We start from the raw sequence: 69,918 nt of genomic DNA, 5'->3' as shown, positions 1-69,918 counted from the left end.
TCTCTCTGGAAAAACAAGTACAAAAACACCCAACCCTACTTGAAGTTGAAAGGTCCGCCAGTATAATAGGGTGGGTTTTAGTCTTTTTGTCGCCAAAATACTTTTAGATTAATAAATAACATGACACCAAAAACAGAAATTTTGACAATAATAGTTTTTTTCTGATCATGTAAATTTTGACCAAAGTATCAGCATATGATGTAGCGAGATTACACATAAATATAAAATTTGAAAGAGGGACTCTAAATATACATTTAAAAATCCAAAAGCATAAATCAAGAAGTGCATATTATTATTATTATTAAAAATAATTTATATTTAAATGATGTTCCTCGCCTAAAAAATCCGGACATTGAGTTTTTTTTACATGTTTTGCATTTGGAAAATGTTCCATTACAAACCAAATGTCAGACGAATTCATCTCTATGGATTGTCTGACTCTGAGGTAACTAGCTAATTCTTTGAATGGAACACAATGCAATCAAAATACATGTGAAGATGAGCTCATCTTCTCTGATGTTATGTAAAATAGGCTTGTCCGGATTTTTTAGGTGGGCAATGTATATGAAATAAATAAATATCACATCATTCATCTGTTTCCCAATTTCAAAACAAGTTATATTTTAGAAGGAAAACAAAACATACATAGGCCTACAAGAATAAACAAATCACATTTTGACCAAAAATCACCTTTTTGACCAAAACCCTTTCCATACCAAACATCACATTCTTGACCAAAATCAAATTATTGACCAAAAATCACATTTTAGACCAAAAACTAAGTTTTTGACCCATTTTGAACCCTTGCCCCCTGTTTGCCCCCCCAAATGAAAAAGTTAAAGTAGGCCTACTTCTGAGAGTTATTAATTAACCTCATATCTGGTCATTTTAACCTTAAAAAACACTAATTTTATTTATTCCACTTTTTTACCATATGTCACCAGTTTAGCTTCAATATGCCAAAAATTTTCAAGGCTTCACGCCAAGATTTGTACTCATACACTTCTTTTGTCGCCAAAAGGTGCTGGATTCCTGCCCCCTCATTTATTATGTTTGCCCCCGCTTGCCCCCCCCCCCAAATGAAAATGTCTAGTTACGCCACTGTAAAGTGCCATTTCATAAGAAACCCCTTTTATTTGACACTTTCACAATGCATCTATAAAAAGGTAACTATGTACTTGTGTTAATTTTGCTCCTAAATTGGTAATTTTGGACTTTGTTATTTTATTCAGTTCCAATGACCGTCAGAATGGGACACTTTGAAAATTCATAATTCGAAAAGTTTTTGTCCGATTTTCATACTTCTGTTGATGAGTTCTATCCAGAAAACAATATGAAATTTTGATGGTCATCCTATAGTAATACCTGTGGGTTGCATTGTAGTAATGTAGGCTATGCTACAAGTCACTCACATCTTCTATTTCAGATATTTCAAAACATGTACTAGCAGTGGCGTAGGGGTTGGTACAATTTGTGACCCTACTATTTTTTTTAATTAAAATTACCTACTGAATTCATTGCGAATATTTCACAAAACTTAAAAAATAAGTCGGTTCAGGTGGGGTATGAATAATGAAAAATCGGGTATGAGAAGTAGGGTCACAAATTGTACCGACCCTGATTAATTAGCATATTATAAATTTGATGAGGAATTTAAATATTTATATGCCATTGGGTTTTGTGTAGGGGATGGAGGAAACAAACTTTGATTGATAATGTCATTAAAATATTAAGATACCTTGCATCTCGTTTCTACTAGGCTTTATTTAATTTAACTCATTAAAATTTAAAGTTTTGCTTTTGTAAAGCCTACAATGTTCTTTATAGCGCATCTAAAATTCTCCTGCATGCTGAGTGCACATAAAAAGGTTGAATAACACATGGAGATTAAAAAAACGTAAGTAAACAAAATCAAACTAAACTGGTAATTTGCACAACTTTAACCACAGAGCAGTACAACGTGTAACAGAACAAGATCTTGTTCATGGTTGTTTGTTTAACCATGGATAAAGATAATTATGCTCTTCAAACACATTAAAGGTTCCATGACTTGGCAAACAAAGTTATACACACTTGAGTTTATAATAGGCCTACATGCAGTCTTCACAGTCCCTCCAGGCTGTTTTGGATGGGGGGGGGGGTCTGCTTGATCAGCAGAAGAGATATTTCTCCCATCTTCTGGTATTACAGTAAAGCTATCATTTGCTGCATATTTTGCTCAAATTTGCACTTCTTACATGATTGTTACCTGGGGATTGTAATTGCCCAATGCTATCTGAAATAAAATGCCAAAGTAAAATTTAGAGTTTTTATAATAAAACTGGGATCCCCCAAAGCTCCACATTTAAGCGGCTAAGTCGGTTTTTTACTTTTTACCACATTATTTTCGCTTAGTTAAAACTGAGACTATTGGTTTACTAGTCTCAGGTTAAAATGATCAGAAGACCCCCTTGACAGATAAAGTGTTACTAGTAGTAGTAATATTATGTAATCATAGTAATTTTTGAACAAAAAAGAAGAACAAAATTTAAATTTTGCCAAAATCATACATTATTCTTTTATCATCAATCTCCAAAATAGGAAAGATTTAAGTGGTCTATGGTAAAACCAAATTTATCGAACATAATCAAAACAATAAAATAATTATTTGGCCAACAACAACAAACAAACACTTGATTGTCCCTGCCCCTTTGAGGGATTCTGATTTTCGCCAGCTAAGAGATGGCTATCTAATTCAGAGATCGTCTTTGTTTGCTAAAGAGATTACGGGGTACTAGCATTGATTTGAATTACTTAGCGGAACTTTTTATGGTGAAAATATAATGTAAGACCTGTTATTCGATTTGTAAGAAAAAGAAAGTATGTTTTGCCGTTTCAACGAATGAAAACGAGTGAGAATTTCAAAAGTTATGGTTTGAAGGAAATATAACATTAAAAGTTATATGCCATGCAGGCCTATAATAGTTTCCACAGCATATCAACGAAAGAAAATGATAGTATCCTTGTTATCAGGCGTTCTTAGATTTACATTTGCAGACCTCCTGGAGATCAGCACAGCATGAGATGTGAGTGTATTAATAACATGATTAAAACCTTTATGGACGTAAAAGTCAAAGTAAAACTATCCTATATCCTGTTGAGGTAAGTTTAAACTGGTCACACAACTTAAGAAAAAATTTGACTTACTCAAATTTATATCCTATATCCTGTATCGTTTTATGGATAAAAATGACTTAAAATGTCATTTTGAAATAATTGATATCTTAAACATCAGTTTTGTCTTTTCAACAGGAAAAATTCGATGTAATTTCAGGGCCTATTTTTGATATGGGTACAATTCATATACATGTAGGCCTATTGAACAATATCAGTCTTTGTACATTTTATAATGTGCTATGTATAAATTGCGAATTAATATATAAATTGATATAAAACTAATGTGCATGTATAAGGCAAGTAAGATGGCAGTTTTTAGCCAATTAACTAAAAACTGCAGTGTATTTCTTTATACTAATGAGCTAAGGGTAGCCTAAAAGACAGAAAAGACAAGGCAGAAAAGACAAAAAGACAGAACAATTTGGAGTAATTAATTAAAGAGTTGACAGGAAGTTATAGGAGTTAATGTTTGGTTTTTCTGTGTGCATGTTCTTATCATTGATGCCGGACATTTATGGTTTGGTGCAGGCGGCGAATGGCATGATAGAGCCGGCAGCTTGTGAAACCGCCCGGCCGTATGGCATTTTCCAAATACTCGGTCATTATCGAACCCCATGGTTTTAGCTTGTATTTATATTATTTATTAACATATAGGCCTATTTGTTTGTGAAATTTCAAGCGTTTTAAATTTTCAAAATAATCCCATTATTGGTGGGCTGTCATATGGAACATGATGGATCATAAAAAAGAGTGATCCTAAAAATGCCTTCCACCCAAACTAATTACAAGACCTCTTCTGCATTGAAGCTGGCTTCCCCTTTTAAGGGTAGACGAGGTATTTTTGGTCGAAGCAACCTAAAAATCTATTTTCATTTCACTAGATCAATATATTACTGAAAATTAACACCTTGATATTTTGCAAAAGTTCATTCTACAAATCGTATACTCTGCAAACTTGCTTAATTTATTGTTGTTAGTTAGTTATGTACGTTTTACAAAAGTGTTGTTGTTTCAGCCCTCTTCACAACGTAACTCAAGAACCGCAGCACCTTTAAAAGTATATCTGTGATATTTTAATTCTTCTACACGCTCGCTATGAATTGAGCAATCCAATTTTTGCCAAAGCTCACTACCATTCGTAAGAGCACTGTGAACTACCAAATCACAACAGTTTAAAATAATTAATAACCTTAAAGCGAATTTTTATCTTCTTTTATTTCTTGCATAAAAGTGGAAAATTAAAGTTAACATATTGGCAATATAATTTGCTTCCTCCTCTTAATGATCAATTTTGCATTGTAGAAAAAAATAAAAATAAAAAAGTTCTCCTCTTTTTAAAGTTTTTTCTGTCAGTGTAGTTTTTAGCTGTGGGCCTACTATGGAGTGCAGCCTGTACTGTAGAGGTGTATTTTACTGACTTGCTTTTAATACTGACTTTCTAACCTTTTATAATTTTATAATATATAGTTACCCCTTTGGCTCTAAAATCATAATTGCAAGACTCTGAATTTGTAAATAGACCCTACCGAATACTGGCCACTCATCCTTTATATTTAAATAAAAGTCTCCCTCCATAAAGTACCAAGGGCAATTCGCAAAATAATACCATAACACATGTGATATGCTGAGGAAGCCTGATTACCTTTTTAAAATAGCTGAGTGGGAGGGTTTTCAATGAAATATTTTTTCACGTCAGTGAAATGATGCCATTTGCCCCCACATCTCATATGCACAGTTTATCCCTTACATGTCCTGTGTCTTGAATAGCTATATAGCCCAACCCTGTGGTTAAGAGGCTAGGAAATAATTCCTAATATCTCATACCCTAGTTTGTATGCCTTTATCTAATCTTGCCCAACATGACAACTTACTATTTAGCCCTTAAACCCAGCAAAGAGTCTGCTCAGTGTAGGAATTTTTTATCCTTTTTTATAAATATGTTTGCAATTGGCTTATAGCCATCACATGCTGACAATACACATAACTGATTGGTTAATCAAACTAGCAGGTCATGGTCAGGCCAAACATATCATCTGCATAGAAAATTATGCAGCAGGCGACTTACTTCAGAAAAAGTTCAATATAACTACATTGCATAAAACTAAGTCCATTATCTATAGTTAATTGGTCAAATGTTCATTGACTCTTGTAATAACCCATGTGTAGGCCTATAAACCTGTATAATATTGGTGTTCATAAAAGCAGGACTATGAGACAAATATCCCTGACCCTGACAAAAGCTATAGCAAGAGCAAATGGCTGGGTAAATTGTTTACTTCAGTGATAAGGCATCTTGCATACATGTACAATTTTCATTTTATTTTATTTATTTTATTTATTTATTAGACTCTTCGTAGTTTATAGCCAAATTTGTTTCTTGTAGGTGGCTTAATAAAAATTCCTTTAAAAAAGGAATGGGGCGCCCAATGTGAGCTTGGTCGTGATGTATTGAATTTCATGGTGTTTAAATTTGGTATTATTATATCTCATGAAACCCGGTGACACCTCATTATAGAAATCAGACCTGTTGATAGGTTGTAAGAGGTGATAGCCTTTTCCAGGCACGAATTTGCCATATATAAAGAAAGTTTTGCTACTTTGCAACGCAATAAAAACCCTAAATGCAAAATGAGATCCTGTAGGTGGCTTCCGAGGTGGCTTAAAAACTATAAAAAAAAATTAAAATTTAAAAATATTGTTTTTCAGAGTCAAGACACATGTATCATTATTAAGCCTCATATCACTTATTTATTGTCGAATAAGTGCAAATTCTTGTTTGTGTAAAAACTGAAGCATCATATGTGTAAAAGAATATTTGAATATTAACTGTACATCATATATAACGATTCGTGATACCCAATCATGCTTCAGTGGTTTAGGAAGCAGAGAATTTTATTTCAATTTTATATACGCCAAAATATTTTCTGAATAATAAAAATTAACACGGAATTGATGGCGGAAATTTTATGTAAAATTTACGTAGGTCCCCACTAAAGATTACTGTTTCGTCTTTGTGGGAATTTAATCTTTTAATATCTGAAAGAACTTTGGGGACCTATGTGGAATACGAATCCAGACTGTCTTACAAGAAAAATGGTAGGCTGACTAGGCTCCCTGCCTTGCAGAGCATGTGCATGCACGAAATCAATTGTGTATGTATCATAGGCCCCTCGTATTTTTTGTATGCGCCTGAGAATTCAACAATATTAATAATGGTAGCTCTACACATTAATGTTTTTAAGCAGATAAAATTCCAAAATATGGTACGTTTTCTGCTTTGCTTGTCACGTGGTATGTTGAAGTAATGAAGTACCGTAATTGAAGTTGTGATTATAGGCCTATGTTCAAATTTTCAAGATGGCTCCAACAAGTCAGTTCAGTTGGCCGAGCGGTAAACATGGTAAAGGCGCTGGTAATATGCCGATACGATACTGTATACATGATAGCGGTGCAGCTTGGGTTCGAGCCCCACCTCTGCCGAACTAAATTTCCTTTTTTTTTAATTTCATATTATGAAATGCGCCTGGGAGAATTTATGTATGACGAAGAGTGGTGTGGGTCTATAGGTTCATCCCCTGCAATGGTGATCCCCGGCCCGACTTGGGTCTTCACTCTTCTTCATTCTAGCTTGTGCGAAGATTTTGTTTTTATAGGCCTATTTGTTTAAAACAGCATCACACTCACTCCCACAGCCCACACCCCACACACAATAGTATAGACATATGATATCCCTATATCATTGATTAAATATTTTGAGCTCAAAATGTAGAAATATACACTTTGAGCTCATCTTATAATAATAGCTATACATGTAACAGGGCAAGGAAAGAAATAGACAGGTGTCAATTATAAAAACCTTGAATATATTTACATAAACAAAGTCAAGTAAAACGCAAGTGTGGACAACTCAGCTTGGTCGTGTTTACTCAAGAAAACTCAAGAAACTTGCCAATTTTAGAAAAGAAGTTGCATTGCGTTCGAAACACTAGCATTTGTGAGTCAAGTGCAGTAAAAACATGCAAGTTTCCCAATCCAAAACTTGCAAGTTCTTAAACTTGCATTTTGATTTTTACTAGGGCTAGTGGGGTCAATTTGTGGTCTGAAAGTGCAGTCGTGAACTTATTTTCCTTTCAAATAATAATCCCTCACTCAGACATCAGTATGATACGAGTGGTTATTTGTTTGTTTTATCGAAGAAATGAGCACATGACACAGACAAGGTATTATTAATTGCACCATTCGATCCATGCAACATGTTTACCTAGATTTGGAAGATGTGCACTTTATTATTACTTTATTCATGTCGTATTTTATTCATACATGTCGTATGTATACGGACGTTGAAACTTTAAAAAGTAACAGTCCCCAACGAATTTAGATATGAGCTCTTTAATGTCCACTCCCAATCAGGGGATTCCTTTTAACAAAGGAGCACCTACGTAGTACAAGGTACTGCAGCAATTAGGCACCATAGGCGCGACAAGGTCGCACTCGTTCTACTTGCTGTGGCTTCATGTATTTATCATGTAGCCTATTATAAATATATCTATTTCATTCAAATACAGGTATGTATTTAATATAAAAACAACATTTGAGGCTTTAGGTATTTTAGTCTCAGCTCAAACCAAAGTAAGAAAGTTTGAATTCTTATGTACCGTAAACGTTCGCCTAATGGCGCACATGGGCTCCTTTGCCTTGGGGTAAATTTCATGTACAAAGAGAGAGCTACCTCCTCTAATCACAACAAGAATTAAGGGTATGCGCATGCCCTTATTTGCTGGTGAGATTTTTGTAGGAGGGCACTTTAAGTTTGTGTCTAAAATACCAGTTATATCATAGGGGCCCATAGCGCCATTAGGCGAACGTTCTACGGTATATCCATTGACAATACAACAATATTCGAGTTGTAAAGTAGGGAAAAAAGATCTAGGCCTCAAGAAAGAAAGAACAGGAATAAATAAAGAATAATTAAGGACATAAAGAAAGAATTTTGCCCTAATGAATTTTTAGAAAGAGCTGAAGCAAGAAACTGAGTTTCACAATACAATCCTTTTATAGTTCGAAATGTGTGCTGCCGACAGAGTATGCGTCCCTTTGTGTGGTTCAGTTCATGGACTTAAAGACCCGATTTAACAAGAATGTTAAAATTATGTTACGCCAATCAAACATTTTTTAGGCCTAATATAGAAACTAGTAGGCCTACATACCACATATTGTTATTGAAACCCGTAAGGAGAACAGCAACCCTTCACAAAAGAGATGCTTAATTTTAGTGGTTACCTAGGATACCAACACCAGTGACATGCGCAAAGGGGACAGGGGGATGTGCCCTTCTGTCCCCAATCGGGGGAAACTGGGGAATTAGTTATTAAATTTTAAATTCAGAGAATCGAGACCCCTGAACCAGACTTTGAAAACCTGCGTACGTTACTGCCAAACACACGCCTTGGTGGTGGGCCTATATTATACATTGTACATGTAAAACATCATAGATGACTTGGAATAAATGCAGATAAAGCAAATATAATGAAACCTTTAGAACAATAAACACCTATACAATTAGCCTAACACAACTCTAAAAACCCTAACATGGAATTCCAGACTTTTTGGTAGTCAATTGAAAAATTCCAACTTATTTGTGTAATTTTAGATACCCTCTATAGAGGGCGATGGAATTCCAGATTTTTTTTGTTAAGTCAATTGAAAATTCCAACTTTTTTTTTGATAATTTTTAAAAACCTCTATATCCCTCCATGGAATTCCAGACTTTTTTGCTAGTCAATTGAAAAATTCCAACTTTTTATTTGAGTATTTTTAGAAACCCTCTATAGAGGGCGATGGAATTCAGATTTTTTTGGTAAGTCAATTGAAAATTCCAACTTTTTTTTTTTGACAATTTTAAAAACCCTCTATACCCTCCATGGATTTCCAGATTTTACATGCACTAAACAGGGCCGGAAATCCAGGTTTTTCCTCAAGTATGCTTTGGAATTCCAGACATTTTAGAAAAAAACAATTTTGCCCTCTATAGGGGGGTGCATGTTTTATCTGGAATAGCCCATTTAAATATGCGATTTATCCTATAGTAAGTTTGAAACTTCGAAATTTAAATGTTATAAATTCAAGCGTTGAAATCTTATTTTATATACATAGCTGGTAAATGGTTATAGTATTAAGATCATGATATGATCATAATCATATATTCTAGTGCAAAATGCTTGCTTGCATCCCATCATGTGGGAATACTTGCAATGAAAGATAAATACCATAATAATTATTGCTACTGGCGTTATATACAGCATAATTAATGTAAAAAAAATACTTGACTAGCATTTTGAAGTAACTAACAATTGTCTCGTTATTCTAGTAGATTTTTTTTTATAATCCAATGTTGTTTCATCTGTGAAAAAAACCTCAGGTCCTCTAACATGTCTAAAATATTTTACACGAACATTTCAAACAGGTCATATTATCCTGCTGAATCCTCGAGTAAGCTCATGTTCTTCCCATGCTGCATTTGGCAAGAAATTGAAAACACAATAAACACCATATTGCTTTTACCCATTATGTTTCACTGTGAAAATGAACATTTGGCTTCTGTAAAGAGAGCAATGATTTAACGATGCGTTAAATATATGCCATGTTCCCTGCTGCTTTCAGTCCACATACTTGGTGATTTCAACATAGTAATGAGAAATTTGGTAAATGTTGATAATTGTGTTCTGTAAGATTCACACCCAGAAGATTATCTTTATAAACCCGATCTGTTCAATTCTCGGTAAAGATTGTTTTCAAGAAATTAAATCTGCTTTGTAATTTCCAACTTGATAAAACCCTCAACGGACTTACGTGTAACCATACACTGATACTATTCCTCATCCTGCACCCAGGGGTACTACTCACATATCTAGGCTACACGGTATGACGCTCTCCTTTTCGTGTTACTCACAAACTTGCCCAACATTTTTAATACCATTTAAACGTTTCCAATACCCTACTCCAGCATCTGGAAAGCCTATACCTTTACATACAACCCTCATTTTGAGGAAATAAGTCAATTCTAAACAATTTTCCTATTTTTCCCCTAAAAATACACCAATCTGTCAAAATTTTGAGAAATTTGTAACAATGTTAATTATATCTGGCCGAAATTTTGGACTTTTGTTATAGCGAAGAGTCCATAGTTCTTGGATAATTGGTATGGATAAGCCCACTTTCGAATTCTCAGCGGCACTCCCCTACCCAAACCAAACTTTAAGTACCATCCCTCCCTCCCAGTGCCGTACTCGTTTCACCGACAAGGTTGCCACCTACAATTAGTAATGTACAAGGCACGGTTTATAGTTATACGTCATGTACGTGGTTCGCCGATATGAGAAAACCACTGCGACAACATTTGATCAGCAGCTCGTTGAAATTCTCTTCAGTATGGACATCAAAACAACTAGAAAACGTCAGTATCTGTTAAATGACACTTTATACTCGTCTCATCAACAAGCGCACGTTATTCTCTAAAGGGCGAATTAACATTAATCTATTTTCCCGGTATTTTCTTTTCCCCTTTAGGTATTATACAGATGTGTTTGAAACTTTAACATCAATTCTAAAAATGATAAAAACTAATATGCATCTGAGGACGAAGTGTCTATACTGCGTATTACTAGAAATTGGATCCTAAATCCCTATAGATTCAATAAATCTGATTGCATACATCCTTTTCTGCTTTATATCTCAATGTTATAAATGTTATAGATAGATAATTTCCTGGAAATTATTTGTGGTTTTGAAATGGTGAGTAGAAACTAATGCCGATAAATGTCATGGGTAAGTTCCAAATATAGAATAAGTATGATCTGTGCATAAGTTTTACAGTATATCATATAACCTTTAAATTTCAAATTATTACCAATTATATTGAGAAATAACGAGAAATCTAAATTTCTTACAAATCATTTGACTGTTTACCATAATGCCATACTTCAAAAACAAATGTCCAAATTAGAACTGCCCCAGTTATTCGCTTGGGACGCGCTCAAATGGAGAGCGCACGAAGCTCATAGGACAAGGGCATGGCTAACACAAATCGCTTTTCAACTACTGTATTAGTTGTGAATGATGATTATATAATGATCACGAAATCACACGTGACTTTACACATTTCTTTCTGTCTCCGCTGGATCTGCCACAGTACATGATAACACGCGGATGATTCGCTTTGGACGGTTTGGACCTGGATGCGTTATCTGTCAAGAAAAAGAAAAGAAGCAAATGCTTCATTTAAAGCAAGAAAAGATAAAACATAGATAAACAATTATTATATTCTGAGATTCAAGGACAATAAAGAGCTTTGGAGCCGGCGCAGATTCAAGCCACCGCGGTTCACAAAAATACATCCTTTCCGAGAACAACCATATCCACCAACAATTTAGGAAACCAGACCTGCCAAAAACTTTTGGCGCCAATCTAAATCCCTGATGATGCAGCTAAAAATGTTCTGAGTGCTATGTGGAATTCTGAGTGCCATGAGGAATCTTGCTATTGAGTCCATATCACGGATGTTGGTTGTCAGTGGCGTAGGTACGGATCATTAAAGAGGGATAGGGATATATTATTTATATTTATTTATTGGAAATGCCTTATTATATGGAATCACTGAACGACAACTCAATAAACTTCAACAGGCTCAAAATGCTGCTCACAAGGACTAGAAAATTGGATCATATTTCACCCGTCTTACAACGTCTGCATTGGTTACCAATTCGGTATCGCATTCATGATGCAGTCATGTCTACAGTAGAATTCATCTCGACCTTTGCAGGACTTAACCCCATTAAAAGCTATTAAACCAAGATAACACTCATTGAAACAGCTCAACTGATTAAATCGGATCTTCTCTGGTTGTGCACAAGTGACTGTTTTCATGTGCGATATCGCAATAAAGATGGTATTCATAGCTTCAGTTGGGTAACCGATTATAAAGGAAACGAAAGGAAACAATGTTATGTGTGGCTTTGTTCACGAAATCAGACAATGTCGTGCTTTTTGTAAACCAGCATTCTTGAAAATGAGCAACATAATGATTTTTGACTTAACACGGTTTAGAAATAATTTCTTCATATTTTTGGTGTTATCTGTCGTTTACATATCCTTCCTAAAACACCAAAGTACGAGTATTTCCAAACATCTAAATTTGCTAAAATTTAGGACATGTTACAAAACTATATTGTCTAGAATTTTAGAAGAGTACTTTTAATATTGGCCGGTTATTTTTCACACAGCGACGTTAACTAGGCAATGTACTATTACCTATAACATTAACTAAAACACCAAAGTACGAATATTTCCAAACATCTAAATTAGCTAAAAATTTAGGACATGTTAAAAACTATATTTTCTAGAACTTTAGAAGAGTACTTTTAATATTGGCCGGTTATTTTTCACACAGCGACGTTAACTAGTCATATCCCCATACTGTTAACGTAGGGCTATTTGTAAAGGTCACGCGTCAATGGGAAAGAGCACTGTGTATTGTGTATAGGAAAACGGACAGTAACTGCAGTATGTCATTTCAAACCGTCCTTCTTCTCACCTGGAAAGCGCTCCATGACATGGCACAATATATCAGTGAACTTATCAATGTATATGTTCCATCACGTGACCTTAGATCAGCGTCTTCTTTCAGTTCCTCGGACTTCTTCATTTGGCACCTGGGCCTTCTATGCTTGTGCACCTACACTTTGGAACATGCTTCCTTTGAATCTGCGTTTTTGTGACTCACTTGATGTTTTCATAAAGACTTTAAAAACTCATCTGTTTATGGAAAATTGACTTCTATGTGACTGTTTTTATAATTGTGTGTTAATTTTTAATGTTCAATGTTTGCACCTCGGAATAGGTTGTCTAGATAGATGGCGGCTGGCGCATTATTATTATTATTATTATTATTATTATTATTATTATTATTATTATTATTATTATTATATATGTTGCAATGGGAATTAAAGCATTTACCTTCAAATACACTTTACATCGTTCAAGTAAGTGTTTCCACTTGATTGCTGTCTTCTGTGTTTCGTCAAGACAACAGAAATCGTCAACCTGTTTTGGAAGTCAGAAAAAAAAAAAAATGAGTTCTTTTGTTAAATTAGTTGTTGAATACGTCATTACAACAAGGAAGCTATTAAGATGCAGATGAAGATGAAAAAGTAGATGAAGATGTAAAGATGAAAATGAAGAAGATGAAGATGAAAAACAGCTGAAGATGAAGGTGAAGACAGAGATGAAATGATGTCTAACACTTACAGATATGCCCAGCATTTGTTCAGCAGCTTCTCCCCCAAGGTAACACCCATTGACGGTACCTGTATGATCGGTCAGGTCCACTGAGATGCTAAAAGCCATCGTTGTCTCTGTGTTACCACTTGTTGAAGATGGACAGTTAACATTGACACAGCAGTTGGAAGCTGCATCTACTCGACGTTTACAAGCAGCGCTATAATATGATAATAAAAAAAATACTTAACGATTCATGTCTGAATAAGCGAAACAACTATTGAAATAAATTTACGAATATATATAGATATATATATAGATATAACAATTTTGGTTACACAATCTGTTACACAGACCTTTAGTTTATTGCCCCCTCCCAAATATACCCACCGACCATTTCCAAGACAAGAAAGAAAGAATCCGCTAGTCATGATTACGCATGTTTCCACATATTATGCGTTAAAGGAAAAAAAAGACCGACGTTGCCGTTGAGGTTAACATTTTTAATGTTGTGTAATATTATTCATAAGACTTTCAGTGATACTCGCAAATACAGAAACCAGTCGGCCGAATAAATATTTCCCAAATCTTTTTTCCTATCATTTTGTGCTATCTACCGCTATATCACGGAAAAGGGCTTTCACTCAAAACTTACGTAAATACTCTGGAGTTTGGCATTCACTTCTTTAGGATACTAAATTATCATCTCAATTTCATCAAAATTCCTTTAGTATACTTACCTTACAAAATGCCAACAGGTAAACGAAACACGCGTCAGATCTAAAAATAAATCTCTGAAATGCCCCAGAACCTTTATCCATTGAATTAAATAGTTATATTGGATGCGAGATCACGGATGAAAGATTTAATATTTTCTTGTTCGCAAAACTCTCTCCTTGTGGTTTTTAATATCAAATACGATTTCCCGTTGGAATTTTGACTTTTGACGAAGTATTTACATTACATATATCCATGGATTTGAGAGAAACATCGCTGATATAATATACCACGCTACGATTACATGGAGTTGTTATGTTAGTGGTTCAAGACAGGCTTCAGGCAAGATGCTATACACAAAACATCACTAGGGATTATTCATCTTAGCTACAACAACATCAGTCTGTTTTTGCAATGAATTCAGCGTCTTTTGACGCTTTTAAACTTTTCTTTTCTATCTTCTTAGATGGTTTCCTGTCGTTTTAAAGTGTGTTTGTTACCAAGTCGCTGTTATTATGATATTTTGTAAACATATAATATATGATATTTAATGATATATCAGTAAAGGCATTCTACATAATGGTGACAGGATATGGCGAACTTACAATTCCTCTCTCGTCAAAAGACGGCTGAATCAATATTCCCAAACCTTTTTTTTCTTTCAGTTTCTGCTATCTACCTCTAAATCACGGAAAAGGGCTTTCACTCAAAACTTACGTAAATACTCTGGAGTTTGGCTTCTTTAGGATACTGAATTATCATCTCAATTTCATCAAAATTTCTTTAGTATACTTACCTTACAAAATGCCAACAGGTAACACACCTCAGATCTAAAAATAAATCTCTGAAATGCCCCAGAACCTTTATCCATTGAATTAAATAGTTATATTGGATGCGAGATCACGGATGAAAGATTTAATATTTTCTTGCTCGCAAAACTCTCTCCTTGTGGTTTTTAATATCAACTACGATTTCCCGTTGGAATTTTGACTTTTGACGAAGTATTTACATTACATATATCCATGGATTTGAGAGTAACATCCCTGATATAATATACTACACTACGATTACATGAAGTTGTTATGTTAGTGGTTCAAGACAGGCTTCAGGCAAGATGCTATACACAAAACATCACTAGGGATTATTCATCTTAGCTACAACAACATCATTCTGTTTTTGCAATGAATTCAGCGTCTTTGGGCGCTTTTAAACTTTTCTTTTCTATCTTCTTAGATGGTTTCCTGTCGTTAAAGTGTTATATTTTTTTACCAAGTCGCTGTTATTTGGATATTTTGTAAACATATAATATATGATATTTAATGATATTTCAGTAAAGGCATTCCACATAATGGTGACAGGATATAGTTTTGGTGAATCTGCAATTCCCCTCTCGTCAAAAGACGAGCAGAATCCGGGAAAATTTTGAAGAAATAAAGTACAATCAATTCCATTTTTCGATATGGATAAGTCCGCCCTATGGCATTTTCTCTCTATCTCTTTTTAAATAAATAAAAATGTCCCATTTCCATCAAAAACAGCTTTGTATCGCGAACAATAGTATCATTTTGCGATCCAATAGTCAGTCAGATGATTTACGCTGCCCAATTGGACTGAGGTTATATAACATGTGATTTATTGCTTATGTAACACACGTCACTGATAGTATGATTAAATCTTACCATTGTGTGATGACAATGTTTTTAATACGTCTAGGCCCATCCAGGTCAAACGCCGAGAGGAAGGCGTACGTTATTCCGTAGTCAACGGCGTTGCCTTTCTCCAATGAATTACTTTTCAAACTTCCCACGCAGTACACATCTTGAATTGTGTTCACTATTGATAAGAATTTGATCAGATACAAAATACGAAAGGAGTAATAAAGAAGAAACAGATAATAAGGAGGCCTTACATCTTGTTTGTAAAGGTCATTGTTGGCTGTTGCCTCTTTCGCCAAGCCAAAATAGTCTCCTATAGTTCAAATGATCCTATAGCTCAATAGCACTCATTTAACAATCATATCCAACATTTTGATCTCATGTTGTGTAATACTAACATGGATATTAAATATAACCATCGAATTCATATTTTGAATATACAATCATATTGGGGTTAAAGAACTCTGTCTTGACGATGGGCATGTTTGCAATCATGGTGTCTACAGTAATTCAAATTAGACTTTTGACAGATCTTGCAATTTCTTAAAAGTTATAAACTATAGAAACAAAATTACTATAGTTTGATCAGCTCGTAATCGGCGGAAATTCTTAGGTTTTTATCACTACGCTAAAAAGTAGACCCACGGAAAGAGTGCTATAGTTGACCTGTCTGGTCTATATTTTGTGTGTTAAAGATAGTAGACAAGGTATAGGACTTGAATTACCGGTAATAATTTGTAATGCTTCTGGCGAGATGTCACAAGACATTTCTCAAAATAAAACATATTAATCCGTGATGTTATAAGGCCCGCCGATTACGAGCTGATCAAACTATGTGACACTTTTTTTGGCTTGGTTCAAGAACCGTACGACCTGCACCAGAGTGAATGCCCATGTAAGTCGTTGTAAATGTGTAACTTGAAAGAAAAAGTATAGGGAAATACTCCTTACGGAAGCACGATAAAAAATGAGCGTAGGTTGTCACATAATTTGAAATCCATTAACATCAGTATTTTGTGATTGCTTGCAGGTATCAATTACATACAGCCTGTCTCAAAAAAAATTGTGCAAGTGAAAAGCGCCCTCTTTGGCAATTAAAAAATACCGTTGTGACATAATGCTTACATCAACGTCACGGGCGCAGTCTTAGCTCTCAAATGCCGTTTGTTCTGCTCAATTTGCTTTTTTCCAATTTCTAGATATGTTTATTTAACAACGAAAGGGTAAAATCACAATTGTGCCACTTTTACTAGGGAAGAGAGCTGTACATGTAAATCAATGATAGCTGATGTTGATGCGTCTAATGCACTCCCTCTTTCGGGGCGCATGCATTAGACGCATCAACATCAACACGCGTGCATTATTTTGTCTAATATCTCTCCCAACAAGTAATACTTCATTAACCTATAACATGTATAAGTGCGCAATATTTGTTTGTCGTTTAACATGTCATAAGTGACAGTGTTTACCATGATAAAATCATGGACACGCACATGCAGAACAGCAGAATGTGAAATCCATTTTTACAGCAGAATGTAAAATATTTATTTATCTTTTAATCTCTTTTAACGAATCATCATTCCTGCATCATGATAAAGTACGGTAGTAAAAATAGTCAAAAAATGTTGTATTGTGTAATTGATGCATTGTTTTGATTTCACAAAGGAACTCTTGATAAACTTGATGCTATCACTGTTACATGTAAAGCCCTCTTCCCTAGTAAAAGTGGCACAATTGTGATTTTACCCTTTCGTCTTTAACTAAACATATCTCGAGATTAAAACAAGCAAATTGAACAGAACAAACGGCATTTGAGAGCTAAGACTACATCCTTAACGTTGATGTACGCAATTTTTCACAACGGTATTTTCTAATTGCCAGAGAGGGTGCTTTTCACTTGCACAATTTTTTTTGAGACAGGCTGTACATACATTTGTCAATGCTCCATATAAATATATCAAAAAATAAAAAGGTGATTTGACATTCTTTAAAAAAATTTTATCTCGAGATGAAACATTCAAATCTAATATCAAGTATAATATCACTTGTAACAATTATTATCTTGAAAGAATTATAAAAGCAATAGTGTAATACGGTACCACTTGTAATCATTTCTTGAAATGAATTGGGATCAAGAGTCTAAATTGTTTAATAGATTTCTTTTGATCATTCATATCAGGTATGTAGCGGATATATTCTGTATAATTCTGCGTTTTTGTTAATGACATTATTAAATAACTATGTGAATGGCTGTCAGTTTCTCTATTCGATATTGCTTCGGCAACTTTTGTGAGCAAATAAATATATGATGGATATATAATAGATGGAAAAAATGATGCACGTGTACTCGAACGAAATGATACAAAAGGGGGTACATTTCTTGGTTGGAAATAAGCGTGCTTACTAATGATCTAAGTAACACAAAAACTGGTCGCTTACATCTATTCCTTTTTCATGCCAAACTTATCTTTTTCTGCACCACACAGTAAATTAAATTATTGTTCTTTGGAATTGTCATGTACACGTGTGTTGAAAAGGAAAACCTCATTTTATCGCTGATGTGATATTTCTGGAAAATGTTCTCGTATTGAGACGGTAACTCCACAAGGAATGTCGTGTTATTGAGGACTCGGATGCGTAAAGTGGAGATGGCATACTTTAACCCAATTCTTGTAGATGTAAATTCAAATAAAGACAAAAAGGAGGAGACGAACTGGAGCTTACCAAAGATTGATTGGAACTTGTATACTCATTAACTGTCAACATGCTGCGCTTATGTAATACTCTTTAGAGGTACATCGAAACCTCGTGAGACACAAAATCCAGATGTCTCTTCACTGCGTGTTGAAACTCGAGAGATGTTGAGGATGTTCTGGTAGGATTTGTACACGTTCCTTTAATATGACATCAGTAACATTAAAACGTTTCTTGCTATAAATGTAAGTTTGTTCCTCTCGATCAGAAGTTTAAGCAATGGCAAAGCGTAGGTGGCTAATGTATTGGAGCCCCAGGGTTCCAGGGGCCAAACGTTTAGGGAAAATAATATATTGTTGACATTAACTTCCTCGCAATGGTATGTTTATTGCATCAATGTGAATCATAGTCAGAAAGCATTTTCTATGTAAAACCCAATCTGATTGAATGCCCAGAGTATTTAACCCTTGTAAGTGAAATGGAAACAACGAAAAATTAGTGAATTTAGTACATTTAGAAGGAAAATATGCTTTTAAGACTAGAGTGCAAAAGAAGAGTGCTCTATGAATAAAACATGATTGGATGATCGGCCTAATTCTCGGCAATCTATGAAACTAAGGGTGAATTTTCATATTTTACAAGTTGTATCATTAGAAGATCGAGTCAACTAGTTTCACATGAAGATACATAATGCTCACCCAGGTATATGGAATTCTTTGCGGAATATTTGAGATTATTCTATATTTGCAAAATGTTTTATCAGATAAATGTAATCTTATGGTAATCTACTGAAGCTGACCTATGTCGTTTATTGAAGCAATGTGAATCAAAAAGCATTCTCGAAATGTAAAACGCGAAAAAAAAAACCCAACCCCAATCTGAATGAATGTCCAGAGTGTTTAACCCTTTATAGTGAAATGGAAACAGTGAAATTGAGTGAATTTTACACTTTTAGAAGGAAAATATGCTTTTAAACAGAGTGCGAAGGAAGACAGTTTCATTCTCTAGGAGTAAAACATGATTGGATGATCGATCGACCTAACTCTCGGCATTCTATGAAAGAAGTTGCATCATTAGAAGGTCAACTGATTGATCTCACATGAATATACATTATATATATGGAGACCTTTGCGGAACATTTGAGACCGTTCTACGTTTGCAAAATGTTTTATCAGATAAATGTATAATTTAGTAGTAATCTTTACTCTTTTTAAACTTGTAACCAATTCTTACAGTCGATGTTTCCTTGTCCCTGCCATTCGTCGCCACCTGCGCCGTCTGTGTCGTCATCTTCGTAGGACAGTCTGAATTTATACAACGAATGTGCCTCACGGGTGTCTGCATAGGATGCGTGTATAAATCAATATATATATATATATGAGTTAATATTGGATGTCAATATCATCTTCACTTGTCGGCCATCTTGGGCAAGCGGGACCATCAACATTTTCTTTATCAGAAAAAAAGGAAATGAATTTAGATCCTCAGAAAGCTAGATTTTCAAATTTCAAAAAAAAAACAAACAGAGTCCTTTGTTGTATAGCATAAAAATTGGCACATTAGAACAAAACAAAACAAAAAGCAGAAACAAATGCAAGCAAAAGCACAACAATTTAAGCCAAGAATGATTAATAAAAATAGTCTTTTCTTTTGCCTTCACTCCAGCTTTAATATTTTGTCGAATATAACATGATAACTGGCCCCATTTCACATATTTATGTGAAGCAATCGATTAGCGATATCTCTGTTCCTGAAATCTTCATGTCATTATTCTTAAACATCCAAAGCTCAAGTTTCTTAAAAACCCTTGCGGATAGCATGACTCTGTCAAAGTCTATACCTTTGCCATCAATATTCTAATGTCTCTGTCCACTTAAATATATGCAGTGGGCTATAAGGTTATGCACTCGATTCATGTTGAGTTATATTATACAAGTGATATGGTATGATTCCCCTCTACAAATTCTAAAATAATAAAATGAATGTTTATTTGTTGAATTGAACAAACATATAATAACAATAGTCAAACAACGAAGGATGCAATGTATATACACAGCACATCAATAAACAAAAGTATCAGACATCTCATGACATCCCAGTCTCAAAAGCACTCATACCGTAGTATACTGAATATCAGATGCAACGCTTTAGTCTCCAATTTATAACTCGTGTGGTATGAAATATCAATATACATTTCACGAATATCACCATCATCATCATCATATATAAGATTCACTCTGTCCAAACTTTGTTTTTATTGCAAAAAATACTATCGCCGAGAAATGGAAAATCAGTGTGTCCACAATTCGATCGATGTTCCGAGTATCACTTACGTGAGAAGGTATCATCAGACATAGTTTACGTTTTTGCTTTAGTCTGCATATATATTCTACTCTCATAATTCACAAATATGTGATATTCTGAAAGCATTAACCACTTTAGACATGTGCATATTTCATACCAAGTTTCAAAATTAGCAATTCAATTTCTTTCAACTTCCGTGTAAAAATGATAACATTGACTCTAGCAGCATTTTGACGACTGCACTAGGTATCCTCGCAGAGATGCTTAAGCCTCTTCCCGTTAAAATATGATGACCTCTTCATAGACAACAGGAAACATGATACTGCAGTGGCTACATAGCCATACCCAGATCCTATGTGGCTGCATAGCCATACCCAAATCTAATTCAATTCCATCCTCATGAGAGTACATAATAATGCTGTTTCTACTAGCTTATAATTTGCAAGTAGTACAGTAGTGAGTGGGCCGGGAGAGCTCCATTGCAGCACGTATCTTTTACACAGCATACCTATCTGTGAAATGTCACTGAGACACCAGTATACAATTTACCGGAGGGGTAAAAATATTTTAATTTTGATTGCGTGATTTAATATTTCCCTAGATCAAACATGATACGTACACACATTGAATAAATTAGTAAAACTAAATTATTACAATTCAGGAATTATTTATAATTTTGAAATATTCTTACTGTTGTATACATCGAAACACATACAATCAGATGCGTGTATATCCCGGGGCATGTAAAATAACCTTTTGTAACGTGTTCCTAAATAGAGCTTATATTAGTAAGATACAAACTAGCCACATTTCCAATTACCCTAGCGACGTGTTATTAAAAATGTTTTGGCAGAAACATACAAATTAACAGATGTCCAGAAACCCGAATCTGCTAATGGGCTATTTCGGTTAAAATACACACTACCCCTGTGGTAGATTTTTGAAAATATCTGCTACAGGGGGAGTATGAATTTCAGACGGAATTAGCTCATTAGGCAGCTCCATCTGAATTTCATACACCTTCTGAGAAAGAATCAATCTAAATCGTCCACAGAGGGAAGGTGAGTTGCAAATGGAGCTGCTAATGTGTTCATTCCATTTGAAATTCACACTCCCCCTGTGGAAGATATTTCCTTCCACAGAGGGAGTGTGTATTTTAAATGGAATAGCCCAATACTTCCGTAATAAGGGTAAAATATGCCCTGAAAACATAATATAAACGCTTCCGTAAGGGTAAACTATGACCCACATTCAGGTTGCCATATACGATTAATACATCCTATGCTGTACTATTGGCTTCAATGTACAAACTCACCTAAAATTCACTAGACCTAAAATTAAAACTATCTCAAGAGCCACTGAACTAGTAGCAGTCATTACACACCTAATCTTTGGATATTTTCAATAAGTATTGTTCTTTTACAGCAAAGTGTATTCTCTTTTACAAGTTGGACAAGTTTAGTTAAAATGTATATTGTGGACATCGGCAGTCGAAATCCAGGCGGCCAAGGAGGTTTTAAGTGTCAGGCAATCTGGGTTGTCGATAATTGATTTCTTGAAGGCAAAGGGATCATCGTCGCTTTGGGGGATTCAGGGGTCTTCATCATACCCATCTTTTCAATTTAAACCAGAAAAGGCGCATGTTACATTATATACCGTATTCTTTCATGTAGTTTTCATTTTAAAGGAGATATCCTTACCTGGATTGATCGTTAGGATGGTCTTGGAATCTACAGTAGCAGTCATTCCATGGCGAAAATCATCAAATTTTACCAACACATCAGCAGCAAATAATACTATATGGAAATAAAAGTAATGTATAAGATTAAGCAACGTGTAAACGCCTAATTGTACTAGTATAACAATAAAATAAGGTAACGTGATTTTAAGTTAAAATATGATAGTGCAAGCTAATTTTTTGCAAACAATGTACCTTTAGCATGTTCGGAATGATTAGTATTGTATGAAATCTTTCAATCTAAGCAATCATAAAATCTCGCAATAATAACTGCGCATAACGTTACCCATATTATATGAAACAACGTGTTCAAGTTGTACAACTTCAATATCTCCTTGTAAAAATGTACATTTTAATTGTTGTCAGTCAAATGCTAGGTATATATGAAGCAACTTGTTCAAGCAATGTACGTTTACAATGCCCGGGATCACCATCATGTTAACTATTTCTATGAATATAAAGTAGCATCGGTTTTATTTAGCGTATTACCTGAAACAACTTGTGCAAGCAATGTACGCTTACCATACCCGGCCATTGTTTCAATATCTCCCTTAAATAATAAAATTTCGCAATAACGTTTTAAACGTTTTTACACATTTAGTGCCAATGCTTAACTTTTAACATTTAAAGTTTAATATTTAACGATTTGGTCATGCAATGTACGTTTACCATGTCTGGAATCACCATCATATTGACTATTTACTTTAATCATTTTACAACATTATGAGATAAATGTAAAGTGGTATCGTTTAGCGTATTACCTGAAACAACTTGTGCAAGCAATGTACGTTTACCATGTCCGCGGGATCACCATCATGTTAAATATTTCTTTTAACCATAATAATTTACAACATATATGATTATAAATATAAAGTGGCATCGGTTTTATTTAGCGTATTACCTGAAACAACTTGTGCAAACAATGTACGCTTACCATGCCCGGAATCACCATTATTTCAATATCTCCTTTTAATAAAATTTCACAACAATATTTTGAACGTTTAACAACATTTAACGTTTAACATTCAGTGGTTAATGCTTAACGTTCAACATGTAATGTTTTTAAACATTAAAACAACATTATGATATAAATAAATGTAAAGCGAAACAAGGTTTGCATTACGTGACCCATATACCTGAAATAACTTGTGCAAGCAATGTACATTTACCAATCCGGGATCCTCATTTCCTTTTAATAATAAAATTGTACAATTACTAACTTTAAGATCATTATAAAATAAATAGGCCTATAAAGCAAAACGAGCTTTGGATAACGGGATACATAAAACCTATAAAACAACTTGTGCCGGCAATGTGCGTTTACCATATCTGGGTTGACTCTTATGTAAAAGAAAGGTACATTTTAATTGTGTCAGCATAACACAAAGTTTAATGTTTTTCTTTGACATATTAATAAATTTGAGCGGTTGACGTCTTTGCACGACTTTAATTACATTTTACCTACTGCAAACCAAATAAGACCTTTCACATTACGGTGAATCATGTGGAATATGCAGTACATGACGTGACAGATATTTTGTATGCTGAGAAACATCGTAGGCTATATATGCAGGGAATTACGAATTGCAGTCAGGTGTATTTTCATAATTTTACCTTCTATTCTAAAGCACTACAGTTATGTACGTCTTTGACATGGAATGAAAGCAAGACGAGATTCATTTGTGGTCAGACAACTTAATAATATTATTCAAGTCATGCATTTGGGTTAAATACTATAGCCCGTCGTGTCACGGTGGCTGCTCACATTTTCCAGTGTGATCTCCGGGTGTGATCTCCAGCGAATTGCAGTCAGAAGGTGTATTTTCATAATTATACATATTTCATACTGCAGTTACTGTCCGTTTTCCTATACACAATACACAGTGCTCTCACCATTGACGTGTGACCTCAACAAATGATGTATGTTGGGAGAATGGACACTTGCCTAGTTAACATCACTGTGTGAAAAATAACCAGCCAATATTTTATTTATTCTCCAAAACTTCTAGCAAATATATTTCTCTAACATGACCTAAAATTACAGCTAAGTTAGATGTTCAGAAATGGTCGTACTTTTGTAAAATATGAGTGAGGGCAAGGCATAGCTAGCCAACTCCCCGTGTTAATTGAATGGAGATTTGACCGAAAATATTGGTATCGGACCGCTCACTTCTGAAGGATGCCACAAAAAAAACGGTAAAAGCTACATTTAAATTATTCTAAATAGGTTCTAGAAAATAAAGTTTTGTAACATGTCCTAAATTTTTAGCTAATTTAGATGTTTGGAGAGGGTCGTACTTTTGTGTTTTAGGAAGGATATGTAAACGACAGATAACACCAAAAATATGAAGAAATTATTTCCAAACTGTGTTAAGTCAACAATCATTATGTTGCTCATTTTGAAGAATGCTGGTTTACAAAAAGCAGTTCTTTGTGTCATTTCGTGAACAATGGTACACATACCATTGTTTCCTTTCGTTTCCTTTATAATCGGTTACCCAACTGAAGCTGTAATACCAGCTTTATTGCAATGTCGCACATTGAAAACAGACACTTGTACACAACCAGAGAAGATCTGATTTAATCAGTTGAGCTGCTTCAATGAGTGTTATCTTGGTTTAATAGCTTTTAATGGGGTTTAAGTCCTGCAAAGGTCGAGATGAATTCTACTGTAGACATGACTGCATCATGTTCTATTCTATCTAAAGAACCATTCAAAATTATGTACGTCTTTGAATATGGAATGAAAGCAAGACGAGATTCATTTGTGGAAAGACAACTTAATAATATTATTCAAGTCATGCATTTGGGTTAAATACTATAGCCCGTCGTGGCGCACGGTGGCTGCTCACATTTTCCAGTGTGATCTCCAGCGAATTGCAGGCAGAAGGTGTATTTTCATAATTTTACCTATTCGTTTTATTCTAAAGCACCATTCAAAGTTATGTACGTCTTTGACATGGAATGAAAGCAAGACGAGATTCATTTGTGGAAAGACAACTTAATAATATTATTCAAGTCATGCATTTGGGTTAAATACTATAGCCCGTCGTGGCGCACGGTGGCTGCTCACATTTTCCAGTGTGATCTCCGGGTGTGATCTCCAGCGAATTGCAGTCAGAAGGTGTATTTTCATAATTATACATATTTTCTATTCTATCTAAAGAACCATTCAAAATTATGTACGTCTTTGAATATGGAATGAAAGCAAGACGAGATTCATTTGTGGAAAGACAACTTAATAATATTATTCAAGTCATGCATTTGGGTTAAATACTATAGCCCGTCGTGGCGCACGGTGGCTGCTCACATTTTCCAGTGTGATCTCCAGCGAATTGCAGTCAGAAGGTGTATTTTCATAATTATACATATTTTCTATTCTATCTAAAGAACCATTCAAAGTTATGTACGTCTTTGACATGGAATGAAAGCAAGACGAGATTCATTTGTGGAAAGACAACTTAATAATATTATTCAAGTCATGCATTTGGGTTAAATACTATAGCCCGTCGTATCACGGTGGCTGCTCACATTTTCCAGTGTAATCTCCAGCGAATTGCAGTCAGAAGATGTATTTTCATAATTTTACCTATTCGTTTTATTCTAAAGCACCATTCAAAGTTATGTACGTCTTTGACATGGAATGAAAGCAAGACGAGATTCATTTGTGGAAAGACAACTTAATAATATTATTCAAGTCATGCATTTGGGTTAAATACTAATTATACCTATTTTCTATCCTATCTAAAGAACCATTCAAAATTATGTACGTCTTTGACACGGAATGAAAGCAAGACGAGATTTATTTGTGGAAAGACAGCTTAATAATTCAAGTCATGCATCTTGGTTAAATACTAGCCTGTCGTGGCAGCTCACTTTCTCCCGAGTGATTTCCAGCGTGTATACTCTCATGTTTACATAACATCATCATAGAACTTTGCCATTACTTGCATGCACCTGTCTTTTATCTTTCACTTTTCTTTCTTTTCCTTCTTTTTTATATTAAGTACAAGAGAATCCGATTCTAGTGCTTTGTCGTTCTATTATGTACCATCACTTTAAGTACAGGAGAAACTGATTTTCCGTTCAAGTGCTTTGTCATTCGTTATATGTACCATCACTGCATCGGGACGTGATATGGTTGTCAGCTTAAAGAGTGATTACACTTCGTGATTTCATTTTATCACTTTTACGGTGAGTAGTTGTTGTAAGGAAGAAGCATTCATCTCAACTATTTGTTTTAGTAAGAATCAGTCACACAAACCTTCTATTCTATTCTATGCTACGTGTATATACCGAGTTAACTTACCAATGAACCAAATTCTACTCTATTTCTTGACTCACAAGCACAAACGGCTATTAGCCTATTAATGTATATTGTAGGTTTGGGTATCAAGAATATAAATTAATAATTACCACATCAGATAATAGTCAGCATTTATTTTCGAGGCGGTAAAAAGACAGCGATTAAGTAAGGCACAATATCCCATAATAGACGTTTTTCTTGCGCCATTTTACCAATATTCAATACAACATAAAGTATAGTAGCCGAAATTACACTATACGTTTAGTATTTCGTATTTTCTAATCCTGCATGTAGGAAAGCTATTTTAAAGCTGAAAGCTCTTTAAAAAAAAAAAGTATACGCTGTCCTCTAGGCCTACCGACAATGCGATTAGCCCAAGTCATTTGAGCGCTTATTTGGGCGTTTTTATAGTGTACCGGGAAAATTCCGTTAAGATGGCTGTCGCCCATCTTACCCCACACACCGACATCACCTGGTTAATAACTTTGTAACTTTGTACAGCAGAGACACTAAAATCAATACCCGGGATCGATACACGTGAATGTGCTATGCACGATTTGATATTCAGACGATAAATCTGTGGATACCGGGGTAGAAAATGATGAATATCTCCCGTATTTTTTTAATTCTAAAGAGGCCATATTTTTTGCTTGCACTTGAATATATGTGTTGAAAGGATATGATAGTCGGTAGCTTGCGTATTGAGAAAGAACCGTGCGTATTGAGCTCAAAAACTGACAAAAATTCTAATTTTATATGTGTCGAACTATAGCGCAGCGTAGGCCACTTGTGGAGGCAGTCTAAAAGCAGATGACCTAATTGCGTATACCATGCTCACTCAAACAAAGAGAGGTCAGTCATCAGGCTATTGTCAATAGCCTTAGTCGGATGTCCCTCGGCCCATTATGTGTCTCAAAACTATTAAACAGGTCGGAACAAAATGGCCATGCGTGGCTGTGAATTCAACCTACCATGGCGATTTCTGCCATGAAGATATCGGGGCGATGACACTGTGCCCCACAAAGGCGATGATTAAACCCAATAAGCTCAATCATCTGTATTGCTTTACTGAGTAGTCTCTGAGTGCAGAGAGATACGGTAGGCTACTGTGTGCTGAGGCTTGTGGATCAACGTCTAGGCACGAATGTTTTAGGTAATGGATTATGTTAAACGTACATTGTAACTACTAGTACAAAAATACTTTCAGGTAGTTACGTTCTGTATTGATTTAAAAAGATGTTCCACGTTTGGATTCCGATGCACTTTGATTTTAAGCAGTATCCCACCTTACTTCATAATGTTGTTATGAATAAGCTTTAGTACAGTATAGTCTTATAATTCGAAGAATGTTTGCACAATAGTGATGGTACAATGTTTGCACGAGTTGTTTCAATTTGCAATGTTTACAGAGGCTGTGTCATGAATAGATTAACCCACATTTTTCTGTCCTGTATAAAACTTGCTGTGTCTTCATAGATTGTCACCAACATATTTTGACAACCTGCATATGGTTTTATTTTATATAGTTTCATTATGTTGGCCTAATTCTTATAATACAACTCAAAGAAAGTAGGTTTTTGCATAATAGTGATCCCGGACGTGGTAAACGTGCATTGTTTGCAAAATTGTTCAAAGTAATGGATTCTGGCGGATGCTCGTGGATTTAGACTATTCTATTTTTTAACCAAAACTCACTTTGCTTTATAACTATTTCATAATGTTGTTGGCAGACGTTAGCTATACCATTCAATGAATTTATACTTAAAGGAAGGTGACCTGATATATTTGGAAAATGGAATTCTTTGAAATAAATGTCGCCCCTTTCAAGCATTCATGCAAGAAGAACACGTAATGTTTCTTGTAAATGGGACTAATTCCTTATGGAATTACTAACAGCATGATAATTGTAATATGGTCCACAGTGTTTTCATTAATGATATTCATGTATTTAATTGATATCAAACGAGAGATCCTATTTTTCTCATTAACATATTGAAATAATGAGTTCCAAATCGGTGTAATTCCGAAGATATCATCAAAAAACTGACGAATTAATCTCAAACGTGGTATACCAGAGCTAAGACTAATTCAACCGTTTTTTGATGATTTCTTCGGAAATGTACCGATTTGAAAAGCCTAATTTCAATATGTTAATGAGAAAAATAATATGTAATAATATGAGCTTTCAACTGATACCAAAATCTTTGATGGAGTAAAGTGGGGGGATGAGGCTGTCAATCAGGTTACACACCTTTAATATAGTTGGGAAGCTTGTTTTATTGCAAATTATATGTTTTTGAGTTTATCATGGCTTTAATTTTAATATTTGCATTATTTGCATTGATTTATTTCCACATTACATGCACATACCGTAAGTTTCATATAAACACATACGAATATCATGGTTTATTTCTGTTGCTATAATGCAATAATATCCCCTGCAGAAATGCATCATATATAAATCAATATGTTAAAGCTAACCACTTTGATATGGGAATACTCTTCAAGCTGCTAAAATTTATTGGCAATGAAACTAAAAACTTACAAATATATTAATGCAACATCGATTTATTTCTTAAATGTCTGTCTTATATCACATCATTGATCTAGTCTGTGGAGATGCATATTACAAGCATAGTTGAACGTCTTTAGTATGGTTCCAGGGCTTTCGATAATATTGAGCCATGCCATTATGATTAAAAAAATTAACGAAAAAACAACAGCTGATAATTCTGGGGGCGCCGCAGCACAGATGTTTGCTGAAAAGCATTTGCGAATAATCTACAAAGCTGACTTAATTTCAAAAATATGATTAATTCTTGAGCATTATGTTGTTGTTGTTGTTTTTATTGAGGTTTGTTCATATTTTTTCTTGTGAATTTCTTGTTAGGTAACTTTGTTTACTTCAGGCCTCACTGTTGTCCTTTTGGTCATCCCTCTAATCTATGATTCTTTTTTTTAACGGTATACTATTGGTCTCAATACCTACGCCAGTTGGATTTTTAAAGGGGAATTCGAATTTTCTGGGGTCTTGAGGGGCGATTTTTTTTTATTTGATTGGGTCAAAACTCTCACCTCCGGCGTAAATATTGAACGGTCCCTTAATAATCATGTAAATCTTTAAACATATATACCTGTTTCCTTTGGAGTCCAGCCAGTAGCAAAATCAATAGTTTCTTCATCCCATCTGTGTTGGTATGGAATAATTTCAAAATAATGATATTAACCGCAATTAAACAGCAACTTTTTTTTTAAATTGACTACTATGAAGGTATGCATTTACAAGAAATCAAAATAAGATTTTTTTTTTCAAAGTAGATGGACTTCATGTAGCAGCTTACAGTAGCTTGCAGTGATTTTTTGCATCACTGATCTTTTATGAGATAGATAGTAAAAAAAAATTAATTGAGAACACGTGAAAAAACTAGTTTATTTTGCTGATAATCAATATTAATATCTATCATAATCTGTAACTTGGTCATGTATCTTAATGAAAATATTATCAGTAATCTGATTTTTTTTACGTTAATCAAGTTAACAAGTACTTACTTAGTCATTAAAAAAACGGGATCGGAACATTTTCTTCAAAAAATGTTCCATTTAAAAAATAAATCGACAAGTCGAAGCATGCATATTCCACTTACAAGATGAAGGAAAATTTGGCGCAACCTTCGTCGTATAGAGTAACCTCACATCGCTTGATATGTCTACCAGTTTTAGTGGTAATATCCCTAGGCTCTGAAATCTAATTTGATAATAATACACAAAACGAACATGAAAATGATGAAAACTATATAGATAAATAAATCGAGTTATCGGAGTTTCCCCAGGGCCAAGGAAAATGTCGATATAATTTCAGTATGTAGGCAATTATGTAATGCCATTTTGAGAATTTTGCATGCCTACTTTAAAATAAATTTCCAGTGTAAATTCTATGTCTCGTTGCTTACAGCTTGAATGATGCCGTCATGGTCGTGTGCTATTTACATATTTAACATGTTTAAAAGCATTTTTTTTAAATATTAGATTCATTTACGTGCGGTTTATATACGGACAGATGTGCATCATTCGAGAAAGCACTTTAATATCAACACAGCACTTTTATATTTTAATATGAGTCGAGTCGATTTGATTTGATTTTTTATTTTTGCTGCCTTTCCATCCTTTGCAAAGTAGTTATTATATAACACATGAAAATCGAAAAGGGGACTAAAAGTTGACTTTAACAGCAAGGATGATGTTGCAAATATCAGTCTTTGTGTGTGTGTGTGTGTTTTTTTTTTTGGGGGGGCGTGTTGGGGTCAATTTTTGGCACCCCACGGTAATGCATTTTTCAATTATTAACCCCTCAAACAAAAATCATTTTGCACATAAAAGTTGACTAATAGTTGACTAACATTTTAACGGCAAACATGAAGTTGCAAATATCAGTCTTTGTGTGTGGGGGTGGGAGGGTGTTTGAGGGGGGTTAATTTTTGGCACCCCACGGTAATGCATTGTTGAATTATTAACCCTCAAACAAAAATCATTTTGCACATAAAAGTTGACTAACATTTTGACGGCAAGCATGAAGTTGCAAATATCAGTCTTTGTGTGTGGGGTTGGGGTGGGTGTGTTTGGGGGGGGTCAATTTTTGGCACCCCAAGATGATGCATTTTTCAATTATTAACCCCTCAAACAAAAATCATTTTGCACATAAAAGTTGACTAAAAGTTGACTAATATTTTAACGGCAAGCATGAAGTTGCAAATATCAGTCTTTGTGTGTGGGGGTGGGAGGGGTGTGTTGGGGGGGGGGGGTCAATTTTTGGCACCCCAAGGTGATGCATTTTCAATTATTAACCCCTCAAACAAAAATCATTTTGCACATACCGATTTAACTAAGACAAGCAGATTAATATGCTCCCCATGCAATCCTTGTCCGTTTGTCATGACATCAGAAAGTGTATAATAGTTGTCACTTTCTCGTACAGGAATATGACGAAGGCTAGTCATCTGTGGATTCGTAGCATCCCAACCACCATATATATTAATAGAAGAGTAGCGTTCACTGATGCTAAGCTGAAATGGGCTGAAAATAAAACAATGCCAATATCGAATCAAGTTAAAATATATCTCAGAATTTCATGATTTTGCGACAAAAAATTAAAATTAAATAAAAAGGAAATAAAAAATAGATTTGCCGTTTCAGCTGACATGGACGCCTTAAGAAAAACGAAGTCGCGCGGGTGCTTTGAGACAGCATTTTTTAGCTTTATAATCACTAAGATGTGTTCTATCACTTGAAATTGATAAAATACAACTTTTTGATATTTCCTCCTATTTTTCTTGATTTAAAAATCACCATTTCACTCTTTCCAACTCTAAAAAGTCACATGGCTCAAGACAGGTAAAGCAAATTGGCGGGAAAATACTGCGCGAATGCAGTCGCAGCAAAACAAAAATGTTCTTAAAACGTTTATTCAATATGTTTTAATAACCTTTAAATGTCGGGTTATATAAAGGTCATGAAATCGTTTTTATATCGTTATCTAATATCAAATATTTTGGGTAAATATTTTACGTTTTTATGTCCTTTATCGTTTATATAACCCACCCTTAAGTTTAAACCTTTTCCGTAAAACGTTGTGTATTCGCTGGGGCAGTGGCCTAGTAATAATATAATAATTATGCAACCAACCAAATGGACAATTCAACTAAATCAAACAGGCCAATTAAAGTTTTAAAGAAGTATGACATATAAGAGATGGAAATACAACTACAAGCAGAGTTAAATTCAAACATTATGCAATTACTATTACCAAATTATAATAAGCTCAAAATAAGAAAAGTGAGGAAAATTGTCTAAATTTGTTAAAATGTTCAGGTCAATATCCGTTATATTTCATGAGCTAAAACAACATACCCCGGTGTCCATGCTCGAAATCGCTCCTCTGCTTCATTGTTTTGCTTACTTTGAATCTGTGGATTGCGGATTTCAACTGTAAAGAAAGGAATAACAAACATGTGAATTTGATAATAAAAATGTTGAACATCATACAAAAAGCAAACAATAATAAATAAACAAATAATATAAATGAACAAATAAAAAATGAAATCAATCAAACAATCAATCAAATGTCGGTGGAAATATTCTTTTCGTTGCCTTCTCTTCCCAACTTGAATGCAATTTATTTAGCATGCTCCTCAACAAAATTAACAATAAAATGGCAGGTTTTTTTATGCAACCAACACCTAGAACATGTTGCAGACATATCAGTGGGCCTCACCAGGATCTCCTATTTTAAATTTTCTGTTGAGGTCAGAAATGAAGCTATCGGTCCCCCAGCAACTGACGTTGATGAAATCTACTGGCGAGTCTCGAAGAGTGAAATTCAATATAGACCTTTCACTTCCTGGTTCTGTGTTAACGAAAAAAATAACGTAAGCATTGTAAGATATAATTTCTGTTTGTACAACCCGGAGGTATCTAAAGTTTCCAGACGGGTTTTCATACTCATGAGTACTGGCACAAATGAAAACTCACTGACACATAATTTGTAGCGCTATTTTGTGCGTGCAACGTTTGCCATAATTAAAAAGAAAAAGGAAAGGAAAAACAACAATATCATCAAAACAAGTACCACAGTGTTATATTTATTGAATAGGCATACACTGCAAAAACTCGGGTGTCAAAAGTAACACCGGTTGAAATTAATAGGGGACCGCGCCCAGTGGTGTTTTTGTAACACCACTGGGTGTGATTGTTATACCTTCCAGGTGCCAAAAATGAGAACAAAAAAATAGTATAAAAATAACACCCAAAAGTGTTAAAAATGACACCCCTGGGTGCGGTCCCTCCAACCGGTACTTACTTTTAACACCCGAGATTTTGCAGTGTAAGCTCTATCAAATCTAAACTAAAACAGCATGGGAAACTACCGCGATGTAAGGAATTTGTTTCTTCATCAAAACGCGCCCATTGAGTATGTTTTTCACAAACAAATCGTTTCTAACCCAATTGATTCTGTATTTTCTCTTTCCACACTAACAAACACCCACGATGTATGCTTCTTGCAAGCAAAGTGAACTCATTTCACACCCACAGTTGGATTCCTTGAGTTCCTTATAAAGAGACAGTTAAAAAAAACCAGCAAATGATTGAATTTATTTAGGAGTTCGGGGTGTTGATTTGAGCTGTATGATGAATGCAAATTGTTTTCGGTCGTATCAAACTTTCGGTTTAGCGTGGGTGTGTACGGGGTGGGGGTGGGGGTGTGTGTGTGTGGATGGGGCCTGTGGATGGTGGGGTATACCTGTCGGGGTGTGTGCAGAGGATGATTTAAGCACTTCCCAGCAAGTCTTGCGGTTAGCACAGCTGTGTGAGTGAACATGACACCACTGCCGCCCACTGCATACACACGTGCATGGTTAAATTTGAATTTGGACAGATATATTTACAATAAAAACACCTTCAAAAAGTTGGTCGATTTCACATTTTATGTTATCTACAGAAGGTGTGAATTATCCTTCATGCATACATCACTTTAGATCTGAAATCGACCAAGTAATAATGACACACGGGCAATTCTAAAACAACATCTTTTGCACAGAGTTCAATGGGATTTGAAAAGTAAAGTGGCAGTTGAAACTCTAGTGATAACACTTTTACAGTGCATGATGGGGGCTTCCTTAAATCATCCTCTGGGGTGTGTGTCGGTGTTCAAATTGTGTCTTGTACCTCACATTGAGGCCTTACCAAACGAATCCAATTCCCAAGGTTTGAAGTAAATTGCACAAGCCGTTTTGATATAAGAAGTAAACGTGTTTCACAATGGCCCATAGAACGGTCGGTACTACAATTGGGGATGCGGCTATCACTTATTCATTCATAACAATCTTAACGGAATGTATAATTTGGGCCTAAAATGAGGAAAATATGAGCTTTCTTCTGATGCCAAATTCTCTATTTTTATAGGAAAAAAAAAGAGGGGGGGTGTTGAAGCTGTCGATCAGGTCGCCCATCTTTAAATTAAATGTAAACCAACAAAATTATATATTGTACTTAAATGTAATAATTATGCCCTCCACACCAGCAGTGGGCTAATTCTTTGGTCTCAGTTTCAATTCACCTTATTATATTTAAATATAAGCCTACCTGATTTACTTGGAACTGATCTAGGTGACTGCTTTGAAATTACAACACCAACAACAAACTGCAAAGTGGTCAGATAAAGAAAGAAAGTAGAACACATAAAGTGTTAATGAATTTTGAATACTTTTTTGAGGCTGGAGAAATGCTTCAACGATTTGCATGTTCACATACATAATTTAGTAAATGTAGTTATAATGTACTTATATAATTGTTACGAAATTAGTTCCAACTTACAACATTCGGCATGTGAGGTGAAAGTTCATTGATGGCTGTTCGCCCACTAGTTACATTGGAAGAGTTGTTGTTACCAATACTGGTACCATCTGGCCATGTTGACTGTGTACCAAAGCCTCCGCCTCCTCCTTGGACGTCTCCAGACCAGGCCATAATCTTTATACTTTCTATAAAATAAAAATAAAAACATGCCAAATACAATTTGAAACCAAAAAAAATAGTCCTAAGTTAAACTAGACAACAAAAGGAAGTTTGAATCACGGAAAAAAAAAAAAAAAATGTAAGTATCAATAGAAATATTGTCACACGCCAGGGGCCAAACCCTTGTGTTTTGAGTAGACCTGAGTCCCTCTAGGCCTAGCTAGGCTTTATACTTCCACCTGTAAATGCATACGTACATAAATTATTTTGAATATCTTCATGATCTTCAAGAATACCTCGACTGGATTTCAGCACTGCTTAAATTAAAATATGTAAACATTAAAAAATGTTCACTGAGGCCTAAATGGCTAGGCTAAAGGGCCTGGGCCTACCAAACAAAAGCAAAACAAAAGCAAAGTAAGGCCAATGAAAGTCAATTCCGAGTTTATCGTCCCTTTTTTTTCCCAGGTTGGTGAGGTGACTTTTTCATTTTTCATTTTTCATTATTTCATCAGATTTCATTAATGACCTAAAGTGCGAGTTGATTTAAAGCCACACTCATATATGTTATTTATAAACATGTTTTTATATGGGTAGGGACTAGAAAAGTTAGAAAAGAGCCTGGTATTGGTTCCAAGTTATAAATTTATATGTTTTACAAACAAAAATATATGTTTCCAATTGCTAAAACTGGTGAAAACACTGATACTTTGAAAATAATGAATTATTTTGGCATTTTTGAAAATTTGACGCGGTTGTTTTTGGTGTCCAAAAAGTGACGCGGGCGGGGGACGATAAACTGGGAATCGACTTTCACTAGCCTAAAGGGCAAGCCCAACCTAGCCCAAGGCTTGGAATTTGGTACCACAGTCCAGGGGCCAAGCTCGGAAGCTCCTGTGTTTTGAGATAGACCTGAGCTCACTAGGTCTTGCTAGGCTTTATTATACTTGCACCTGTGAATGTATGCATTCTTGTAGGCCTAGGCATACCAAAGGCAAAACGCCAACCTAGCCTAAGGCCTGAAATTTTGGCACTGACCGCAATCACAGCTTATGTCTAGGCCTAGAGCTTTAATTTATGTTTTCACAAGACAACCTTTTCCAATATACTATGTGATAATATTATCATTAAAAGGTACCGTAGTTTTTAGAATCAATGTGACACTGACAAAGTTTATAGCCAAACCACAGATTTAGACTAGCTCACACTGACACTCACTGAGCTTTATTTAGTATGCTCTGGGCAAGGCCTCGATTTAAGTCTACCAGCACAGCCCCTACATTCACTTTGCATGCATATATTATTTTAGCCCTAAAAGTTCAATGAACTTATAATATTCCCTTAGTAATTACAAGGGTTACCACCATATTTACTGCTGAGACTACTACTCAGACTACAATCAATAAGTGCAAACTTCCCTGGGACATTTGTTCGCATTTTGATCTTGATATTTTAATTGTTATTCCAACCCTTCCTCCCTCCAACACCATTATGCCACGATGTGAGCAAACATGATCATTGTATAGCACATTTCAAATTTGAGGCGTTGGGTCTTGTTTGTACTTTGGCAATCATTCGGCGACGTATTTAGCCTTTTAGGGCCTTAATATTTTCATGCAAAAGCTAACCAGTAGGGTTAAGCCAGGGCAGGCATCATAATTAGGCCGGTTAGGTGATGGTTAGGGTCAGAGTCAGGGTTTAGGCCCGTACGGTAGGGTTACCACTTGGGCGAAATAATAAAGGCCCTCAAATAATAAAACTAGACGAAGAAAAGCCTGGACATGGACTTTGGTATCATAGTAAAAAACTGATACAACATTAATGATATTAGCATAAATCATGTTGATCTGCCATGACTGTCTGTGTCCCAGCAATTTTTCACTTGATTGTATATAAATGTATGTACCGTAGCCTATTTACATTTACAGTTTAAGATCATGACTTACTTATTGACTGAGGGCCTCTGCGAGCCAGTTAGTAATTAACCTTTTTAGGCGTGTAGGCTTAGCCTTTTCTTCATGCTTTTATTATGGGCCTAAACTCTGAACTACTACATGAAATAAAAACTTCAAGCATTTCGTATTCACGCACAATGAATGACAGTGTGCTTGATATAAATCATGAAATTCGAGGCAACACAGTCATGACAGTTGGCCTAATACTGTCCCGGAGACTGTCCTGTTTATATTGAATTAAAAAATGAAAGAGGCAATGCGACGCAATTCGCAAAATTTCCATCATTTTGTAAATAACCCGGACAATGCCGGAGTAAAATAAGCTTAAGCTTACATGAGTGCTTCAAGTTCATGGCTTTGTGCAGTGACAGTGTGTGTGATGTAGGTTAGGCTTGGCTGCATCGCCCCAATGATAAGGCTAGCCTATAAGGTTATTACATTTCCTTGACTGTGAGTATTTGGCTAGCTTGATTAGTTCTGCTTACCTGTTCAGCTTGTAACTGTAACTAAAAGTCTCCGCTTATGATTTAGTTTTTACGAGAATGGCAAATTTGACAACGCCAATTAATTAACCCGACATAAGTTCCTTTCACGATTACTACATACGCTCTGTGCTTGATAAGCGCCGCGCCGCTTTAATTCAACAGAGGTCCGGTCTATTTAGGCTACATTCACCAGCAGAGAGCTTCGGGTTGTCTTTTTTCCTTTTCTTTTTTCCTTTTCTTTTTTCTTTTGGTTTCTTGGTCATTATAAAGTGGCACAACATTCGGGGAGACAATTCCAACATTTTTTGACATTATCGATCATATTTTGTCTTGTCTCAAAAAGTTTTAATATAGGCCTAATTGTTAATTATAGGCGGCAAACAATATTTCTATCTGGTACACCTTTGTTCGACAATATCTCACCCATCATCATCATCATCATCAGTCGGCTGTGGAGCAGGCGACTACAAGCTTTCTCCAACTATTGCGATCTGGCAAGCGAAACAATTTTGTTTGGCTGCAGCATCCCTTCAGACTTCAGTATCTCCCAGGAGGTGCTGGACATAGGCCTACTGTAAGTACAGTGTGCGAGGGCGTCCCGGTTTCCTCTTCCCGTGTGGTGGAATATAGGCCTAAAGGGCATTGTCTTTCACAGGCTCGTCGTCTTCAAGACGCAGTAGGCCCTATATGGCTGAGAAATTTGAGTTGATGAATCTTGACCCCGGGATCTTGACTCTGGCAACCAGTGGATAATGTTGGTCAGATTGTAGATGGTTTCATTTGGAGGCTATTTGGAATCCGATCCACACGCTTGATGTTTAACATGACTCTGTAGCAAGATGTTGCAAAGGCATTGATCTTTGCAAAGGCAAAGCCCTGTGTTACACTTCCACGAGGAGGTCTACAGGGAGAATTTCTACAAGGTACAAGGTAGGTTTTCCATGTCCTTGGTGATTACCCATGATCGCACCCATACAGAAAGACAGCAGGGGCGTGCCCAGAAAGCTGTACCCGGTGGGCTGAAGTCTGAACGCAAAATGTTTAAAGGTTTCACATCGGCGCATCAGCACCGCAGTCGCGCATGCGCGACAGGGGGTGTCTGAGGGGATGTGCCCCCCTCAGAATTGGAAAAATTTTGAAAGTGAAAGCCCCAATGGAGCCATTTTTACAGAGTGTTCCAAAATGTTCCCTTAAAGCCATATTATAACATTTCCATACAAAACAGATTACCATTTCTTTGCCATAAAATTTTAGTTTTTACTGTCAGATAGGGCCTATATCCCCTTTTATTTTTGAGCCGAACAACTACGGCAAAGCAAAGAAAATTGGAATTTACTACCAGCGCATATGTCGCCAATACGTACCGTACCACTCCTTCGGTCATGTTATGGTACGACCCTTTGTTGTGTAGATCACCGTCCCGCACGCCGTGTACGTACTGTGTGTTATGAACATCGTGTATGCGTTCGACTAATAATTCCATTGTAATAATAAAACGCCGGTTCCATCGTTTGATTCAAAATCTCGGATTTTGACAAAACTACAGCACCTAGAGTCTTGATTTTTGCAGGGTATATTGGTTTAAAAAGTACAATATAATCGTGTAAAAAATGAATTTTAAAAAATCAGTGAGGGCGTCCTCCTCAGTAAATGTTATAATATGGCTTTAATCATTAAGTTTGTTGTCACCAAGTTTGAGCTCCGGACCCCTTACAGTTATCCAGGAAATGCATTTCTAAAATTTGACCTCTGCTTGACCTTTGACCTGACCCCTGCAAAATGTTCTCCTGGTCATGAAATTTGTTGTCACCGAGTTTGAGCCCCATACCCCTTACAGATGTCCAGGTAATGCAATAAATTTTACCCCCATTAAGGGCTGGGGTATGAACGTTTGGACAGTATTTATTTTGGGACATTGGAGCACATCAGAGATATCGAATTACATTCTGAATACGAAGAATGTCCTTCTGATATGAAATAATTTTGATTTTTGAAATTCGCAATTTAATACACATTTTATGGCAATTCATTGTAATTGATATTTTTGATATTTAACAGTACTCGAAGTAAACTTTATAAATCTGATGATTTATACTTAAAGTGTAAGTAGGTGGGATGAAAAGCCGACGATCAATTGAAAATTTTGACCTTTTGTATTGAAGATATGGATTTTTTCCCCAAAACACCAAAAAAAATTAGGTCTTTTTTGGAAAAAATCCATATCTTCAATATTAAAGGTCAAAATTTTTAATTGACCGTCGGCTTTTCCTCCCAGCTACATACACTTTAAGAATATATCATTAGATTTATATAATTTACTTCGAGGACTGTTATATATCAAAAATATGAAAAATATCAAATTTTTATAATTTGTCACAAAATTTGTATTATATTGTGATTTTCAAAAAATGAAAATTATTTGATACAAGAAAGACATGCTTCGTATTCAGAATGCAATTCGATAGGTCTTATGTGCTCTCATGTCCCACAAAAAATACTGTCCGACGCAATAAACGCTCATTCTAGATCCCTTAAGGGAACTGGAATGAGCGTTTTGAGCGTTTCGACAGCATTTTTGTGGGACATGAGAGCACATCAGACCTATCGAATTGTATTCTGAATACGAAGAATGTCTTTCTGATATCAAATAATTTTCATTTTATGAAATTTACGATATAATACAAATTTTATGACAAGTTATTAAAATTTGATATTTTTCACATTTTGGAGATATAACAGTCCTCGAAGTTAATTTTATAATTTTAATGATATAGTCTTAAAGTGTATGTAGCGGGGAGGAAAAGCCGACGATCAATTGAAAACTTTGACCTTTCATATTGAAGATATGGATTTTTTCCCAAAAGACCTAATTTTTTTTGGTGTTTTGGGAAAAATCCATATCTTCAATACGAAAGGTCAAAATTTTCAATTGATCGTCGGCTTTTCATCCCACCTACACACACTTTAGGTAGAAATCATCAGATTTATAAAGTTTACTTCGAGTACTGTTAAATATCAAAAATATTATTTTTAATGATTTGCCATAAAATGTGTATTACATTGCGAATTTCAAAAATCAAAATTATTTGATATCAGAAGGCCATTCTTCGTATTCAGAATGCAATTCGATATGTCTGATGTGCTCTAATGTCCCACAATAAATACTGTCCAAACGTTCATACCCCTTCCCTTAATGACATTTGACCCCAATTCCGTGTACAAGTTATAGGCGTTGCATATGTGCAATGCAAGTGACGTCATTGTGCTATGTAATATATGGCAGAAGAAGCATTTTGAAGGTATTTGGTTATATACCAGAAATGCCCCTTCAATGATCTTTGACCCCAATTTTGTTTACACGATATGGGTACTGGATATAGCCGATACATTATGTGCAAGTGACCAAGTGTGGCCTAATTGTAGGGTGTAACATGTAGGAGGAGAAGCATTTTGAAGTTTGAATGGATATTCTTAGTCATCAAGTAGTTTCAAACAAAGTTTTGGAATTAAATCTAATACTGGAACTTACTTTTTGCAACAATTTTTTTACTATTACTTTTTCCAGACGCAACGTAGCAATAGTTGCAAAAAGTAAGTTCCTGTGTTAGATTTAATTCCAAAACTCCATTTTGAAGTTTGCTGCCAGAAGAAGAAGAAAGAAGCAGAATCGGAAACCATTATAGTACCTAGTTGCGGGTGTAAACCCTTAATCCCCCAGCTAGGTAACAAATCTCATGACCAGGGGAACATTTTGCAGGGGTCAGGTCAAAGGTTATGCAGAGGTCAAATTTGAGAAATGCATTTTCTGGACATCTGTAAGGGGTACGGGACTCAAACTCGGTGACAACAAGCCTCATGACCAGGGGAACATTTTGGAACATTTTGCAGGGGTCAGATACCTCCACAACGCCAACACGCCCCAGCTAGGTTTGTGGTCTATGACCACTATTTGCCACTACTTTTTTTTCTTCAAATGTGATAAGAATCAACAAAACTTTCAGTATACAACCACCAATACTCTGCAGTCTCTAGAGCAAGACAGTGTCAAATGCCTTTTCCAGGTCTAAAAAAGCGGCCAAAATAACTACCACTATCAATGTGGTTTGGGTTTAAAATGTATAGTCTGCTACATCAACAAGAGTGGTGAGCATTGTGAGTGTTAAGTGTTTGGGTCAAATCCCACTCTGTTCAGGACATAAAATGTTATTTTGTGACCATTATGCAGTTACTGTCCGTTTTTCCTATTCAGTGCACACACAGCGCTCCAATTGATGATTGACCTCTAGCTCACTCACTGTACTGTAGGTATAGACAATAGACTAGTTAGTGAGCTGGTGGAAAACCCTTCACCCAATATTAGCCATAGAGGCTCACATGTGAATTATAATATTCATCCTTAACATACTACAATTTGAAGTAAAAAATGTCACGGAAAAGCTGTTGTCGAGCTATTTTTCCGAAGAGAGAATTCCAAAATGTCATAGCAGTCGGACGTGTAGGCCTAATTTCAATGGCAAATTGTGCTCAATAGCTGACTAGTGATAGCTCCAACTTCGAAGGGGCACTGTCGGGCGATCGGTTTGATCAATTTTCGTCATAGAAGCTGAAAATAAACTTCAATTTTTTTCCTCTATGGTCATCTAAATATAATTAAAATGCGATTTTGAGAAGATTGTTGTCAAGCCCTCACTGAAAACAAAAACTCGTATTATGTAAGCTGAACTAAGCTTTTGTTTAGTAGGACCACTAGTTTCCCCTGGTAAACTAGTTTTTAATGTCGGACTAAACGTCCATCTAGTATGCTTGGCTAGTACAGCATGCAGTGAGGGGGAAATTGTTAGTGCGGACATGCCGAACTATGCCAAATTATGGTACTTTACTAATAAGTGAAAATTAGTTGCACCGCAAAAGTTGGTCCAACTAACTTTTCTGGCTTTACGAATTGGTAGAACGAATCATGGTTGTGGGCCGTACCAAGGGTTGTACTAAAGTTGAATTTACCGCCCTTTTGATCACATGACATGACTCTTATGACAAATTAAGCTAGTAGAGCTAGTCTCTACTAGCTTATAGACGACATTTCACACATGCAGCTGTAGACATAGCACATCTAGCGTCTTGAGATGGACTATTTAGCCCCGATTCTAGCAACAAGAAATGGTCGAAGAAATGGAAAGGTATGTTTTATTGACATTTTTCCCAAGCTTGTTTTTGAATAACTTACAAACCGTTAGAATTTGAAATGAGATTGTAAATCGGAACACAAATGTCATGATCATGGACCGTGGGTTTGTGCATGCATGGTTGAGGCTGCCATGGCTGCCGAATTCGTGGAAACCTTCATCATGCCGTGTGTAGTAGAAAACAGGGCTCAAAAAACGGGGCCAAATCTGTTTTTCAAATTCTAACCATGCTAAAACGGTTTGTAAGTTATTAAAAGATACAAGGTTGGGAAAAAAGGTCAATAAAACGTAAGTTTCCATATCTTCGACCACTTCTACCGGGCTAGAATTGGGCTAGTTCCACAGACTAGTTCAGTCAGCTGAACTAGTCGAACATTAGTACAGAATGCCCTATTAAAAAAAAATAGTCGTACTTGACATCGTTTTTGATAGTAGAGCCCATTAGTAGAACACCCCAATATATTAGTAGAGTCCCTAGTAAGCTCTAGTAGGTCTCAGTTGAACTAATTTATTATATTAGTAGGTCAAGGTTGAACTAGTATTTTGATAGTTAAGTCCCTAGTGTATCCTGACCTACTAACATATAGTTTAGTCCAGTCCAGCCGTATTAGTTACAGGTTAGTCGTACTTGACATTGTTTTAACTAACTTTTCCTTAGTTAGTCACCCCAAGTTTCGTTTTCAGTGCTCCCAAATATGGAGTTCTGACTGCCCAATAGAGAGCTAAAAAATGAAAAACTTATTTCCAAACCGTGTTAAGTCTAAGGTCTATTGCCATTTGGTCTAATACCATTTGGTCTAATTCCCGTTTCGTCTATATTCAATTGGTCTATTACCAGAAAGGCTAATTGCCATTTAGTCTAATAATCATATAGTCTAATGTCCATTTAGTCTAATATTGTTTGGTCTAATATCCAGTATGTCTACTAACCATATAGTCTAATAACCATTTGGTCTAATATTTTTTCAATAACCATTTGGTCTAATAACCATTTGGTCTAATAACCATTAGGTCCAATACTCTTATGGTCTAATAACCAGTTAGTCTAATACCATTTCGTCTATTTGCCAATTCGTCTAAAAAAATGCCATTTCGTCTACTACTGGTGTAGGGTGAAAATACATGTAATGAGGCGAGCATGTGTTATGAGATGAGCACATGTAAACAAAGGTACTATATGTATCAAATCTTATGCATTCTTAGTAGAATAATTGTTATTGTTTATTGATATATCCAAAAAATGCAGACTGATACATGTTTTTGTCATTTGCATAATGGAGTTATGTGTAGATAATAAATGTAGGCCTATAGGCCTAGACCTGTTTACACTGTTTATGAAACATGCTCCTTTAAGACCACGGTGACCATGGACTATGACCTCACACTCACAGTATGTGTAATAGCGTTATTGCGCCTATGCAGCCTCACACGTGCTATTAGACCAATCGGTTAGTAGACCAATTGGCTAGTAGACTAAATGGCTTGTTAGACGAAATGGTTTGTAGACCAAATGGCTATTAGACCAAATGGCTATTAGACTTATTGGCTATAGACCAAATGGGTATTAGACTAAATGGTTGTTAGACTAAATGGTTTTAGACTTATTGGTTATTAGACCAAATGGTTATCGGACCAAATGGTAATCGGACCAAATGGTTATAGGACCAAATGATTATTCGACGTACTGGATATAGACCTAATGGGTTTAGATTAAATGGATATAGACGAAATGGGTATTAGACGAAATGGTATTAGAACAAATGGCAAATCCCCAAGTCTAAAACCACATGTTTCTCATTTACTTGTGTGATACAATCACAATTACTCCACAATTGTACCATCAACAAGCCTGGTTAACAATATGCATACTATTGTTCTCATTTGGGAAACAAAGGCCACGCACAGTATTGTACTGTGAGTTTGCTTTGTAATGGTGCATCCAACTGAAATCATGATGCCTATTTCACCACAGCCCATTGCAATAATGCACAGGTAAATCAGAAACATGTGCTTGTGGATTTAACCATGGATATGAGACACGTCCCTGATTTAACATAGTTGAGCTGTTTTTAATGAGGTTTATCTTGGTTTAATGGGGTTTAAGTCCTGCAAAGGTCGTGGTGAATTCTGCTGTGGACATGACTGCATAATGCTGCCAAAAAGAGTATAGAATTATTCGTCATTCATTCAAGAACTTCATGATCACCGGAATGACAGAGATGGACCTATAGCTGCTGGTGCATGACATTACGATTCCCATCTTTAGGCTATAAATAGGACTCACTCTTGTGCCTACTTCAAACTCTTCAAACTGTTCAAACTTCAGGAACAACACCCGCCCAGTGTCAACCACCGTTTATCAGTGCATTGGTGGCCTAAATGGTGAGGGCATCCGTCTAGTGATCGAAATGTCGTGGGTTCGAATCCCGCGCCGGCATATTCCCTTGCTTTTTCCAAATTGGGTTGTGTGCTGGTCGGGATTCATGTTTATTATATTTGATGCCGAGCTTAATTGTAACACTTTGGGTTGGTAAACTGTTCAAGAAATAATGTAGAACGTGGTTCGCCTGTAAGTTAAGAAAGCTACACACACAGCATAGAATACAAACAAGGCATTATACTATAAGGTCCGTGTTACTGATGCTTTAAAAGAAATTGTTGAGATGAATGCTTTTTACGTGACTCCCTTACAGCAACTACTCGCCGTAAAACCGATAAAATGAAATCCCGAAATGTAAACTCACTGTTTTTCATCATGTCTCGTCCCGATGCAGTGTTGCATGTACATGATATAATTTAGACAAAACAATTAAACGGAAAATCTGTTTCTCTTGTACTCCGTAAAAAACAAAAAAGAAACAAAAAAGGAAAGAAAAAAGATGCATGCAAGTAATGACAAAGTATTCTGATGATGTTATGTACATAAGATGGACACGCTGGAAAATTTACTCTGGAGATTGTGAGCTGCTACGACAGCTTAGCATATTGGTCCAGATACATGGCATGATATTTTATCATCTCTCCACAAATGGAACTCGCTTAACTGTATATGTAAGAGATAATCAAAGATGTCGTAATGTGAAATGTCTGGTTTATTAACCACTCAAATTCATTGATATGCCATTTTAAGTCTTAAATGATAGTATTGTAATTGTATATTATAGACCTGCCATGCATTGACTGACCATCGGGGTGGGCCTAATTGTCACATACTGACTATGACTTATGATTGATATAGTTAAAGTAAAGCCTCTTACACAACGGCGTTCCCGGACATGGTAAACGTACATCGCTTGCACAAGTTGATTTAGGAAATACATTACGTTAAGGGCGTACTACACCCATGTATTGGTTTGATTGGTCTAAAAAAATATTTTTTCATTTATAGCTAGGCAATATATGCACGGATCATGTGAAATAAAGAAAAAAAAATAATAAAAAAAGGTGCTTTTAAACCATTGTATAGTAAGTCATTTTAGCCCTATATATTTTTTGTTTACATGTATCCTGGTAACTCAGATGCGTGTTTCATAACAAACCATAAATTGTCCATAATTTATTCTTTTCAACATGTTCAAGTAGGGGGCATGAATAGAATACATTAAATCCTTTGTTATACCATCTATAGAAATGTACTCACATGATTATAACACTGAATAAATTAAATAGGCCTAATCTCTTACACATAGACAATTTAATAGTACACCATGTATTTATCTTCTATAATGTGGTGTTAGGAAAAGAGATTAAAAAGGCTATAAGGTCATCAAAGGTCAGGTTATAGGTCAATTGGTTCAGGTCAAATTCAGGCATCAACATGTGGTGGTCTGTGATATCATACATGTCATAATGAGGCATCAATTTTGATATTTTGTCTGTTACTGGATATATAATGGAAATATGTGAGGTGGATATACTAAAATACCTTGGGATGTAAATGGTGAGTACAATTTAGATTGCCTAGTTGAGATGAATTGGGCAAATAAATATAAAATAGTTACCAAAATCACTAAAATGAAGCTTACGGCAAACTACCTAATATGGTGGTATGGGTGACAAAAATACAATCTTTTTCAACATTGCTGCAGTGTGGTTGTGGTAACCTGTTACCTATGGCTTAATTAAGTTTCAGTGAAATAGTGTTGCAAGTTCAAAATACAAAATATAGCTCAACATTGAAAATAGAAGCATTTTAACCGGTTCGTTTTTTGATAGTTGTGGAGCACCAAGTTTATGAAGTCATAAAAGAGATCAGGGACCGCTTATTCCCATTTTACATATCAACATTATTTCCCTAATGTGTTAGCAACACATATCCAAAATTTTAACGAAATCCGTTGATAGTAAGCTTTCCAAAATGAAGTGGATTTAAAACATCAGTGATGTACCACCTTTTGGCTTATATCATTAGAAGCATGTACGCTTCATTGATACTGATGCCACCAATTGAACGAGAAGATTTGCCCCTTCATTTTGCATACCACTTTGTCCAATTTCTTTTTCTCATTTCTTCACAAAATGCAAAAAAATGCAAAAAAAAAATGCATGGGTGTAGTACCCCCTTAACCAAGACTCGTATCAGTGAGTCGTAAGACCGATAAATCGTAATCGTACTGTAGCTAAAATTAACAACAACGTGCTGAATAAATAAAGCTATGTGAGGTTTGGTACACGAGGATTGATTTAGGACTAACATTACAGTAGCGGAGGACAAGGAGAAACAAATGTAAAATGTAATCCATTTCCTAAAACAACTTGTGCAAACAATTAGGCGCACCTTTGCAATGTCCGGGACTACTATTGTGTAAACCATGCTAATTATGCCAACAATAACATTTGACAGGCGTATAAAGTTTATACAAGATTAAATTTAATCAACAGTCTAGACAGATAGACAACGTACCATGCATGGGATTACTTTACCATCCATATTTCCCTTTTGATCTATAAAGTAACCACACTTTTCATGACACAGTTTGGAAATGTGCACTTCATTATTGGTCAAATTTGCACTTCATAAGGGGGAGGGGGTATCCCCAAGATTTTTTATCCGTCATAAAAAAACGCGTGTGTTTACGCCCAAACGACCTAAGCTAATCGTAGATCCACCCGCTCATTTTAGTGATATAATGGGAAATGTTTGTACTTCGTTTGGTATCACTGGACAGAGGATACCCATAGCTATACTTGAGTCGAAAATACCAACTTCGTCTCATAGAGCTATGGTGTTGTTACTGCCCAATTGGGTGGATTAAATCGGCTTAAAATCAATGTTGAATTGTGTTGTAAACTTTCATCATTCTTTTGTATATGTGTAAAACACACGGGTGATGCAATGCAGTTTAATATCCCCGCCAAGGCCACATCATTTCACATTTTAGGTGGGACCTAAGGGGGACCAAGCTTTGGCTGTCATTGAGGTGTAGGAATGCGTGACATTAGATACGTCTATAGGTTATAATATCGTCAAGTCAAAGGAATCAGTTCGTGGCTCATTTTGACGGAGTAAATTATATTAAATATTTATGCACCGACTTCAACCATTGTCATTGAAATCATTACGTGTTTATGAGCGTTTGTTTTTATTGAGTTATATAATGTAATATAATATAATTTAGTGTTATTACCTCCTAGACTATAACTGTGTAAACACTAAGCAGTATTTAAAAATGGTCGCAAGTAAATAGAAGTGTTCATTGATAAGTGTTTAAAACTGTTTGCATTTACATGAAGTGAAGGGAAGCTGTGGTTGAAAAATTGTTTTAAGGTGGTATAGACTAGAGGACAAAAGACAACAGTTAGTGACCTGTAGGGAGAGAACTGGTCCTTCGTCCTACTTTGGTTTAGACCACTGAAACTTAACCACTATGATGAGTACAACAAACAGCACCCGGGTTAAAGTCCCGGATTTACATTCGCACCGACTAACTCAGGGCCTGGATCACCATCCAGTGCATGATGATGCACCACCCCTAAAGCCAATCGGAAAGAGTGATGGTCCTCCTACAGCAGGGCGAACACCACTCCGAAACCCAATTAGACGGATGCTGCTAATAACCCTGATGATAGAAGGGCACTTTTACATGCCAAGAAAAAGATTGGTATCGGGATATGGAATGTCAGGACCCTTCACCAGCCTGGCAACTTAGAATTACTTATTCTTGGAGAATTACAAGTGGGAGATAATGGGTATATCAGAAAACCATTGGATAGAATCAGGAGATTTCACACAAGATGGTTATCAAATATTGAGCGCCGGTAGTGGATCTACTCACAGAGCAGGGGTTGCCTTAATTCTCAACAAGAATGCCCAGAGATCACTCCTCGGCTACAATCCTATTTTAGAAAGGCTAATTACAGCAAGGCTTCGCACTCAAATAGGAACAGCTAGCATTATGCAGGTGTATGCACCTACAACGTCATACCCAGACGAAGATATTGAAGACTTTTATGACCAACTGCAATTGGAAATAAATAAAACACCTTCCCAAGACATGGAATGGCGTAATTGGGAAGTTTGGTTTTGGAGAAGCAAACGACAGAGGTGAAAAGCTGCTCAGCTTTTGTTCATCAAATAGCCTGTGTATCACAAACACTCTCTTCAAAGAATCCAAACCAAGTCGCCAGTGGACCTGGGAATCCCCAGATGGTTCCACAAGGAACAAGATCGATTTTATTCTAATACGACAAAAATGGAAAACGAGCGTGACTTCCTCACGCAGCTTTCCCAGCGCAGACATCGGATCTGACCACCAACTTGTTTTAGCCAACATTAAACTGAAACTTAGATCCAGAGTGAAACAATGCAAGATCAAGAAATTTGATGTAAGCAAACTGTACCTACAGCAGACTTACAGTGACTACCAAGTAAAAATTGGTGGAAAATTTAACCCACTAATTGAACTACCCGACACAGACATAGAGACGGAAGAGCTATGGCAGAATATTAAGTCAGGCTTTAATGAAACAGCTGACAAGGTCTTAAGCCGGAGTTCTTAAGCTGACAGAAGAAAGAAGTAAGGTGAAGCAGGAAAGACTCAAAGACAACTCAAAAACGCCAAGGTACAACTTTCTCAACAGAGAAATAAAACGAAAGTGTAAAGAGTGCAAAGAAGTATGGCTTCAAAATCAAAGAAAAGAAATCAAAAGATGCAAAGAAAACCAAAGAGGTTTACACTACCATCAAGACCATCACTGGATCACAATCTACTCGTATGAGAGGTGTAAAGGACAAAGGTGGCGAGGTGCTCACCGATGACAAGAAAATAAAGGACAGATGGAAAGAAAACTATGAAGAGCTGTATAATCAACCCATCCCATCCGATACAAGTATCTTACAGTCTCTACCAAGTACTTCAACAGAAGACATAGAGCCCCACATTCTCAAATCTGAAGTGGAACTGGCCATCAAACGCCTCAAAGGAAATAAAGCAGCAGGAGAAGATGGTATATCAGCGGAAGAAATCAAGGCAGCAGGAGAAGCTGGATGTAATGCTCTTCTAAAACTCTGTAACAAGATATGGGAGTCTGAAGTAATTCCTGAGGACTGGGGAAGGCAATCATTGTCCCCATATTTAAGAAAAAGGATAAAATGGACTGTGGAAATTACAGAGGTATCAGCCTCCTGAGCTTGGCAGGGAAAGTATTTTGCTCGATCATCCAATCTAGAATCCAGAAGAAAACTGAAGACATCCTTTCAGAATCTCAGGCAGGATTTAGAGCAGGCAGGAGTACAGTAGACCAATTGTTTTTCCTACGACAACTGGCTGAAAAATGCACAGAGATAGGGAAACCACTATACTGCTGCTACATCGACTATCAAAAAGCTTTTGATACTGTTTGGCAAGAAGGTCTTTGGAAGACTATGGACCACCTAGGCTACTCTAGAAAAATGGTTAGACTTCTCCAAGCCTTACATAACACCTCTAAAAGTGCAGTAAGAGTGAATGAAGAGCTGACAAACTGGTTCGCCACTCAAACAGGAGTCAGACAGGGATGTATTCTCTCCCCCAGCTGTTTAACATCTTGCTGGAACTGGTCCTACGCCTAGCTATTGAAGACGTCAGCATTGGAATTACAATTCAAGGACAGCTCATCAACAACCTGAGATTTGCCGATGATATTGTTTTACTGGCCGACTCTGAAATTAACTCTCCAAACTCTAGTCGACAAAGTACACAATGAAAGCAAGAAGTTTGGTCTGACCATAAACATCGCTAAAACCGAAGTCCAGGTGATTGGTAGAGAAACAGCAAAAGCCACCATATCCATTGGAAATTCCACCCTTGAGCAAGTGGAATCATTCATCTATTTAGGTGGAGTGATCACTGAAAAGGCAAGCAGCGAGAAGGACATCAAAAGGAGAATTGGCTTGGCCATGGGCATCATGCAAAAACTCAACCCCGTCTGGAAATCCAAAGAAATATCCACCCTAACAAAATTGGAATTGTAGCAACCTATGCCTCTGATTAAGCTTGGACAATCAAAAAACGTGATGAGCAGCGACTTCTGGTATTTGAAATGGCTTGTCTCAGAAAAATCCTGGGTGTTACTAGAAGAGACAGGATTAGGAACACCTCAATCAGAGACACCCTTGATTTACCAGTATACTGTAATGAACAAGATCCGTGCAAAACAGCTGTCCTACTATGGCCATGTGAAAAGAATGCCTCCATCCAGATACCCAAAAATCGTACTAGAAGGAAGGATCCCAGGGAAACGACCTAAAGGAAGACCCCCAATGCGCTGGATGGACAACATCAAAGCAAACTGCAGTGCAGTGGGAATCCAATCCGTAGTATAAGCCGGTCGGATGGCAAACAACAGAGCTGAGTGGCGAAGCATAGTGGCTAGGCAGCTATCTCCAGGACCTACCTGTGTCATGGGAGGAAAGCTTTAAGTAAGTAAGTAAAGTAAGACTAGTGGAAAATCTCAGATGTGTGTTTGTTTAACTATGTTGAAGCATTTCTGAGTAAAAGTTAACCTAGGTATCTTTACTTTACTAATTTGGACCTGCTGAATCAAAAAAGAAAAGAAAAAAGAACAAGACGAAGAGAAAACGTTATTTTGAGTCTATGATCCTCAAAATGACCTAGAAATGACCCCATAGGGTCATAACCTGTAGGTTATACAGGGGTCACAAAACAGGTCGTTTGGGGCAATGGTTATGTTGAATTAACTGGATTGGCAAAATAATTTACTGGTTGGGCAAAATAGCACTAAAATGAAACTTCAAAATGTGAGTTTCAAATATGTTTTAATATTCGTCAACCAACAAAATTCACACAAAAATATCAATTTCAATTTCGATGGTCTTGTACTCTGCCCACCGTGACGAATTAAAGGAAAAAGATGTTGATTTTAATTATTTAAAAAAATACCCAGCATTACATACAACAGGGTTATATTGATTTTTAAAAGTAAAATCCTCTTAATAGGTTATTCCTATACAAGTTTCATCCTCTTAATAGGTTACCTATTCCAATACAAGTTTCATTTCAAGTTTCATCTGTATCACCATGCTTACTCCCAATTCCAAAAAAATACAGTACTAATTTTTTGGGATTAAAAGAAATATTATCAAGTTCTGCCAAATGAAATATAAACTCCTCAAAAAAAGGTTTGGAAACTTTCAAAAATGGCAGTATATCAGAAATTTTCGAAATCTATCTCCATATTGTGTCTATCAGTGAAAACATTGTTCTTTCCTGTCAACAATGACACCTCATTTGTGACAATAACTTATTCCACGGCTGAGTAATTTTCTTTGAAGAGAGGTCTCAAAGAAAATATGCCAAATTGACCATTGTCTGCACTCATCTCATTGCTTTGAATGAATGAATGAATGAATGAATGAATCCAATCCGTAGTATAAGCCGGTCGGATGGCAAACAACAGAGCTGAGTGGCGAAGCATAGTGGCTAGGCAGCTATCTCCAGGACCTACCTGTGTCATGGGAGGAAAGCTTTAAGTAAGTAAGTAAAGTAAGACTAGTGGAAAATCTCAGATGTGTGTTTGTTTAACTATGTTGAAGCATTTCTGAGTAAAAGTTAACCTAGGTATCTTTACTTTACTAATTTGGACCTGCTGAATCAAAAAAGAAAAGAAAAAAGAACAAGACGAAGAGAAAACGTTATTTTGAGTCTATGATCCTCAAAATGACCCTAGAAATGACCCCATAGGGTCATAACCTGTAGGTTATACAGGGGTCACAAAACAGGTCGTTTGGGGCAATGGTTATGTTGAATTAACTGGATTGGCAAAATAATTTACTGGTTGGGCAAAATAGCACTAAAATGAAACTTCAAAATGTGAGTTTCAAATATGTTTTTAATATTCGTCAACCAACAAAATTCACACAAAAATATCATTTTCGAATTTCGATGGTCTTGTACTCTGCCCACCGTGACGAATTAAAGGAAAAAGATGTTGATTTTAATTATTTAAAAAAATACCCAGCATTACATACAACAGGGTTATATTGATTTTTAAAAGTAAAATCCTCTTAATAGGTTATTCCTATACAAGTTTCATCCTCTTAATAGGTTACCTATTCCAATACAAGTTTCATTTCAAGTTTCATCTGTATCACCATGCTTACTCCCAATTCCAAAAAAATACAGTACTAATTTTTTGGGATTAAAAGAAATATTATCAAGTTCTGCCAAATGAAATATAAACTCCTCAAAAAAGGTTTGGAAACTTTCAAAATGGCAGTATATCAGAAATTTTCGAAATCTATCTCCATATTGTGTCTATCAGTGAAAACATTGTTCTTTCCTGTCAACAATGACACCTCATTTGTGACAATAACTTATTCCACGGCCGAGTAATTTTCTTTGAAGCGAGGTCTCAAAGAAAATATGCCAAATTGACCATTGTCTGCACTCATCTCATTGCTTTGAATGAATGAATGAATGAATGAATGAATGAATGAATGAATGAATGAATGAATGAATGAATGAATGAATGAATGAATGAATGAATGAATTAATTAATTAATTAATTAATTAATTAATTAATGAATTAATTAATTAATTAATTAATTAATTAAATAATTAATGGGTTAATGCATGAATGTATGAATGAATGAAAAGTTGTTTGCAGTATGTCTTTTTGAATGAAAAGTGCTAGGATGGGATTAACAGTTCTACAGGTGGATTCAAATGGATCAACGCAAGTCAATCTCTCTTGCTGGTCACTTCTTCATAGTGGTTATTTGCAAGAAAGTTCAAATCAACCATGGTTCGAATACCAGATCTGGATAAGGCTTGAGCTATTGGTGAGCTTGAGGCTGGCATACTTCAGAATCGAGTTGCGGCAACTTTTGGAGTTTGACCTTAGTTTGATCCAGTTTGATCGTATGCCAAATTTGGGACGTAAATTCTACTTTGACTGCATATATCTCAAATTTGGCATACGATCAACCGTTTGGTAATAATGGTCATTCATTAAGGGGGGAGTAGACTTATACCAAAGGCGTTGTAAGGTAATTTTTGGTTAAATGTTTGCGAATGTTACCACATACACATAGGAAACAAAAGCCTGACAGAGAAACTATCCATTTGCATAGGATTTGTGACTCGATCTTACTTCGCGAAGGAACTTCGTCCATTTCCTGGTCATTAACCAGCCTTTGTATCGGACAAGGAATAAGACTTTCCAATTGATTGTGCAGTTATGTCCACGGCAAATTCACCGTGACCTTTCCAGCCATAAACCCGCTTACATGGCTTAGTGAAGATTAAACCGAGATATGCAGTACTAAACCATTATAGTAATCGATTGTCCAATGCAAATTTATTACCACATGATAATATTAATCCAATGAGCGATCGAATTGTCCGATACGGTCGACTAATCCAATCGATAATGACACTATTGACATGTACGGGCGGAGCTCCACTGACCGAGTTTTGGGGTATTTTTCAATAGTTTGCTGTCATTTACTCATCAAGGCGGTCCCCCGTTATTATAAGGACTATGCTAATGATTTAAAGATTGACATTTGGAGAATAATAACCATACTTGATTGACAGAAAGTACTAAATTTGTACCTATTACGGTTTCGTGACACCCCTCTTCCAAATGCGACCAAGCAGGGCGGCCCGGTGAAGCAAACTGTGCATTGGAAACATGGGAGTTTGGATATAGATGTTAGGATTTCTTTCTCATATAAATGTATGGCCTCCCGTTATTAAAGCTTGTACCGGGTTGAAAATTCAGATATTTTGAAAAGAATAAGTATTTAAAACATAGAGCAAGTACTAAAATCATAGCCTTTTTACTTTTTGATATATGACGCTAACTAGTTCATCTCCTATATCTACAGCACAGCGCTACCAGTAGGAGTCAATTGCCTATTGTGAGTGCCCTGTGTTGTGTGCATACATACTACTAAGGTGACGCAACTCAAGTTCAAGAACATGGGGCGTTGTGACTGAAAGAGTAATAAACAGTTTTTTAACAGATCCCACAAGTCTCTGCCATTCTGTGCGGTTTTGCGCATACATGTAGGCAACAATAACTGCATGATGTTCTTATTTCTTGACCCAAAGTCTAAGAACACATACAACTGATTTGTTGTGAGTGGCCTTTCTTTTCTTTGCTCTTTTTCTTCATTTTGTTTCTTTCTAGTTTCTCAGCATGCTTATATAAGCTTTTAAGCTTGGCTTGAGCATTTCGCTTGAGCCTGGTCAATCAGTGCCCTAGTGTGTGACTACTCGGACCAACTGGTTAAGGCTCACTCACACTATGACGGCAGATAACCAGCGAAAGGTGACGGACGTGAAAATCACAAAATTGTGGCGACAAAGCGACGGCAAAAGTGAAAAATCTGACGAGTGGGAAGGACCTTCAGCGACAACACGGCTGCAAGGGACGAATGGCTGCGGCAGAAAACGGAGTCTAGCGAAAAAATCGGCCGTTATCTGGGCGACGAGTGACGATGTCTCGACCCCGTGTCTCGACGGAGCCCGACAACAAGCAAGGAGGTCAGACGGCTGGCAGCGGATTGGCAAGGAACGGCGGCTGACGGTGATTGCGGCGACTATGACGTGACTCAGCGCCCGACATCGAAGCCTGTGTGTGTGTGTCCACCCAAAATTATTAATATCAATAATAATCAAAAATATTACAATCAATTATAATCAAAATTATTAATATCAATATCAAAAAATAATCAAAAACTAGTTCACCCTGTATGTGAGAGTAGCTGATAGCGATGCTATTTGACTCCTTTTGACTTTTTGACATGTTCCCGTCATATTGAGGATTCTTTTCCCACTTTTAAGCACAATTGGGCATACTCTAACGTTTGACTTTGACCTCATATGACCGTTGACCTCTAGTGACCTCGGTTTGATTTTTTTCATGCTCCCGTGATATAGAGAATTACTTACATCAAGTCTAAGCCAAATCGGGCGAAGTTTACAATTTAAACCATGGATGACATTTGACCTCGGATGACCTCGATTATATGTTTTACGTGTTCCCCTCATACGTACGAATCCACCCACCAAGTTTAAGCCCGATCGGACAAGTTTGAAATTTGAACCCTACGTAATGACCTTTGACCTTGGTTGACCTCAATATTATTTCGCGCAATATATTCCCCTCGTAACAAGGATCTCATCCACCAAGTTTGAGCCCGATCGGGCGAAGTTTCAAATCCACGACCTTTGACCTTGATCACCGATGACCTTTAAAATCACCCGAAGGACATGCTTTTTCTTTTCCCGATACCTATCCATATCCGAAATATCGGATCGATGCGTCGTAGCGCGGCAAAACGCATAGCCACACACACCCCTACACCAACCACCCCACACACCCCTACACCAACCACCCCACACACACCTACCCCTCCCCCGACACACACCTCCACCCACACATTTCGCTCATTAGTTTAATAGTATAGATATTAACTTCAATATGAATAATAATCAAAAATATTACACATCTCAATAATAATCAAAAATATTAATATAAATATGAATAATAATCAAAAATATTAAAATCAATATCAATAATTATCCAAACTATTAATGTCAATATCAATAATAATCAAAAATATTATCATCAATATCAATAATAATCAAAAATATTAATATCAATATCAATAATAGTCAATATAATATAATATATCAATATAATAATAATAAAAATATCAATATCAATAATAAAAAATATTAACATAAATATCAATAATAATCAAAAATATTAATATTTTAGATTATTATTGATATTCCTTTTTATATGAAAAATCATGGACCATCGTTTAAAAATCGTAACCCATCGCAGACCACCGTTGCAATGCCGCAGGTACTCGCAAACGACCCACCATCAAGAGTCAATATCCGTCACCCTCCGGACAAAATTCGCAAGCCATTGTCGCACCAATGTCGTTACAATTCCATTACTTGTCACAATGTGTCGTCAAGGTTCGAGATGTGACGTCACTTACCGTTGTTTTTTGTCAATGGTCGTTGACACCGACTACAAACGAAATTTTGAAGACCTCAAAACGACTAAAGACGACCTCGCACTGCATGGACACGTCAAAGAAATGAGGGTTGCGGTCTCCAACGAAATCTGAACGGAATCACAACTAATATTTCTGCCGCCACAAAATTTTCAACATGCTGAAAATTTGCTGACGGAAGCGACTGATAATTTCGGCCGTCTGAGGTCGCTAGCGGATTCGTCAGCGACAATTGACGGCAACACACGATGATTGGCGGCAAATTCAAAATTGCAATTCGCAGCTTAAGGTTACTGCCTCTTTTGAGGTTTTGAGCAAAAAATGGGATGAATTTGCCACATTAAGTATCAAATTTGGCCCAGAAATAATCAATAAAAGTTATACCTCATCTTAAAGGTAAATGCGTATATATTATTATTTTCCCATTGTTATAGCCTTAATCAGATTTTCACTGGAAGCCTATGACTCGGGTCCCCGCTCTCACCACTCGCTATTGATGGCCCCCATTTGGTAGAGCGTAAATGTAAATGAGTGGGAGCAGAAGCATAAGTGTGTCATTACCGCCTTACCTGGGGTTTATGTCCCTTATCTGGGGTTAAACTGCCTTAACTTGGGTTTACATCCCTTATCTAGGGATAAGGCGCCTTATCTGTGGTTTAGACGGCCTTATCCGGGGTTTACGATCCTTACCTGTGGCTAAGATGCCTTAACCTTAGCATATCGCAGTCTAAACCCAGATAAGGCATCTAAACCCCAGATAATGCGCCGTAACCCCAAATAAGGGACGAAGACCCCAGATAAAGCAGTCTAAACCCCAAATAAGGCGCCTTAACCCTAAATAAAGAACATAAACCCCAGATAAGGCATCTAAACCCCACATAAGGTGCCTTAACTCTAGATAAGGGTTGTAAACCCCAGATAAGGTCGTAAACCTCAGATAAGGCATCTAAACCCAAGGTAAGGCGCCTTAAGCCCAGATAAGAGACGTAAATTCAGATATGGCAGTCTTAACCCCAGATAAGCCGCCGTAACCCCAGATAAGGGACGTAGACCTCAGATAAAGCAGTCCCAACCCCAAATAAGGCGCCTTAACCCTAAATAAGGAACATAAACCTAAGATAAGAGAAGTAAACCCCAAAATTAATAAGGCATTCTAAACCCCAGATAAGGCACTTTAACCCCAGATAAGGAACGTAAACCCCAGATAAGGCATCTAAACCTCAGATAAGGGGCTTTATCCCCAGCTAAGAGACGTAAGCCCAGATAAAGCAGTCTAACACCCAAATAAGGCGCCTTCCATCAGATAAGGAGCGTAAACCCCAGATAAGGCATCTAAACCCCAGATAATGTGCCTTATCCATAGATAAGGGACGTAAACCGCAGATAGAGCAATCTAAACCCCAGATAAGGGACGTTAACCCCAGATAAAGCTGAAATTATATACCTAATGCTTCCATGTCCATTACTATTTCATAATTAGCCAAAAAAAAGGAAGTTAATTCATGATCCTAGGTGCTCCCACTCAAAAATTACTTTTACGCTCTACCAAATGGGGGCCATCTTGGATTTCTGGGCAAAAATTATGTTATAACGTCCAATTAATGTCATATTCGGATTTCTTGGGGTCGACTTACCCGAAAAAGTGTCGTTGTACACGATTTGGTTCAAAACTTATTTTTTCAAGATGGCGCCGGCGGCCGCCATCTTGGATTTCTGGGTAAAAATGAGGTCGTAATGTTAAAGTAATGTCAGAATGGAAATCCTTGTGGTCGATTTATCCAAAAAAGTGTCTTTGTACACGATTTTAGGTCCTCTGGTTCAAAACTAAATTTGTCAAGATGGTGCCGGCCACCATCTTGGATTTCTGGGTGAAAATGATGCCGTAATGTCAAACTAATGTCAGAATCGGAATCCCTGTGCTCGACATACCCGAAAAAGTGTCTTTCTACATGATTATAGGTGCTCTGGTTCAAAAATTAATTTTTCAAAATGGTGGCGGCGGCCATTTTGTATTTTGGCCTCTAGCGAAAAATGCCGGGATTTTCGCGAGGGACATGGGGCTATTTTTTTCCTAAATAGTCCATAGAAGTCAAATCAATCGTCAAACCTTAATAGCCAGAGAATGGTCACGGAATTGAGATTTTTGAGTACACTTAAAAGACGTGACTCAAGTTGTATTGCCCCTCTTAAAACGCTTGCGTGTAAAGAACGGAAAACTGTCCTCCTTCTCCCCGTGCAATGTTGAGAATGCCAATGTTTTCAGCGGTTTCCCAATGTGTTCTAACATTGATTGAGGGGGAGAGGGGAAGGGTAAATCATTGCTGTAGATGTCATGGTTTTGTTCCTAAACACAATATACGTAATTTCCAAGGGTTCCAATACTTTTTTTCCAAGATTGTAGAGATTTTTTTGCAAATATCGTATACAGATTTTGTAAATGCTGTGTCCAATTAGTTTTGACTACAGTTTCTCCATAGGAAACCGTTGAGAGCCAAAGCTGCAGTGTTTCCTATAGTAACTATAGGCGTGGCTTGTGGATTAAAATAGTTGTACTCATTTCACAATGTGGAGGTACACCATCGAGTGCATTAAATTACGAAATTGACCTGGTGGTGTGATTAAGCCTACTGATCCACGAACGTGGCACCAACAAATTAAATCAATGACCAGGAACACCAAATCTGAGCTCAATATTCCCATCTCAGGGGTAGGTGATGATGACCATGGTACGATTTCCAACACAATTAACGACCAATTTGTCAGCATCTCGTCTAACATCCCTCCGCTAAATCTTGGATCTCTTGAGGCCTACTTACCGGCCCCGGACCAAGCATTAACACTCTAACCTTAAAAAACCTCAAAAAAGGTCAAGTCTACTAAAGGTAGCGGCCCAGACGGTATCTCTCCAAAATTAAAATAAGGATTTTGCATATGAATTGAGTGTACCCTTGACCAACATTCTGAACAGCTCATTATGCTGAGAGTGTTGTGCCCACTCAATGGAAGAGGGCCATAGTGGTTCCAATTCCCAAATCAAAACCTCCAAGGGCTGAAAAACTGAAACCCATCTCTTTAACCGACTGTTTGTCCAAAATCAGTGAAGGTTTCATCACTGACTGGGTGCTGGAGGATATCCAGGACAAGATTGACCCCAACAGTATGGAAATATTAAGGGCATATCCACATCACACTATTTGGTTACCTTCTCTCAATTCACCTAGGTGCTGACAAAGTCAAGGTGGTACTTGTGTATTCCATTTTATGTTATTTTAATTTATGATTATTTCTTTCATTGATCTTTTATATCAATTTTTATACATGTATTTTAACGATTTTACTTTGTACATTAACATGTAATTTCATTGACCTTCTGGTCACAGTATGTTGATTTTAATAAATATATTGTACATATTAAAAAATGCAAGGTATAGATAACTTCCGCCTACAAAAATGACCCAATGATCACTCGAGTATGATTACCCATGGTGCATGTCCATAGTGCACAGTGTCCCACGGATTACTTATACGTGACACATTTCACCCTATAATTATTGATATAACATGAAAAGCCACCATAGCGATGGGTATACTATTTTTGAATATATTGCCCTGCACTATAAGCAGGCTGCAATCACTTGTATATGGTGTGCCATTATAAAGTGAATACGATATGCAGGCTCTTTTCAAAGACATTAATATTACAGGTGCGGGTGATCAGCATGATGTGAAAATTCTATAGAATTATGATCAATTGCATGGTGCAATGCAGAGGAACAGCGCAACGTCTAGTGCAGGGCAATATATTTAAAAATAGTGCAACTATATCGCCATGGTAATTAATCCTGTTACATCGTTACTTCTACGGCGAAATGTGTTCACCACAGAGCAGTTACAAGCTGTATCAATTTGCTTGGTACCCATTAGTTTCCATTGATAATAGATGAGTCTGACACATAAAAATTCAACACATATCCACATAATATATAAATGAATTGTGTATCAAGTCATAAACTATATATACTGGACATTTCAAAAGTATCCAATGTTAGATTTGAAAGATGCAGGCTGTTAAATAAACATCAAAATTGAGGGGTACCGATCATTTTAATACATCCTGTATACACTGAGAGGGCACAAGACTCATTTGCTTGGCATACGGACTCCTCCATTGAATTGTTCATTTGAGTATGGAGAGTGTTCATTGTATTTGTTCATTTGTGAATGGAGACGGCTTCTTGGAACCGTGTGACACAGGCTAGGTCGTCAGGTAGAATCCAACTCCACGTGTACTACATATAGAAACGCATATTCTTAATTCCGCGTTCATTCAATGTTAGCATTCAATTTTTAATACCCGGTGGCTCCGCGCAATGGAAAGCCTGAATTTGTAACCTAGGCCTAAAAAGAAATGAAAATAAAAAAGCAGGGATCCACCTGTGTTCCTTGTACTAACTGTATGTGTCTCGCTGGCATTGTGAAGATTGGGAATGTGTTGTTCATTTTGCATTTTTTGGTTGCCTTGAATAATTAAATTACATTAAAATGTATATTAGAGTCACGCGGTAGCTGTGACCATGCAGCAAGGTTTAAAAATGAAAAAATAAAACAAGTTTATTAAATCATTTATTGTCATAAATCAAGGACGACATAATTTCAAACATCCATTTGTTTTATTCGTTTTATGGACTACTAACCTGAAGATTTCCAAGATAGGCTCCATCACAAAAAGAAAAAAAAGAAGAAAAAGAAAAAAAAAAAGAAAAACGTTGACAACGTAATGAAAGCAGCAGGTTAAAAAAGGCCGCCACTTCGGCTCACTTTTTGAAACTTTTTGGTCCCATTTTGAACATGTTGAACGTCAACAAGACATAACGTTTTGACAATAATATCATTGACATTATATGCCTGCTTATTATCGGTTTAATTCAATCATTAATCATAAAATTAATATTATAAAACAAAGCATATAAGATACAGGCTTACCATGCAAGAACAAGCAAATAATATCCTTTCAGGTCGTTCCATAAAACTTATAAATTAACATCGCATCTGCACATGAAAGATACATTACACAATGAACATGGAGTCACTGTCTTTGCAAAGTACGCTGTACACAGCACCGGATTGCTTATCTTGTTCAGTTTTGTCCTTTAGGCTTATTATGCAAAAAACAAGCAAATAATAACCTTTCTGGTCATTCCATAAAACTTACACACACACGCAAGATACATAACACTTCTAGAAATGTGTTAGTTGATAATATGATGAAGTTAAATCAGTACCTTTTACAAACGGGATCATGTTTCAAGACGTGAGTCGAGGTGGGGGCTTTATAAACTTGCTGCTTTCTTTAAGGGGGTACTACACCCCTGCCCAATTTTGTGCCTATTTTTGCATTTTTCTCAAAAATTATAGCGCATAGGGGACAAGTAAGATATGTATATTATAGGGCAAGGACTACAACTACTGCACTGGAAATTTTATTTCAGCACAGACAACAGTTGTGGAGTTACAGTAAAAATGAGGAAAACCAATATTTGATCAATAAATCAATAACTACTTACTTTGAGTTGCTGAATTTTCAGAACAGTAGTTATAGTCCTTGCCCTATAATATACATATCTTACTTGTCACTAATGTGCTATAATTTTTGAGAAAAATGCAAAAATATGCACAAAATTGGCCAGGGTAATAGTACTATTAAGATCTAGAATGAGCGTTTATGGCGTTTCGACAGTATTTTTTGTGGGACATGAGAGCACCTCAGACGTATCGAATTGCATTCTGAATACGAAGCATGTCTTTCTGATATCAAATAATTTTCATTTTTTGAAATTCACGATATAATACAAATTTTATGACAAATTATTAAAATTTGATATTTTTCAAATTTTTGATATATAACAGTCCTCGAAATAAATTTTATAAATCTAATGATATATTCTTAAAGTGTATGTAGCTGGGAGGAAAAGCCGACGATCAATTGAAAATTTTGACCTTTTATATTGAAGATATGGATTTTTTCCCCAAAAGACCTATTTTTGTTGGTGTTTTGGGAAAAAATCCATATCTTCAATACGAAAGGTCAACATTTTCAATTGATCGTCGGCTTTTCATCCCACCTACATACACTTTAAGTATAAATCATCAGATTTATAAAGTTTACTTCAAGTACTGTTAAATATCAAAAATATCAATTGCGAATTTCAAAAAATCAAAACTATTTGATATAAGAAGGACATTCTTCGTATTCAGAATGCAATTCGATATGTCTGATGTGCTCTAATGTCCCACAATAAATGCTGTCCAAACGTTCATACCCCTTCCTTAAGTCAACCATATTTTTTGGATACTTATTTACAGCGATCTTTATTCTTTCTCTTTTCTCCTACTTTGGAGTGTATTTGTGACCCAGTCTGATCCACTCAGGCTAATGTTGGAAATTTTGACAATTGAGTTTCTACCATTACCAACTTGCTCAGTACCTACACTAACTGATGTTGAATCCCCAGGTCTCTTGAATACCTGGTTGCAAAGTTATAAACCTTTTATGTCAGTTTTCTTATGTTTTTTTTCTCCTCAGTTTTTGCTTATATCTCAGTTTCATTATTGCCGACTATTGGACCAGTTCTGGTCACATTTTATCAAGTATAAAAGAAAAAGATGAAATAAAAGGTAGGAAAGAAAGAGATAATAGAAAAGGCCAAAAATAATAATAATAATAGCAAAAAACAATAAAAGGACGTGAAAGTATTGAAAAACAAGACGGATTTGAAATGAAGAGCAGAATAAAACTTTTTACTTATTGTAAATGCATAATTGACGTTTCTAAATGGTTTCTTAACTACCACTTCGTTCAGTTTGCGGCAAAGTACTTTTCAAGATTTACCAAATGAGGTATTGTTGTAGCAGCCACGTTGCTCTTCAGGCTTTAAAGCTTTGATTTGCCACAAATTGCCTCTCAATTTCGCTTCATACTGATATAAAAGCAAAATTCTGATATAGTACCGATACTATAAATGAAAACTTTAAAACTGACAAATTTCTAAAAGCGCTGTCAATTTAAAACAATGGAAGTACTTGAAATGAAGAAAATAACTTCTTATTCACTGTATATATTCATGATTGACGTTTGTAAATGGTTCTTTGTATACCACTTCGTTCAGCTTGCGAAAACACTTTGTTTAATTACGTTTATATAGCATAGGTTTGATTTTATTTTCAAGATTGGTGTCCATCATTTTGAACACCAGCACTGGGAACAACCGGATAACACTTATTCTCAGCAACGTCAACCAAATGGTCAATACTCTCTGAGTTGCTAGTTTTCAGCTTCATTATTGACGTTTGTAAATAGTTTCTTGTATACCACTTCGTTCAGCTTGTGAAAACACTTTGTTTAACTCCTTTTGCATTTTGTATTGATTTGATTTGGTTGTGAAGCTTTGTGAGTCCATTTGAACACCGACACTGGGAGCACTCAATCTCAGTAACGTTAACCAAATGGTCAATACTCTTTGGGTTTAGCTGCAAAATGAAGCTCACATGATCATGATTGTTATAACAATATGAGGAATTACTGAAAAGGGACAATGATGAAGATTTTAATTATTTTAACGTTGCTCTTCTCTCTATGGTTTGATTTGCCACAAGTTGCGTCTCAATTTGACTTCATACCTAATTCAAAGGGTAAGTACCCAGTAAACACAAAATGTTTTACAGAAAACGTTTTATTATCGGCTTATATAAAGGGCATAAAACGTTTTATTTTTCCACGTTCTAAAAACATCTTTGATAACTAGATGCAAAACATTTTAACATAATGTTATTAAATAGTTGACAAAATGTTTTGCTAAAATAGTTGCCGAACACATTTAACAATAATATTTGTAAAATGTTGTAGTATTCTAGCATATAAAACATTTCAAAAACATTTTCATGACCTCTATATAACCCGACATTTAAATGTTATTAAAATGTTTTGAATAAAACCAAAATGGGTTTATAACACATTTATTACGTTTTAAAGTGCCCAATTGCTCGCACAACATCATATCATTAGAAAAGTAATATTATGAGGACGATGAAAATGACTGCTTTTTTGAGAAAATAAAGTCGTTTAAAATTGATATTCCGCAAAAAACAACTGTAAGCGAGTGCGTTTCTTCGAACGAGACAGATTTGTCTTTGAAACTACATTCTTAGTCAGTGGGAGTGGTCTAGTTCGTAGACACATTTCTGATTGGACAATCGCATGATTTTGGGTGCCGTCTATCAGGCCGTAGACGACCCCACGTCATCATGCGTCTTGATAATGCGTAACTCGCGTGTAGAGGTGCGCGTATGTATCGCGCTGGATGCGCAGACTAGTGCGGAATACGCGAACGCGCTAGCAATACGCGCAACAGAATACGTGAAGTTGTAAACAAGTTTCGTTCATTTTATAATGAGGGAGTTTTTATGACGGTAGCTTAGTTTTTGCTTTAAAAATTTGTTTACAGTTATTAAAATAATATTTAACTAAGAATGAGAATAAACGATAGGAATTTTTATTTTGCCTATCCTCTACCTATGATAGACGACAGGCAGGTCCAATATTTTTATCGTAGTGGATACCGGCTGCGCCGGCATCCACTACTCAAAATATTGGACCTGCCTGTCGTCTATCACACGGTAGAGGATAGGCAAAATAAAAATTCATATCGTTTATTCTCTAAGTGATGTCATGATATGAACACGTCCAGCGTTTTGAGAGACTGGACTGCCAACACTGTCAATGCACGTATTGTGTTGTTTCTATCAGAAAAAAACAACTCTGAATCAAGTACTACAAATTTAATGGTTTTTGCAGATATGAATAATATCAGGCAAATTTTGTCTTACGTGATTCTCTCGTGTGACGTGTTTCTCTCTTTTAAACTTAATTTCAAATCAAAGTGTAAGCAATAGCTGATAAGTTTGTGGCAAAAATTTGGCGTTCAGCAAGCGACGTTTCAAAATTAATTTTCGCTGAAGTTGAGCCATTTCGTGATCTAATGTGGTTTGTGTCGCGTTTTTCATTGCCATTTTTAGTCGGGTCAAGTTCAAATTACCCGCCATTTTAGATCACGGAAATGTTATATTCGCATATTGGCAGCTTGAATAGCTAGCGTATATAGCGTGCTGTAAATTACTTCATAGACACAAAAGGGAGTGCGATTATACACGAGTATAACAATAGCAGCAGCAACAATAAGTAGGTTTGTAGATTGACAGCGGTTCGTTTCAATTGCCAGGATAAAAAAATTTGCATTTTTTTTTTTTTTTTTTTTGCTTCGTCGAATTGCCTTCCTAAATTTATTGAGCTGTTAACATAAACATTTATTCATTTATTGGACCTTGACACTTGTCGATTTGTCAAGATCTTTTTAGTGGTTGGACTTTGGAGTTTTACGTTTTGTCCAGATTGACTTGCGCCCTTAGAACCTGGACAAGAAGTTTAGGCCTACATCTCTATTCTCTTTCGGTGACAGTATGTATACACACAGCAACGTTCTTTTAACGGGCAGCAATAAAACCACTTCCGTTCATATAATGACGTCATCAGTCTGTTGCATTGGAAATCAATGTTTTGCTTCGAACGCTGACAAGGGCCGTACGAGCAAGAACATTTGGTCACAACTGGTCTTTTTTTCAGAAAAAATACGAATAAAAAAGGTGGACCGAGCTATGTGCACCCTTCACTTTTAGGAGTACTAGACCACTGGTTTTGATTTATTGTATTCTTTTTTTTCTGTCGACGAAGTATCATGAAACTAAGAGTCCCACTGAAGTTCAGCATCTTTTTCGTCTCCAATTTCCAACAGCTAACCTGGTTTCATGTAAGGGAGCAGTATATAAGAATGAGTACAAGCTCAATGTGCATGGGACATTAAGGAACAGACAGCCGGAAGCTTCAGGCAGACCACAAACTGCTAGATCACAAGTGAACATTGCTAGAGATAGACATGCTATGCGTTACAGCAAGACCAAAGATCAGCTCAATCATTTACCCAACATTCCCCAATCAAGCTTCTGCCGGATCGTTCGTAAAGACTTGAATTGGTATCCCTACAAACTATAGTACCGTCATGGACGTTGTTTAATATAGGTTTTCCCGTCCAATTTCAAACTTTGGTCGTTCAGTTTAGTATAAGTGTCATTCCTTTTCGCGCGAAATTGAATGAACGCTTACATTCTCGATTTCAATTTAGCAAATGTGCAATCTATTTCATTTAATACGCATTCAAAATTCTAAATAGTGCACCCAATTTCGCACATTGTGCAGCCAATTTCGCAAATTGTACAGCCAAATTCACGTGGCCTTGAATTCAGAGCCTATTTGGTAATACAAATTCATATATGCGGAATCAAAATGGAAAAATGTTCAATCGAATTCGCAAAGTGCAGAATCAAATCCAGAAGTTCTTAAATATTTTACAATGGTTCAAATATAAAAATGCTATTTATCGTGTTTATATTGAACATTAGATATGAACATTAGATACATGTATCGTCAACATTGTTCAAACAAGCACTTTTCTATATTAAATGTGAAGGGAAAACATATTTTAAGTAATGTTTAAAATTGCCGTATGCATATAGGCCTAGTAAAAAGAAAATGAATTATAACTAAATTATAATATATATATATATATATTTAAAAGCATTTTCCCCGGTTTAGTTCAGAAACCATAAAGTGATGTATGTGTCATAGTTCAATCATGGAAGAAAGAGATTCAATCAAGCTCAGTGTATAGTTAATCATAATTATAAAAATATAATGAAACTCTTCCTTTAAGTTAATGCTTCTTCTTCTTACGATAGGTCTTTTTTTTAATCTTCGTATTTTTAATTGTATAATATGTATCGTATAAGAATAAAAACTGAATGAACACAGTCAAAACAACATCCAGAAATTAAATAGCTAAGCATATTTTACAGTCGACTTATAATTATAAACATATCCTTCACATCACAACCTGTTTATAGTTAGACCCATTTCGTGTCCATTTAATTTTGTGAAAATCGGTACTATATATATATATAGGCCTAGAGTATAACATTTTATTAATTTTCATTCGGGGGGGGGGGCACCGACCATGATTAGGAGGCTCCGTGTCTGATTGGGGTGCACAAGCCGTTTTTCGGCCATTTTCCTGTCTGATTTGTTTTTTAAAATTTCAGATCGATTGGGAGGCACGTGCCCCCCCCCCCGTGCCACTATGACGCTACGCCACTGGATTAACTGACATGTTAAAGTGTTAATATTGCTAACACCCGAACGTGTTAAGCGACGTTTAAACATAGGCCTATTTTAATGCGTTCGTGTGTTTAAAACAATATTAACATGTTACATTGGTATTCGTATTTGCAAGCATTAATGTGTTTATAAATGAACACTGTATAATTCTCATTACAAGCATTACCCATTAAAACATTTGTGTGTTTATTCTGTGTTACATAGGGCTACTCACTTTTTTTCTGCTGCAACGTAGACGTAGGGCGTATAGGCCTATGTCAGTATACTTGAAAATGCGTGTAATTTCAAATTGAATTTCTTTTCGCTAATTAGATTGTCAATGCATGAAATTGAAAATAGGATTAACAACGTTTCGCAGTCCCCGTGCATCTTTGGCGAAATTGATTACCTATTTCTTTAAATTAGACGTCTAATGGTGAAATTGAATCATTCGAGAACGAAATTGAATTCACAATAATGAATTGTTCTGATCATACATTAATTTGATTGAACTAAAATGAAATCGATTGCTCATAATGCGAAAAAGAAATCGGGATTCGTTGCGATCATTCAATCTTGCGCGAAAACGAATGACACTTTTATTAAATCGAACGCACAAGTTGCGAAATTGGCCAGGAAAACCTATATTAATTAAAAGCAAAAGTTGTCTTTTCAACAATAAATCCTGTTAGCACTTTGCTGATTCGTCGAAATTTAATGAATGAAAATCAATCAGCCGTGTGCAGCTACAAAAATGGGTAGTTGTATTCAAACGAGTATAACTTTAGTTTGCTGTGAGCAATTGCAACTATTCTTTTTTTTTATTTTCCAGTGGTATTTTCATTTTTAGCAGATTCCTTGCAGATCTCGAGTTACAGCCACTCAAACATGAGTTTACTTCTTTTTGACTCAGCCTGTAGACCCCTACAGCATATTACCATGCTTACCCTAATATTATTTGATATTACATGGTATGGATGTCAAATATCACAGTACACATGCTAGTACATAATACTGATCTGTGGCTACATGTAGTACCATAGCTACTGACAGATTGAAAGTCTGGGGTCAAGAAGTTCAAGCCAGGTCTGAGCAGTCACAATGTGTCCCACATACATCTTTTGCCGTGGGAGGGGGTAGTAAAATGGACGCAACTTAAAAAGTATTAAGAGTAGAACCCCGGTGTTTTTTTATTGTATTTCT

General features: G+C 36.1%; 3 protein-coding genes across 3 annotated transcripts; 2 read left to right on the top strand and 1 right to left on the bottom strand.

The window, feature by feature from the left end:
• Window positions 1-9,583: 9,583 nt before the first annotated feature.
• LOC140163838 (meiosis-specific with OB domain-containing protein-like) lies at window positions 9,584-35,364 on the bottom strand. The gene is made up of 13 exons (XM_072187153.1): window positions 35,210-35,364; window positions 34,979-35,036; window positions 33,111-33,242; window positions 32,747-32,822; window positions 31,714-31,912; window positions 30,487-30,587; window positions 29,977-30,029; window positions 22,499-22,594; window positions 19,728-19,832; window positions 15,825-15,978; window positions 13,459-13,648; window positions 13,168-13,254; window positions 9,584-11,399 (listed from the first exon to the last, which is right to left on the bottom strand). The coding sequence occupies exons 1-13, from the start codon at window positions 35,360-35,362 to the stop codon at window positions 11,307-11,309; spliced, it is 1,497 nt and encodes a 498-aa protein (XP_072043254.1). The 5' UTR covers window positions 35,363-35,364; the 3' UTR covers window positions 9,584-11,306.
• Window positions 35,365-49,158: 13,794 nt separating this feature from the next.
• Window positions 49,159-49,521, top strand: LOC140163837 (craniofacial development protein 2-like). Its single transcript, XM_072187152.1, has one exon. It carries the CDS (start codon window positions 49,159-49,161, stop codon window positions 49,519-49,521), a length of 363 nt encoding a protein of 120 aa, XP_072043253.1.
• A 666-nt stretch (window positions 49,522-50,187) lies between these two features.
• Window positions 50,188-50,601, top strand: LOC140163836 (uncharacterized). The gene has a single exon (XM_072187151.1). The coding sequence runs from the start codon at window positions 50,188-50,190 to the stop codon at window positions 50,599-50,601; it is 414 nt and encodes a 137-aa protein (XP_072043252.1).
• Window positions 50,602-69,918: the final 19,317 nt, after the last annotated feature.

Source organism: Amphiura filiformis, chromosome 11 (assembly GCF_039555335.1).
Source record: "Amphiura filiformis chromosome 11, Afil_fr2py, whole genome shotgun sequence".
NCBI classification, from domain to species: domain Eukaryota; kingdom Metazoa; phylum Echinodermata; class Ophiuroidea; order Amphilepidida; family Amphiuridae; genus Amphiura; species Amphiura filiformis.
The sequence above is the reverse complement of the archived record's forward strand: the minus strand, read 5'-3'. Positions and strand labels throughout refer to the sequence as shown.

Coding starts and splice junctions, on each gene's coding strand:
- LOC140163838 (XM_072187153.1), bottom strand. CDS start 35,362: ATGGCCTGGTCTGGAGACGTCCAAGGAGGAGGCGGAGGCTTTGGTACA. Junction 32,823..33,110: donor ATTTAAAATAGGAGATCCTG/GTGAGGCCCACT, acceptor CTTTCTTTACAG/TTGAAATCCGCAATCCACAG. Junction 11,400..13,167: donor GATGTAAAGTGTATTTGAAG/GTAAATGCTTTA, acceptor TTTTCTTGACAG/ATAACGCATCCAGGTCCAAA.
- LOC140163837 (XM_072187152.1), top strand. CDS start 49,159: ATGGGTATATCAGAAAACCATTGGATAGAATCAGGAGATTTCACACAA.
- LOC140163836 (XM_072187151.1), top strand. CDS start 50,188: ATGAGAGGTGTAAAGGACAAAGGTGGCGAGGTGCTCACCGATGACAAG.